This window comes from Symphalangus syndactylus, chromosome 17, assembly GCF_028878055.3.
Source record: "Symphalangus syndactylus isolate Jambi chromosome 17, NHGRI_mSymSyn1-v2.1_pri, whole genome shotgun sequence".
Lineage (NCBI taxonomy): Eukaryota > Metazoa > Chordata > Mammalia > Primates > Hylobatidae > Symphalangus > Symphalangus syndactylus.
In genome coordinates, this window is record NC_072439.2 from 12,029,703 (window position 1) to 12,090,650 (window position 60,948).

A 60,948-nucleotide genomic window follows, 5' to 3' on the forward strand; every position below is an offset into this window, starting at 1 on the left:
TTAATATTAAGGATTTGTGCGTCGATATTCATGAGGGATATTGGCCTTTGATTTTCAGTAATGCGTTTTGGTTACGCTGGCCTCATAAAACACATTGGGAAGTGTTCCCTCCTCCTCTACTTTCTGAAAGAGTTTGGGTAGGATTGGTGCTGTTTGTTCCTTAAAAGCTTCAGGATCAATTCTGTTGTTGTTGTTGTTTTCCAGAGAAGGGGTCTCTCTATGTTGCCCAGGCTGGCCTTGAACTCTTGGGCTCAAGCCATCCTCCTGCCTTGGCCTCCCAAAGCACTGGGATTTCAGGCGTGAGCCACTGTGCTTGGCCTGGGAACAATTCTGAAGGTAGAGTTGTCAGCCTTTGCTGATGGCTGGGATGTGGGAGGCAAGAGAAACAGTGGGGAAGGGCACCCTAGGGTGTAAGCCTGAATCATGGTGGTTTCCTTGGATGTGGAAAGCTGGAGCGACACCTGGTGGAAGGAGCATTGGTTTGGGGTGTGGATTAATTTTGGGGTGCCTCTCTGGTGCTGGGGCAGAGATGAGGTCAGGGAAATGGAAGTCAGAAGCATTTTCAACAATAAAAGCGGGACCCACGAGCGTCTCTGTCTCTGACTTCGTGCCCATTACCCCTAGCTTCCTGTTCCCATACTGCTTCTGGTCTGTGTTCACTGGCCAGCGTGCAGAACTCTGTCTTCTGTCAGGCCCTGGAACCCTAGCGGCCTCAGGCCCGTCATTCCTGGGGGACTCCTGACCCCTGCTGGCTCTGGTCAGCACGGTCGAGGCCAGCATGGCCATGCAGTGGCGAGGGGGTCCACAGAGCTGGGTCCTGAAGGGAGGTAGAGACTGTGAGAAACTGGAGGCAGAAGGGTCCAGAGTTCACAGACAGACCTAGGCCCGCCCGGAAAGCCCCTGTCTAATGGGCAAGGCGGAGGAGCCAGGACTTATCCCTGTGGACAGTGGGGGCTTCGGAGAGGCACAGAGTGGGAGGGACCTGGGGAGATCCCGGGAGCTGGAGCCCTGGCCGTGGAGCTGGGACCCCCAGGAGCGTCCTTTTTATTTTGAGACAGGGTCTCGTTCTGTCACCCAAGCTGCAGTGCAGTGGCACAATCATAGATCACTGCAGCCTCGGCCTCCTAGGCTCAAGTGATTCTCCCACCTCAGCCTCCCTAAGTGCTGGGATTACAAGTGTGAACCACAGTGCCCGGCCCCAGGGATGTGCTAACCTCTCTCACCCTGGGCGGTCCCCAGGCTCAAACCAACAATTCCTGAGCCCTAGGAGCTCTCCTCGTGGGTACAGCTTCTTCTGTTTACAAACCTTCTTCCCTTCATATCCATGTCCTTGTCTGAATCCAGGCAGGAAATCGACACCCAGAAGCAGGCGGTGATGGGCAGCAGAGGCCTCTGTGGCAGAAGGTCTCACACGACACGGCACTGTCCGGGTCCTTGCATGGGTGTTCTGGAGGTGCAGGGAGGCCTCCCCTCAGTCGTTCAAGGCAGGAATGGACCCGCGGTGTGAGGCTGACAGTGACTTACTTTCTCCCAGCTTCTGGGGCCACAGTGCGTTCATTCCCCTCCGCTCCCCTCCCCTCCCCTCCCCTCCCTTCTCCTTTTCTTTCCTTTCCTTTCCTTCTTTTTTTGAGATGGAGTCTCCCCCTCCCCTCCCCTCCCTTCTCCTTTTCTTTCCTTTCCTTTCCTTCTTTTTTTGAGATGGAGTCTCGCTCTGTTACCCAGGCTGGAGTGCTATGGCGTGATCTCAGCTCATTGCAACCTCCGTCTCCTGGGTTCAAGTGATTCTTCTGCCTCAGCCTCCTGAGTAGCTGGGATTACAGGCACCCGCCGCCACGCCTGGCTAATTTTTCTACTTTTAGTAGAGATGGGGTTTCGCTATGTTGGCCAGGCTTCTCTCGAACTCCTTGCCTCAAGTGATCCGCCCGCCTCGGCCTCCCAAAGTGTTGGGATGACACGCGTGAGCCACCGCGCCCGGTCTCATTCCCTTTTCTCTTTGCCTCTTTTAGGCACTGGGACTTCATTTCTATGCTCACAAGATGGGAGTGGCTGGGAGCACTGGTGACTTGGGGCAGAGGAAAGGCACGGTGGGGGAGATGGAGCGGCAGGCAGCCTACCTCCTAGGCTAGGATTCTGGCTGTGTTACCCTGTGCAAGCTGCTTAACCTCTCTGGGCCTCAGCTGCCTCATCTGTGAACGGGAATGACAGAAGGACCCGCCTGAGGGTTTGGCGGAGGATTCCGCGAACCAGAGCTACTTTGGAGAAGGCAGCGGGGTCGGGGAGGTGCCAGAATGACCATCAGCAACATCCAGCTCCCGTCCTCCTTTGGAAGCCTTCGGAACCTGCAGTGAGGCGTGCCCTGAGGATCTCCGGCTGGTCTGGGGGCAAGACAGACCTATCTGTCTCACCTACCGGGGACTCCACCAATGTCTCCCAGAGTGGGGCCTCCAAGGACAAGACCCGAAGCCGTGGGCCGTGGTGACCGTGGGAACGGGCAGCAAAGCTGGTTCCCGGGCCAGTGGCCACGGCCCCCACACCGTGATCCGAGGGCTGCGCTGACCGTGGGCAGGGAGTTGAATGGGTGCGGTCTGGGCCAGGGTCAGGGGGCAGCCTGCAGATGGCATGGCTGGCTGGCTGGTGGGACCTGCTGGGGCTGGGGCTTTATACGGGGCCAGGAGGGTGGAGGCCTGGGGGATCCAGTGTCTCGGCTGCCGTGTCCTCATTTCTCTCTCGGTTCCCTCTCTACGTCTCCGCCTCTGTTTCTGCCTCTCCCTATCTCTCTCCAAATCTCTCTGCGCCTCCCTGTCTGAAACCGGGTTTTTCTTCTCTGACTCTTTGTAAAATATTAAATTTTCAATGTAATATGGAATGTAAAATATTAAATATTAAATTTCTCCTTTTAAAACATTAAAAGCAGGCCAGGTGCAGTGGCACACGCCTGTCATCCCAGCACTTTGGGAAGCCAAGGGGAGAGGATTTCTTGAGCCCAGGAGGTTAAGGCTGCAGTGAGCTGTGATCACACCACAGCACTCTGGGCCGGGCCCCAGAGCGAGAGCCTGTCTCTTAAAAATCAGTATCTAGATACAATTAAAAGTGGCTCTGTAGCTGGCCGCAGTTCCTGGACTCCTCCAGCGGATCCTCTAGTGATGGGCAGCTGGGTTACTTCCAGTCTTTTCTGAGCAGATCAGAGTGGCTCTTTGGGGTGGAAATGGTTGAGAGGAACAGGCGCATTCTGGTCTATTCTCTGGGGACTTCTGTCTGCGTCCCCAGGAAGTTGACCTCTCCCTCTCCCGGGCTGCACAGCATTCTGTTTTTGTCTTTGGGCCTCATTTCAAAGCTTCGTGCCCTGGGCTGGGCATTGGTGGCTCACACCTGTCATCCCAGCACTTCGGGAGGCTGAGGCAGGAGGATCACCTGAGATCAGCCTGGCCAACATGGTGAAACCCCGTTTCTACTAAAAATACATAGACAGGCGTGGTGGCTGGCACCTGTAATCCCAGCTACTTGGGAGGCTGAGGCGAAAGAATCACTTGAACCCGGGAGGCGGAGGTTGCAGTGAGCTGAGATCGTGCCACTACACTCCAGCCTGGGCAGTAGAGTCAGACTCCATCTCAAAAAAAAAAAAAAAAAAAACAAAAAAAAAGCTTTGTGCTCTGAACTCTGTCCCCACATGACTGTGGCCGAGGGCCCAGCCACAGAGTGGACACTCAACACCTTTTTCAACACTTAAGAGAGAAGGAATTGGATTTCAGAGAGGTTGGGACACCTTCCCTAAGCCACGCAGCATGTGGTGGGAGGAGCCTCGGGCCCAGGGCTTTGTGGCTGCAGAGGGCTTTGCAAACTTCATCAGCTCACTAGGAGGTGACGGAGTGGGCAGAGAGCAGTCTACAGTGTGGGGGGCTGTTTTGAGGGGTGCAGGGGTGGGGCAGGCCTTGCTTCCTCTGTGGGAGAAACCGTGGGGCTGGAAAACTGGATTTCCTTCCTCTCCTGCCTCCCTGCCGTTCCTGGAGGTTCTAACGAGGCCAGTTAGCCTCTAAGGCCTTGACGCGTTCTCCCACCGGGGGCGGAGGCCTCTGGGCCACTGGGACCCCGGGTTTCAGCCTTTGCATCTGGCTCAGACAGGGCAGGCAGGTGTGCCGCGTGGACAGCGTGTGGGTTTCCAGGCCGGTCGGCTCTGGTGTCAGGGTTGTGTTTCTCCATCGTGTGACATCCCGATCCCCCACCTGTCAAATGGACGCGGGGAACTGGTCCCCGACAGCGAGGCTTGTGGGTTGAACTTCAGCAGTCCGGGCACACCTGAACTCTGGCTGTCCTTTGCTCGAGGCTGTGACCCCGCAGCTATCCCAGCAAACCCCCACCGTCCCCAGTGAGAGGCTGGAGGCTGGGGCTTGGGATGAAGTCTCGGCCAGTGGTGGCAGGGCTGGGCTATGTGGCCAGGGCCTGGGAGGGATGAAGAGCGGATGCAGGGGTTGGCCACGAGGTCCGATAACTAATTCTCCAGCCACAGGGGCTAATGCCGCTGGGCTCCAGCAAAGCCAGTGTCTGTGAGGCCCAGATACCCCTGCCGAGAAGCCAGCTGGTTCCATTTATTCGGAGGCAGCCAGGGAAGCATGAGCCCATCCAGACCCAAGGCTGAGCTCCATCCTGCTCTGCTGCTGCTTCCTGGCAACCTGGACCACACACTGCCTTGGTTTCCTGAGCTGGGGATGAAGGGGTTAGCGGCCAGGATGACCCTCTCACGCTCAGGTCATAAGGGACCAGGATGACCCTCTCACGCTCAGGTCATAAGGGACACCATATCCTCTCTCAACCCGAGTGATGAATCAGACAGGCCCTGCCCTCCTCTGGGAAGACAGCACCTGGCAGACAGAGATGCAACCAGGAAATGGAGTCCAGGAGGATGGCCCGCCTGTCGGGAAGAGACGTTTAGGGGTGTGCAGGATGGGCTGGCCCCCTGGAGTGTGAGAGGTCCTAGTGCACGTGTGGGAGACCGGTGCCAGGGCCTGCATCTGCCCGGTCAGGACACGTTTTTAACATGTTTTGTAGGCTAGGCGTGGTGGCTCATGCCTGTAATCCTAGCAATTGGGGAGGCGGATCACTTGAGGTCAGCAGTTCAAAACCAGCCTGGCCAACATGGTGAAACCCCGTCTCTACTAAAAATACAAAAATTAGGCCAGGTGTGGTGGCTCACGCCTGTAATCCCAGCACCTGGGGAGGTTGAGGCGGGTGGATTACCTGAGGTCAGGAGTTCGAAACTAGCCTGGCCAACATGGCAAAACCCTGTCTCTACTAAAAAAAAAAAAATTAGCTGGGCACGGGGGCGGGCACTTGTAATCCCAGCTACTTGGGAGGCTGAGGCAGCAGAATCACTTGAACCAGGAAGGCGGAGGTTGCAGTGAGCCGAGATCGCGCCGCTGCACTCCAGCCTGGGCAACAGAGTGAGGACTCTGTCTCAAAGGAAAAAAAATGTGTATTTTTTGTAGAGATGGGGTCTCCCTGTTTTGCCCAGGCTGGTCGTGAACTCCAGGGCTCAAAGAGATTCTCCTACCTCACCCTCCCAAAGTGCTGGGAGGTGAGAGCCGCTGCACCCGGCCTCAGGACATGCTGTGAGCAGGGAAATAACCCAGAGGGGGCTGGCTGCAGGTGACCAGTCCATCTTACACACGGGGCAGCAGTGGGGGCAGGTGTTAGCGGCAGGGGCGGCGGGGTCCGGCCTCCTGATGCACCCGGGTCCTGATACACCCCAGCTCCTGATGCACCCCAGCCTCCTGATGTACCCCAGCTCCTGATACACCCCACCTCCTGATACACCCCAGCCTCCTGATACACCCCAGCTCCTGATGCACCCAGCCTCCTGATACACCCCACCTCCTGATACACCCCAGCCTCCTGATACACCCCACCTCCTGATACACCCCAGCCTCCTGATGTACCCCAGCTCCTGATACACCCCACCTCCTGATATACCCCACCTCCTGATACACCCCAGCCTCCTGATATACCCCAGCTCCTGATACACCCCAGATCCTGATACAACCCAGCTCCTGATACACCCCAGCTCCTGATGCACCCCAGCCTCCTGATACACCCCAGCTCCTGATGCACCCCAGCCTCCTGATACACCCCAGCTCCTGCTGTCTTGGGGGCGGGCCTGGGGATCCACAAGTCCCTCATCAGACTGAGGCTCCAGACTCGCCTGTCCCGGCCTTGGCTGTGCCCGCCTTGGTCACCCCTCAACCCTCACCCCCAGAAGGGACCACGGCTGGTATGTGATGAGCTCCGGGGACTGAGTCCAGTCTCCAGGAATCTAGGTTTCCTCAGAAGGTCAAGGGAAAAGCAAGATTCCGGGGCTCAGACACACTGAGGTTTGCAATTTTATTAAGAAAACAAAAATTCAACCTATACAAAAAGGAAAATGCTTCCGTTCCAGCAGGCAGTACTGCGGTGGGAGCAGCAGCCAAGTCCGCGGGAAACCGAGTTGCTTGGGCCTGCCCTGCACCCGCCGCACCCCCGGCCAGGCTAGGCGTCCTGCTGCTGGATGAAGGGGTTGGGGATGGCCTCCATGCCGTCCTGCGGGCAGATGAGCACCACGGACGTGCCCCGGCACACCACGAGGCCCAGCTGCCGGGTGTCCTCCGTGAGCTTGTACTGGTCGTCAGGGTCTGGGGAGGAGTAGACAGAGAGGACTGAGGGAGCTCCAGGAAGCCTCTGAGACCCCCCACCCACCCAAGACCCTCGCTCTGACCTCCGCACCTGCACCCTGCAGGCGCCATGAGCATGCGGGGACCTCAGATGGGGTGCACTCTGCGGGGCAGGTCCCCGGCTCCCACGGCTCAGACCCACGGCCCCTAGAGACCAGCGGCAGCTCCACAGACAGCAGCCACAGCCCTCCCTCACTCCACAAACCATGGGAACAGGGAGGCCTGGACAACAGCCGGCTACCCTGGGTCTCAGAGCTCACTGGGGCCCAGGCACCAGGGCCGGGAACCAGGTTATCAGACGGCTGGCCAGAATACAGGCACCCTGGGCCTCCTGGTCTCTGCAAGGTCCCTGGAGCCCTACGGGGCCAATATTCACCCTACAACAAAGAGGCCGGGGACTGGGTGCGGTGGCTCACGCCTGTAATCCCAGCACTTTGGGAGGCCAAGGCAGGCGGATCACGAGGTCAGGAGATCGAGACCATCCGGGCTAACACGGTGAAACCCTGTCTCTACTAAAACATACAACAAAATTAGCCGGGCGTGGTGGCAGGTGCTTGGAGTCCCAGCTACTCGGGAGGCTGAGGTAGGAGAATGGTGTGAACCTGGGAGGTGGAGCTTGCAGTGAGCCGAGATTGCGCCACCGCACTCCAGCTTGGGCGACAGAGCCAGACTCTGTCTCAAAAAAAAAAAAAAAAAAAAAAAGAAAAGAGGCTGGGCCAGGTGCAGTGGCTCATGCCTATAATCCCAGCACTTTGGGAGGCCAAGGTGGGCAGATCGCGAGGTCGAGAGATTGAGACCATCCTGGCCAACATGGTGAAACTCGGTCTCTACTAAAAATACAAAAATTAGCTGAGTGTGGTGGCAGGCGCCTGTAGTCCCAGCTACTTGGGAAGCTGAGGCAGGAGAATCGCTTGAATCCGGGAGGCAGAGGTTGTAGTGAGCCGAGATCGCACCACTGCACTCCACCCTGGGCGACAGAGCGAGACTCCATCTCAGAAAAAAAATAAAAAGAGGTTGTTCATGTGGGGTGGGGACCATGTGGGCTGGGACCCCAGGGAAGTGCCGGTAAGCCCAAGACAGGCTCTCAAGAGGCTGAAGGTGGTTAAAACTCCTCACTGCTGTGGTCCTGCGGTGGTGGGAGCATGGGAGAACCATGAGGCCCAGGATTTTAAAATTTTTTTTCAGAGACCAGGTCTTGCTCTGTTGCTCAGGCCGGAGTGCAGTAGCGCAATCACAGCTCACAGCCTCAACCTCCCAGGCTCAAGCAATCCTCCTGTCTTAGCCTCCCGAGTAGCTGGGGCCACAGGCACACGTACCGCCATGCCTGGCTTATTAAATTTTTTTTTTTTTTTTTGTAGAGACAGGATCTCACTATGTTGCCCAGGCTGGTCTCAAATTCCTGGACTCAAGTGATCCTCCTGTCTTGGCCTCCCAAAGTGCTGGGATTACAGGCACGACCCACCATGGCCAGCTCCAAGAATAAATCTTGTCTCAGTATCAATGGGTCTGAGGGGCAAGACCCTCTCTCTCCTAAGTCCTGGCATCCCCCAGTGCCTGGGCCAGGCTGGGGACTTGCCAGCTGGGGACCTGCAGCAGGAGCTTCTGCGGGAGAGTCTGAGGACTTGGCGGCCTCACTGGGGAGGAGAGCGAGCAGGGGCAGGGAAATGAGGGAGGGTCCTCTGGGGTGGGGGCGGGGACCCTGTGTTCATAGCGGGGACTAACAAGGGCAGAAGAGGAGAGGGGCCTGAGAGGAGCTCCACAGCACGCTCACTCCCCCACGGCGAGGCTGCTCTCCACTGGGCACCACCGCTCACACCTGGAACCCCAGCACTGTGGGAGGCTGAAGCAGGAGGATGCCTTGAGCCCAGGAGTTCGAGACCAGCCTGGGCAACACAGTGAGACCTCAGCTTATCTCTTTTTTTTTGAGACGGAGTCTTGCTGTGTTACTCAGGCTGGAGTGCAGTTGCACCGTCTTGGCTCACTGCAACCCCCACCTCCCAGGTTTAAGCGATTCTCCTGCCTCAGCCTCCTGAGCAGCTGGGATTACAGGCGTGTGCCACCACACCCAGCTAATTTTTTGCATTTTTAGTGGAGATGGGGTTTCACCATGTTGGTCAGGTTGGTCTCAAACTCCTGACCTCAAGGGATCCTCCTGCCTCGGCCTCCCCAAGTGCTGGGATTACACGTGTGAGCCACTGCGCCTGGCCTCTCACATCACCAATTTAACAAAAATTAAAATAATAAAACATTTAAAAAGGCTGTCCTCTAACTGTGCCGGGCGCACTTTAAGTGCCCCGTGAGTGTGTAGAGACCAGTGGGTGAGCTGGCAGCTCCTCCATCTCTCCAGGCCCCACAACAATGGAGTTTCCAGCTTTGTGAGGACGTCTAGGACCGGTGAGCGCTCAAGCCCGTCCACTGGCCGCCACGAGACTTCACGTCGCTAACTCAGAGGTTTTGTGAGTTTGAGAGAGGAAGAGCCAGCAGGCAGCCCCACGGCCACCGCCCTCGTCCCGCTGCCCCCTCCCCCCGCCGCCCTGCTGCCCGCCTCGGCCGCTGCCTCACTCACCTCGCATGTACTCAATGGTGCCATCCAGCACAAGGTTAAGGAGTGGGTCGAAGCCCTTCAGGATTCCACTGGCTTGGAGAAATCACCGGGGGAGAGAAATGAGAAGGCATGAGATTCATCCTGGGCACAGGGCCCGCCCCAGCATGGCCAGGTATGGGGCTAACTGCTCCAGGGATGGAGGACTGAGGGTAGGAGAGGGCTCCTGGGAGGGGCCGATGACAGCAGCCTCCAGAATGCTCCCCACCACAGGCAGCAGACCGCATCTGCAGGGGGCCAGATGGCAAACACTTCTGGCCGTGTGGACCGCAGGGTGCCGGTCACAGCTGCTGGCTCGGGCTGCCTGGGTGGAAGCAGCTTCGGTGATGAGTCCATGTGTGGCTGAACTGCGGCCAGTCAGCTCTACTCACAGGCACTGAACTGTGAATTTCATGTAATTTCCACATCGTGAGACAGTCTTCTTTTGATTCCTTTCCAGCTATTTAAAAGTCATAAAAACAATTCTCAGCTCAAAAGCAGTAGCAAAACAGGCAGTGGCACGTGCACGCGGTGGAACCACCAGCCAGGAAGAGGAGTGAGGCTGGCGCAGGCCACTGCATGGATGTGCCTGAGGACGCGCCTGAGGACGTCAGCTCGGTGAGAGACGCCAGACACAGAAGGCCGCGCACTGTGTGATCCCATTTCTATGAAATGTCCAAGACAGGCCAATCCACAGAGACAGGGAGGGGATGCGTGGGTGCCGGGGCCAGGGAGGGGACAAGCAGTGACGGCTGATGGGGACAGGGCTTCATCTAGGGGAGACAGAGTGCTCCGCTATGACAGCGGTGATGACTGCTGCCTGACCCATGCTGAGTCCCTCAGTGAGTTCAGAGAATACAAAAGAACAAATCCCAGCCCCGCTGCTCAGGGCTTCCGGGGAGCGGGCAACAGAGATGCTCTGAGACCCAGGTGCAAAGGCTTCGGGGGCTGAGACGGTCGCTGTGGCTTCTCTCTCCACGCTGCCTGCCCCACCCCTCAAGCCTCGCTGCCTTAGGTCACAACTTGCCACCTTAGGTTAGGGCTGTCTGACCCGGTGGTGACCTCTGCCATCTGATCCTGCTCCGTAGTGTCTGGTGACACTGAGAAGGGTGAAGTGGGAGCTGCGTGTTCCCAGCAGAGGCCAGCCCACCCTCCCTGCCTGGGACTCCCCTCCATTCCCCTGTAGGCTCCTCCAGCCGAGGCCCAGCAGCGGCTCCACCTCTGAGCTCACTGAGGGGTGTCCTGCAGCCACACCCTCCCTGCCCTCCTTACCCCTGTCATCTTTCAGCAACCCAGACAGCAACCCACAGCCCTTATGGTGCTGCCCTCTGCACGCCCCCGCCAATCTCAGGAAGCAGGCACCCCGGGCATTATTCTGCCCGCCTGTCTCCTCCCAAGGCAGGGCTGAGAGCCCGTCCGCGGCTGCTCCACACACACTGACGGCCGCCCTGTGCGGTGGTGCAGGGCGAGGGTCTGCAAACTACGACTCTCAGGCGAACCTGTCCTGCCGCTCCTCTCTGTAAGTCAAAGTTTCACTGGCCCACCACCACACTCGCCCGCTCAGGCGCTGACCAGGGCGGCTCTCCTGCTCTGCTGGCATAGCTCAGTGGTTGTGACAGAGACCATCTGGGCTGCAAAGCTAAAGATATTTGCCGTCTGGCCTTCTACAGAGGTCTGCCCGCCTGCATACGAGCTTCCGTCCACCTCCAAAGGCTTCAGCCTCCACCTCCAGGGCTCCCTCTCTCTGTGCTCAAGTCCCTCCCTGGCAAAACGAAACTCATCACCTATAAGATGGGGTCGGATACAGCTGTTCAGGTCCTTGGCACCAGCCTGACCAGTGAGCTCGCCCTCCTTACGGGGACAGATGTGAGCACTGAGGTAGGTAGGTCTCTAACGTGGAGTCAAGGTGCCCCTCCTCTGGAGTGTGGGCTAGGGCCTGTGACTCTGACGGGACGAGACGTCACTCCTGCGCTTAGGTCATGTGGCGAAGACAAGGAACTTCGCAGCTGTAATTAGAGCCCCTGAATCAGCTGACTTTGAGCCAATCAAGAGGGAAACACCCTGGGTGGGCCTGACTGCATCAGGGGAGCCCTTCAGGGACCAAACCCTTTCTGCTTTTTGTGTGTGTGTGTGGTTTGTTTTTTTTTTTTTGAGATGGAGTCTCACTCTGTCTCCCAGGCTGGAGTGCAGCGGCGTGATCTCAGCTCACTGCAACCTCTGCCTCCAGGGCGATTCTCCTGCCTCAGTCTCCCAAGTAGCTGGGACTACAGGCATGTGCCACCATGCCCAAATAATTTTTGTATTTTTAGTAGAGATGGGGCCTTGCCATGTTGGCCAGGCTGGTCTCAAACTCCTGAACTCAAGTGATCTGCCCGCCTCAGCCTCCCAAAGTGCTGGGATTACAGGCGTGAGCCACAGCACCCAGTTAATTTTTGTACTTTTGGTAGAGATGGGGTTTCACCATGTTGGCCAGGCTGGTCTCGAACTCCTGACCTCAGGTGATCCACCTGCCTCAGCCTCCCAGAGTGCTGGGATTAAGGCGTGAGCCCCCACACCCGGCCCTAAACCCTTTCTGAAAGATGATTCTCCCACTGGCCAGAATAACTGAATCTGGACAAATGTCAGCTCAGCCTGCAGCACTGTAGGGGCAGACCACCACGGTGGGAACAGAGTCCCGAGCTGGCAGTGTCTGGGAGCTGCAAGGGTCCCTAGCCAACACTGGCCAGAATGGGGACCCTGGCCCTGCAAAGGTAAGGCACTGAGCTCTGCCAATAACCAGTGGGCTCAGAAGAAGACCCCAAGATGGTGGACCCCAAAAAACAACCCTCAGTTACAACCTCCTGAGAGCCCTTGAGGCTGCGGCACCCTGGCTCTTGACCCACAGATCCTGTGAGATAATAACATGGTGCTGTTTAAGCTGCTAAATGGGTGGTGATTTGCTACAAAGGGCAGAAAACAAAGGGAAGCAGTATGACCAGCAAGAGCGGCCGCTCACTCATGTCCTTCCATGTCCGGAGTCAGCACGGTGTAGACTGAGAAAACATTTTATTCATATTCCTTCTTCTTTTTGTTTTGAGACGGAGTCTTGCCCTATCGCCAGGCTGGAGTGCAGTGGCACAATCTCACCTCTGGGGTTCAAGCGATTCTCCTGCCTCAACCTCCCGAGTAGCTGGGACTACAGGCGTGCGCCACCACGCCCGGCTAACTTTTTGTATTTTAGCAGAGACAGGGTTTCACCATGTTGGCCAGGATGGTCTTGATCTCCTGACCTCCTGATCTGCCCGCCTCGGCCTCCCAAAGTGTCAGGATTAAAGGCGTGAGCCACTGCTCCTGGCCTCCTTTTTCTCTTTTGAGACTGGGCCTTGCTCTGTGGCCCAGGCTGGAGTGCAGTGGTGCGGTCATAGCTCACTGCAGCCTCGAACCCTAGGGTGAAGCCACCCTCCTGCTTCAGACGCCCAAAGTGCTGGGATTACACACGTGAGCCGCCCCGCCCGCCTGGGGCACTGTGATTTTTAAATAACTCTCATGCCACCCAGTTGTCTACAATCCAGGAACAAAGAGGTTTGGGTTCCCGTCTTACAAAAAAAAGAAACCAAAGATTCAAGAGGCTGTTGAATAAGTGACGTGTTGACTGACTGCTTACTTCCTGCTGAGAGCTGCCTCAATTACATTACATGCCTGTAACCATTCATTCTCACCACCCCCTGTGAAGTGGGTGGAGTTACCAGCCCCATTTGACAAATGAGGAAGCGGAGGCTCGGAGAAGGCAGTTCACTTGCCCAGTCAAAAATGCTAGGCTGGGATGGTGGCTCATGCCTGAAATGCCAGCAATTTAGGGGGCTGAGGCAGGCAGATCGCTTGAGGCCAGGAGTTTGAGACCAGCCTGGCCAACATGGCGTCTCTACTAAAAATACAAATATTAGGCGTGGTGGTACACCTGTAATTCCAGCTACTCGGGAGGCTGAGGCACAAGAATCACTTGAACCTGGGAGGCGGAGGTTGCAGTGAGCTGAGATCGCACCACTGCACTCCAGCCCCGGTGACACAGCGACGCTGGGTCTCAAAAAAAAAAAAAAATAAATAAATAAAAGAGGTGCTTCCGCAGCATCCTCATCATCTCTGTTGCTGGGTTTATTTGAAATTTTTAAAGGGGGGGTAGCGACAGCGGGAGCCTCCTCACCTTCGCGGCCTCCCTGGAACTTTACCCGGATCGTCTTGTCGATGTACTTGGACAAGTCCAAGATGCTCTCCTTTTTCTTCTTCTCCTTATCCTGCGGGGAAAGCAGAGCGCGTGAGGCCTGGAGCGCGGCCCGAGCCCCACGCCCCCCGGCTCCAGATTCCGCCGCGCGCTCACCGCCATCTTGTCGCGCGTGTGTCTCTCCGCAGGCACCGCCCCGCGCCCTTTGACCCCCCCACACGCGCATGCGCGGCGCATGCGTGGCCCGGGGTGTCGGGGCGTTGCTGGGAAACATCTGCCGATGGTTGCGGCGGGCACCGGCCGACATGGCGGCGTCGGTGGCGGCTGCGCTGGCGCGGCTTTTGGCGGCCTTTCTGCTCCTCGCAGCCCAGGTGAGCGCGGCACCGGTCCCGACGGCACCGCAGGCTGCGGCCCGTCGGCCTCTCGGTCCCCGGGCTACGCGCAGGAGCGACCCCGCTCGGCCCGTCTTGGGGGTCCAGCCTCGGGGATCCGCGGTCCCCGCGTTGTCGGCCGGCGGTGCCGGGGCCCGGCCGTGACCTTGCGGGTCTGTCCCCGGCTCCTCTCCCTTCCCCGCCTCGGAGGCCCTCCGCCGCTGCAGCGCCCCTCACTTCCCACCGGGTCTGAAGTTTGTCCTCCGGTTCTGCTTCTCCGTTTCGGGGTCTCCAGCTGCCGCCGGGGACGCCTCTGGCCGCCTCTGTGGCCTTGAGCAGGCGGCTGCCCACCCCTCTCCGAGCCTCAGTTTCCCCTTAGACGAAACGGGCACGGTGCTAAGCTAACCTCACCGTAGGGGGTGCGGTGGGGGAACCCAGAAGGGTCCCGCGCGTCCCCCAGTGACCGGCAGCATCCTGGAGCGGCCAGGAGCCCAGCCCTGCACTGGGGTCGGATCGCCGCTCCATCTTTTACTCCGTGACCTTGGACGAGGGAATTCGTCTGCAGAAGGAGGGCCGACTATGGTGTGGATTCTGGAGGTTCTGCCCGGGGTGACCAGCGCCCAGGGCCAACAGGCCTTCATTATGTTCATTGTGTGTCATTTGATGTAAAGAGTGTCAGGTTCTAGTGGGGACAGTCTACGAGATCGTACTGTCAAAACTGCATCTTTTATTTTCTTAATTCCAAATCTTCCCTCTCTGCTGAGTTTGGTGGCTCAGGCAATGGAACCTGGAGCAGCCCCACAAATGCAGCCCTTAACCTTCACTCCCCCCTCAGAGTTCTCACTCTTAAGGCGCCGCCGCCACCCGGCTCCTCAGTCTCCACTCCTCCAGCCCCACCGCTATCCCTCTGCTGTGGCTGCCTTTGTCCCCCACATCCCCAGTCCATCCTCGACACAGCAGGAGTGACCCTTTCAAAGTATGTCAGACCATGTCGCATCCAGATGAGCGCGCCATCCAGTTGTGACCTGGCTGCTGGGGAAGCCTGCAGCTCATTGCAGGCGCTTCAGTCTCTAGTCTTTTCTCTTACCCTGAGTTGCCCCTGGTCTCTGCAAGGCTGTTGGGCCCCCTCGGAAGCTTTCTGATAACCCCAACGCCACCCCCAGCTGCTCTGTCAGCCCCCTTTGGACTCCCCCCATTCTGCGGCCAGGCACCTAGAGCTCCCCAGACGTTTGGAGGGAGGGGGAAAGCCAGAGGTGGAAGAAAGATCACAGAACTCTGTGGAGGGAGGGACTCAGTTTGCCTGGGAAGGCTTTTCCGAAGCAGATTTTTTTTTTTTTTTTTTTTTTTTGAGACGGAGTCTCGCTCTGTTGCCCAGGCTGGAGTGCAGTGGCATGATCTCGGCTCACTGCAACCTCCGCCTCCCATTCAAGCAATTCTGCCACCTCAGCCTCCCGAATAGCTGGGATGACAGGTGCATGTCACCACTCCTGGCTAAATTTTTTTTTTTTTTTTTTTTTTGAGACGGAGTCTTGCTCTGTCGCCCAGGCTGGAGTGCAGTGGCGCAATCTCGGCTCACTGCAAGCTCCACCTCCCGGGTTCACGCTATTCTCCTGCCTCAGCCTCTCCGATAGCTGGGACTACAGGCACCCACCACGACACCCGGCTAATTTTTTTGTATTTTTAGTAGAGACGGGGTTTCGCCGTGGTCTCGATCTCCTGACCTCGTGATTCGCCCGCCTTGGCCTCCCAAAGTGCTGGGATTACAAGCTTGAGCCACCGCGCCCGGACTTTTTTTTTTTTTTTTTTTTTTTAAGTAGAGACAAGGTTTCATCATGTTGGTCAGGCTGATCTCAAACTTCTGACCTCAGGTGATCCACCTGCTTCGGCCTCCCAAAGTGCTGGGATGACAGGCGTGAGCCACAGTGCCTGGCCCTGAAGCAGGTGTTCTGAATGATGAGTAGGAGTTTGCTGGGTCGGCAGGAGGGGAAGGGTGTTGGAAGCACCAGAAGCAGCATAAGCGGGGGCTAGGAGATGTGAGAGCTGGCAGGTTATTTGGGGTTGGCAAGGGGTGGGCTGTGGCTGGAGTGTAGGGTGGAATAATGCTGGAAGGAAGGGTTTACACCCTGAAAGATGTCACCACCAAGGAGGCCTGGGGAGTGGGCCGTGGAGGGATGCTGGAGCAGGGGCACAGAGGAGGGGGCAGTGGTGCGAGTGGCCCCAGGCAGAGAGTGAAGGCAGAGCATTCAGCCTCCTAGTCTGGTGGAAGCCAGGCCGTGGAAGGCGCTCGGTGCTGGGGAGCGTGGACTTTAACCTGGACGGGCTGAAGAGTGTGAGCTTTATCTGGAGGGTGGGGAGTCAAAGGACGTGTCAGAGGGACGTGAGAGAGCAGGTGCTCCTTCCCCTCCCAGAACCCTGGTTGTAAATACACCCTGAGACACCTGTCCCTGGAGCGGGGCGGTGCTTCGCGGCAGTGGAAATCTGAGTCCGATTGCCCAAGAGTGAGACTTGCTCTCAGGGCAGGCACCTGGTTGGTGACAGTCCTCAACTCGCTCGCTACCATTCTGTGACCCTGAGCAAGGAAGTCAACCTCCCCAATGAGACACCTCCCCTCCCCCACCCCATGGAGCCTGCCCCTCAGCAGATCTGAGCTGGAGCTGGTGGCCCTGGCTGGACCGGCCCGGCTCCTGGAACTCCTCAGTCTAACCAGAAGGGAGGCTCTCCCGGCCGGGAGTCACTGGCCTGTTTCAAAGGCCCTTGACGTGGATGCTTTCACAGTCACTTCGAGGCAGGGTTTCTAAGCCTAGTAGTTTCTAAACTTGTGTGCAGTTGCAAAGCGTTTGTGCTGCAATTGTGAAGGATTTGGAGGTCGAGGCTTGGGCTTTGAGCCTGTCCTTGTAGCCTGAGCTTTTTCTGCTCCTCCAGATTTTGGTGGGCCTGTCTAGAACTCAGGGCCCTCTTAGAGCTGTGGCCGTTGGAAGAATTGTTCCCTGTTCCTTTAACTCAGCAGGTGAGGAAACTCTTCCCAGTGAGATGCCGCGTTCTCTGGCCTTTGATAGAGGCACAGGCTTGTTTTTTTAATGGAAAACCAGTTTTACGAATTGTGGAGAGGAAAATGCATGAATGTGCCTTTGTACTTTTAAATGACCCTTTTAGAGACAAGCAGAGAAGCAGTTCTATCAGTTCCCATTTTACACAAAAGACACTTTTCACCAAAGTCCCTGATCCCATAGAGCAGAGCTCGGCAAGTGTTTTCCGGGAAGGGCTAGACAGTAGTTTTGCTGGGCTCTGTGGCCCACGTGGCCTCTGGTTTGGTTGCTTGGTTTCTCCTGTTGTTCTTCCAGAGCCGGAGACCCTTCCTTAGGAATGGGCTTGGCTGTGTTCCAATAAAACTTTATTTACAAACACAGAAGGTGGGCGGGACTGTGGATTCTTGGCCTCTGCCGTGACCCATAACATCCGTCCTGGAGTAGGAGCGAGGGGTTCTGAACACTGGGGGGCTGTGTTGGAAGGGGCACCCTCCGGGCTTGGCACCGGGGCCAGACTAAGGGGTGCTCTCAGGGGCAGGCAGTCTGGTGGGCAGAACTGGAGAGAAAGGGCTCCTGACTCTGCCTGGGTTCTGGGGGAGGTCACACGGGAGGTGCTTGGAGTTGGGCTGGGGCAGCTGTGGGAAGGAAGCAGCATTAGCCAAGAGCTATAAGACCTCCAGTCGATTGTGGGGACCGGGGCTCCATGAGCTTTCACCATGCTGCCACCCCGAGGTCACCAGGGCCTTGACCCAGATGCTCCCAGACCAGGCCGGAGCCTTTGCTTGATTTCAGTGAGGGCCCGGCTGTTGGAGAGCCCATCTGTGCCTGTGTGCTGGGGTTGGTGTCTGGCACCAGGGACCTTTGGGACCTTTAGCCAAGCCAGAGCTCTCCTTCCCCAGCCCCAGCTTGGCAGAGCTGCGTCTACACTGTGGGTCCTTGTGGTGTGGTGTCGGCCCTTTTGGTGCGCAGCTCAGCGCCCGTGCAGACGTGGCTGCCATCCTGTTCCTGATGAGGCAAGTGGCTGTGGCCTGTTTCTGTGGCAGGCCCCCTGGGAACCAGGGGGTGCAGCTGTCTCTCTGTCTGGGAGGTTTACAGCCTGGCAGGAGCCCTGCAGCCCCGGAAGGCTGAGGGCTGGGCACTCCTGAGAACGGGCGGGCCTAGGGCATGGGGTGGGTCTCCTTGGTCCCTGGCACATGGTTTTTCTTCTGGGACCCCTCCTCCCTGTGCGGGCCGGGCTCCCCTGGGGGCCCACACTGAGGGTCTGCAGTGTGGCACAGCAGCTGGGACCTGGTCCGCATCGCTGTGAGAACCTCTGGTGACTGGTGTCCTGGCGAGATGGAGATGTCTTTGTCCGCTGCGGGGTGGGGGCCCTGGGCAGGGGAGCAGAAGAAAGGTGGGGATGGCAGGTGCGGGAGGCTGGACTGGGCTCTGCTTGGAGGACTGTGGTTCTGCCTAGGCCAGAGCCCTGCAGTGTCCGCTGTGGTCCCTGCGGTGGGAGGCGTGGTGAGCAGTGCCAGCTTCCTGCGTGTGGAATCCGTCTTTCCTCATAGCTCCATCCTGCTCTGTTAAGCATTAAATTGAAGAGGCAAGGGTTGGCCCTTCTGGTCCATGCCCGTCTACTCTGCAACCCTCCTGGGAGGGGTCCAGCGCTTTGGGGCCTGGTCCTGCCCCCTACTTCGTTTTGAGAGCGTGGCAAGGGCCCCGGCCCGTTCTGTCCTGGGTGCGGTGGCCACCACCCCACCTCCTCTTGGCCGGCTTTGGCCCCTCGTCCCTGTTCTGTGTCAGGGCCTCCTGCAGGCGGATCCAGGTCTTCTCCCTGTGGCCTTCTCTGAGCTGCTGCTGCTGCAGGCTGGACAGCAGGAACTTGAAGCCCTGGCTGGCTGTTCCTTCTCCCTCCTGCGAGGTGGGAGCTGCTGTGCTGGACTCTGCTGGTTTGGGGCTTCGTGGGGAACATGACACTGTCTGTCCTGCTGGTGGCAGCGTGACCTGTTGCAAACCTTAGCCTGTCCCACTCAGGACCCGGTGCCCATAGGCCCCTTGGCCCACCTGCTTCCTGCTGTTCTTCCAGTGAGAACTGAGGGGTGCCGACCTGGGGATCCCCCTCGTCTGGGCCCCACCATGTGCCTGGGCCTCCGTGTGCCCTGGAGCACCAGCCAACAGGCAGTGCCCACAGGGCTGTGGGTCAAAGGCCACCCAGACCTGAGGGATGCGGAGGCTTGTCCAGGCCTCCCGCCCAGGCCCAGGGCCAGGTCTGCTGGGGCCCTGCCCTGCTTCCCTGCTCAGGGCTCTGCCTGCGGCTGTCATTCTCCCACCGTGCCCACTGATCCTGGGAGGCCCAGGAGGTGGTGCGATCCCTGTTTTTTGGTGCAGAAACTCGGCAGCCACAGAGGGGTGACCTGACACACTCATGGTCACCAGCCTGGGGCTCCCTGAGGAAGGTGAGCCAGTCTGGGTCTTTGCTATAAACCACGTATGGTCACATCCCTATCTGTCCTGTCGAGAGGGGAAAGCATCCCAGACCACCTGGTGAACACGGGCGCCCTTCCTGGAGGCGTCCTCCCCTCCTCGGACCTGTTTCTCATGGGGTGGTGCAGCCCCGCATGTCCCTTGCTGTGGCTCTGACCGCCGGCCTTGTCCTGCAGGTGGCCTGTGAGTACGGCATGGTGCACGTGGTCTCCCAGGCTGGGGGCCCTGAAGGCAAAGACTACTGCATCCTCTACAACCCACAGTGGGCCCATCTGCCGCACGACCTCAGCAAGGCAGTGAGTACCCGCTGGCCGGGCGCCGCTGCGGAGGAGAATGCGGGGGCCCCAGGGCTCTAGAGACACATCCGGCTGGGGCTGCAGGAAAGATCCAGAGGCAAGAGGCAGGCCCTGACCAGGTCTGGGGGACCCTCAGCTGGCCCCCAGTTCCCCTGGGCCTCCCCAACCCTGGTCATCAATGCAAGCTGTCCATGGGGCCTTGGGGTGCAGATGCAGAGGCGCTGGCTGAGCTCCATGTGGTAGATGAGGGTCTCTACTGCTCCATACCGGGGTCCCTATCCAGTGGGCCCAGAGGGGTCCTTGGAGGAGTGACAGCAGAGGGCACAGTGGGGCCCCAGGGACGAGACCTGTTCCTTTCACCGTCTTCCTGACTGGGGCACTAACACCTGCTGCTGGATGGGTCCCTCCCTCAGAGGCCCCACCTCGTTTCCCACTTAGTCCTCAGGCCCCGCCTCCTTTCCCACTGCATCCCTCAGGCCCCGCCTCCTTTCCCACTGCATCCTTCAGGCCCCGCCTCCTTTCCCACTGCATCCTTCAGGCCCTGCCTCCTTTCCCACTGCATCCTTCAGGCCCCGCCTCCTTTCTCACTGTACCCTTCAGGCCCCGCCTCCTTTCTCACTGCACCCTTCAGGCTCCGCCTCCTTTCCCACTGCACCCTTCATGCCCCGCCTCCTTTCCCACTGCACCCTTCAGGCCCCGCCTCCTTTTCACTGCATCCTTCAGGCCCCACCTCCTTTCCCACTGCATCCTTCAGGCCCCGCCTCCTTTCTCACTGCACCCTTCAGGCCCCACCTCCTTTCCCACTGCACTCTTCAGGCCCCGCCTCCTTTCTCACTGCACCCTTCAGGCCCCGCCTCCTTTCTCACTGCATTCTTCACTCTCTGCCTCCTTTCCCGCTGCATCCCTCAGGCCCCGCCTCCTTTCTCACTTTGTCCCTCAGGCCCCGCCTCCTTTCGCACTGCATCCCTCTGGCCCCGCCTCCTTTCCCACCACATCCCTCATTCCCTGCCTCCTTTCCCACTGAGCCCCTCAGGCCCCGCCTCCTTTCCCACTGTGTCGTGCCCCCTCCTGGAGCCCTCGAGATGTGCCGGTGAAGAAGCACTAGCATCTTCCTGTCAGCTTTATGCATAGTGTGTGTGTGCGAGCACCTGTGTAATCAGTATGTGCTTGGACGTGCTCATGTGTCTGCATGTTTATGTGAGTTTACATCAGTGTATATGTGCATGTGCCTGAGTGTTTTTGTGTGTGTGTGAACACACGTAATAGGTGTGTGTCAACACATGTAATAGGCATGTGAACACATGTAATAGGTATGTGTGAAGACGTGCCTGAGTGCATATTTCTGAGTTTGTGTGTGCGTGTGAGAACGTGTAATAGATATGTGCATGGACGTGTGCCTTAGTGCGTGTTTGTGTGTCAGCACACTGTGAGCATGTGTGTAATAGGTGTGTGGGGGCATGTGCATGGGTCCGAATGTGTATGTCTGTTTTTATGTGCACATGTGCGTGTGAGCGTGCATGCAGTAGGTTTGTGTATGGATGTGTGAGTGCACGTGTGTGTCTGTGTGTGCAGGTGTGTGTAAGCACACCTGCAATAGTTATGTTTGTGGATGTGTACATTGTCTGCACATGTGTGCGTGTGTACATGTGTAATAGGTGTGTGTGTATGTGTGTGTACATGTGGATAATAGGTTTATGTGTGGATGTGTGTGTGCCTTTGTGTTTGGGTTCGTGTGTGTGCATGAGTGTGTGTGAGTGCATGTGTAATAGGTATGTGCGTATGCTTCAGTGTGTGTGAGTTCGTGTGGTGTGTGTGCCTGCATGTGTGTATAATAGGTGTGTGTGCCTGAGCATGAGTGCACAGGTATGTGCTTGTGTATGCACGTGTGTGCCGTGTGCTCTGGCCTGGCTGTGTGTGCATGTTTTTGTGCATGTGTGTAATAGGCGTGTGTCTGCTTGAGCGTGAGTGTGCATGTGTGTGCTTGTGTGTGCATATGTGTGCCGTGTGCTCCAGCCTGGCTGTGTATGTGTGCACATGTGCGTGCGTGTGTGTGCGCTCCAGCTTGGCTGTGGGTGCGTGTGTGTGCGCGCTGGCCTGGCTGTGGGTGTGTGTGCGTGTGCTTTAGCCTGGCTGTGGGTGTGTGCGTGTGCTCTGGCCTGGCTGTGGGTGGGTGTGCGTGTGCTCTGGCCTGGCTGTGGGTGTGTGCATGCGTGTGCGTGTGTGTGCATGTGTATGTGTGTGTGTATGTGTGTGTGTGTATGTGTGCGTGTGCGCGTGTGTGTGTGTGTGCATGTGTGTCTTGGCTTCAGGGGGTGTGAGGCCCCTGAGAGGGCCTTGTTCTCTGCACACTGGAAACCCTCCCCCTTCTCACAGGTGCCTGGCCGTGATGGGGCTGTGGTGGGGACCCACTCGGTCTTGCTGAGTGTTCTGTGACGGCTCGCGGGGTGGCTCAGGTGTCAGGGGACAGCCATGTCTGTGAGGACTCTGGCCCCGCTCAGATGAGGCAGCCCAGCCCTCGCCCAGGGCCCGGCTGTGGGAGCCGCAGTAGGGATGGCTCTGCCCAGGTGGGCCGAGGCCACGCGGGGCTTTAGGCGAGGGCCGGGATCTAACTCAGCGCAGGCTTCAGGTGGGAGAAGGGGCAGCTGGGTCCTCCTGGTGACTCACATCACGTGAGACAACACCGTGCCCTGGCCTTTCCAGTCTTTCCTGCAGCTGCGCAACTGGACGGCCTCCCTGCTCTGCTCTGCGTCCGACCTGCCCGCCCGTGGCTTCAGCAACCAGATCCCGCTGGTGGCGCGGGGGAACTGCACCTTCTATGAGAAAGTGAGGCTGGCCCAGGGCAGTGGAGCACGCGGGCTGCTCATCGTCAGCAGGGAGAGGCTGGTACGGCCCTGCGCGTCCCCCGCCGGGCTAGCTCTCGGGGGCAGGAGGGGGTGCAGGAGGCAGAGATGGCAGCAGCTAGGGCTGGTCTTCCGACTTCTCGCTAAAGGCAGGCCCCTCTGTGGGGAGGATCTGGGCCGAGTGTGGGCATGGGGAGGATCTGGGCCGAGTGTGACCGTGGGGAGGATCTGGGCCGAGTGTGACCGTGGGGAGGATCTGGGCCGAGTGTGACCGTGGGGAGGATCTGGGCCGAGTGTGACCGTGGGGAGGATCTGGGCCGAGTGTGACCGTGGGGAGGATCTGGGCCGAGTGTGACCGTGGGGAGGATCTGGGCCGAGTGTGACCGTGGGGAGGATCTGGGCCGAGTGTGGGCGTGGGGAGGATCTGGGCCGAGTGTGACCGTGGGGAGGATCTGGGCCGAGTGTGGGCGTGGGGAGGGCGGAGATGAGTCGGTTTTTCCTGTGTTGCTGGCTGGGGCTGTGGAATTTTGGCCGTGGTCTTGTTGAGTGCCTGTCCTAGAGCAGCCCCCAGGGGTGACGGAGACCACACCCTCTGTGGGGATAGGATTGAGGTGGCTTCTGAGGAGCAGGTGGCCTGGCCCTGAAGCTGGTCCTTTCTGGGTACCCTGGTGCCCTTGCCCTCTAGCCGGTGGGGCCGTGCTCGCCTGTGTGGTCCTAGCCAGGTGGCCTGAAGCCCGGCCCCTTTTCCATCTTCTGCGAAATGGGGCTGTGGTTGAGAGCTGGGGGCCTGGCAGGGCTGGTCACAGCACAGGGACATGCTGACTGCTGGGCTGGGCAGGGTGCACGGCCGCCCCTGCAGTGTAGTTTTGGGGTAAGAAGAAATGGAGTTCAGGAATTCCCTCACAGCCCTGCCCGTGGCTCTGGGCTGCCCCCGCTAGCGTTGCACCCTAAGCCTGGCAATCCATGGAGGCCAGGTGCAGGGGTTCAGGGCCGAGGGCAGAGCAGGCTAGGCAGAGCCGAGGGTGCCATCCCCGTCCGCACGTGCTGCTGTCGTAGTTGAGAGAGGCCCTCAGTGGGTGCGGGGCTCAAGGTGGCTTAGTGGGCAGGCGTGGGCTGTGACAAGTGTCACTCAGGACGTGTATGTGTGGTTTGGGAGTCCCACGGCCGAGGGAGGGATTGGTGGTGCTTTTAGGCCTGGGGCCCTGTTGTCAGGTGAAGAAGGCTCGATGCCCTTCGGCCTCCCTGTTCTTGGGTCCTCCTGGGAGGCCGGAGGCTGTCAGCTGCAGAGGGGGAGCCGGCAGGCGCCCCCAGCCTGACCCGAGCCTCGAGTGAGGGTCCCAGGGGAGGAGGCGAATGGGCACAGAGCTGGGGGCCCACCCACTGCTGCGGGTGATGCCTGCCGCTCCCTCCTCTGGGCCCCCAGGTCCCCCCGGGGGGTAATAAGACGCAATATGATGAGATTGGCATTCCCGTGGCCCTGCTCAGCTACAAAGACATGCTGGACATCTTCAGGGTAGGTCTGTGCCGGCTCAGACCCGCGCTCCCGAGGAGACGGGGCAGGGGGCTCCGGGCTGGCTGCCGGGGGGTTTGTGCCTCCGTTGGTGGGATCAGGGTGGTGGGTGAGGCGTGGCCCCTGCAGGCCAGGGTCTCCAGCTCCAGCCCCACAGCCCACAGCTGCATGTGGACCCATGGCTGGTGGGTGGCTCTGACGCCTGCCTCCGGTGTGTTCCTTGAGGCAGCGTTTCGGCCGCATGGTGAGGGTGGCGCTGTATGCGCCTAAGGAGCCGGTGCTGGACTACAACATGGTCATCATCTTCATCATGGCTGTGGGCACCGTCGCCGTCGGCGGCTACTGGGCCGGGAGTCGGGACGTGAAGAAGTGAGTTTCGCGTCGTGCGTGTGCTGTGACGGGGGCGGGCGGCTCTGACACGGGCCAGGACGGCCAGTCATCCCGTCCAGAACAGCAGTGAGCACTTTGGCCTTGGCAGGGCCAGCTCGCCCTGTGGAGCCCTTCCTTTCTTCCTCAGGAGGGCCTGGGATAGAATCAGGCTCTTTACCTGCCAGGGTGGGCTCTGGGCACCCAGTGGGTGTGTGGGGCTGGGCAGGTGTGGATGTGGCAGGTACGGGCATGTGTGTAGGTGGCAGGTGCGGGGCTGGGCAGGTGCCTGGGGCTAGCTACCCTCTCCTGCTGAGCCGCCCGGGTCTGGGGAGGCCCCATGTCCAGGGCTCTTTATGCAGATCCAAGCTGCGGTTATTGCCTGCACGCCAGCCTCTGGCCTGGCCTAGTGGCTGCCCCAGCTCAACCCAGGGACGTGGGCCCAGCCACCCTCTGCTGTGTGGTGTCCTCTGCCCTGGGGACGTTCGGGGCGGTTCCTTGCGCTTCAGAACCCCCCCGGGTCCCCTCTTGCTCCCGGGTTTTCTGCCTTGTTCCCTCGGGTGGCTGTGAGCTCCTGGGTCCGTGTCGGCCAGCCGGCCCCAGCGCCCCATGACCCCGTGGTGTCTCCCAAGAAGGTACATGAAGCACAAGCGCGACGACGGGCCCGAGAAGCAGGAGGACGAGGCAGTGGACGTGACGCCGGTGATGACCTGCGTGTTCGTGGTGATGTGCTGCTCCATGCTGGTGCTGCTGTACTACTTCTACGACCTCCTCGGTGCGCAGCCCCGGTCGGGTGGGCCGCGGCCTGGAGATGCAGCCCGCCCTGTGCGGAGGGAGGGTGGCGTGCGGGCCTGGCCCCCGGCCTCACGGCCCTGCCCCTGCAGTGTATGTGGTCATCGGGATCTTCTGTCTGGCCTCCGCCACCGGTCTCTACAGCTGCCTGGCGCCCTGCGTGCGGCGGCTGCCCTTCGGCAAGTGCAGGTGAGTCTGCCTGGCTGGCCCCGACGTGCCTGACTCTGTGCAGTGATGGCCACGGCCCCTTTGCCGCCCCATAGCCCCCCATGGTGCAATATCGCTCAGAGTCTACAGCAGGCGCTCCCTCAGTGCTGGCCTGGGGCTCCTAGGTCCAGGAGCAGGGTGGAGTCTGGGCGAGCTATCAATGGAGCCCGCCAGCAGCCGGGCACCAGGGGTGGCGGGGGGAGGGTGCCCTTGTCCCCAGGAACCCTGCCCCAGGTCGCAGGCTGGCGGGGGCACGGGAAAGCACCAGGGTTCTCTGGGGAACCCAGAAGGTTCCCTACAGCCCAGAGCTTGGCCTGGCTCTTAGGGGTAAAGGGAGCTGCGGGGGGGAGTCTCCGACAAAGTCACACCTGGGTCTAGGAAGCGGGGCTCGTCCAGGGGGAGACCTTTTTGTGTTGTCATCCCTGGGTGAGGAGGTGGGAGGTCTGGAGCAGGCAGGGCCTTGGGCGAGGGGCTCTGGGGGTGCAGCCCATGGCCCCCAGCGTCTGCCCGGGTTGGGCTCTGCCCTGCCCTTGGGGTGCCTACAGTTGTCATCATGCGGGATGTGTAGTTTAATGAGGAGAACAGAGTGGGGGCTGCCACTCTGGAGAGGGTGCCTGGGCAGGGCCCAAGGGTGGTGGGCAGTGGGATGAGGCCGGGAGCTGGTGGGCTTGGCTCTGACTGCCCCGTGCCCCCCAGGATCCCCAACAACAGCCTGCCCTACTTCCACAAGCGCCCGCAGGCCCGGATGCTGCTCCTGGCGCTCTTCTGCGTGGCCGTCAGCGTGGTGTGGGGCGTCTTCCGCAATGAGGACCAGTAAGTGCTGCTTCCCCGGAGCCCCGGCAGGCAGTGGCGTCCTCAGACGCACCAGGGCTCCTGGGGCCCTGACTCCCTGCCCTCCCTGGAGGCCGCCCCAGCCTGGAGCTGCTTCAGCACCGCGTTATGAAAAGCCCTGGCCCCGGGCTGCCCTGACAGTGCCGCAGGGTCGTTCCACCTGGGTTTGTCCGGGTGCCATGGGAACCCTGACTGGAATCCGGGAGGAGAGGCCGGAGCCCCTGTGGCCGGGAGCCACGTCATCCAGCCTGGATGGGACTCCTTTGTGGGGCGTCGCTGCCCAGGGCCACAGTCTGTCCCCCGCTGTCCCTGTCCTGGCACCCACGTGCACACTGCAGGTTCGAGGCCCAGGGTGTGGGCACCAGGGCATCCGATCCTCTTGGTCATGACTGCTGCGGCCTCTGAGCAGCGATGGAGGTGGGGCAGGCACTGCTCCTCCCATGCTCACCTCCCACACAGCCTGGACTTGCGGCTGCCTCCCGCCGGCCGGGCCTCCCCCATGAGGCCGAGTGCCTGGCGCAGTGTTGGGAGGACAGAGCTGGCCCGTCCCCGCCCGGCCCCCACCGCTGTCGCTGATACCATCTGGCGCTTCCTCCTGGCCTTCCCGAGGCAGCCAAGTATGCTTGGCTTTGGTGTGTACTGGAGCCACGGCACGTTTAACTGGCAGAAGGAAGACGTGAAAATATTTTGAATCCTTTGTACACAAAGAGAAAATGAATCCGTTCAGTTATTTCCAAGCCAGGAAACTCGCTCCGTCACATGAAGTTAGAGCAGGCCTCAGTCAGCTGGCCGCAGGTGCTCATGCCTGGGATCCCAGCATTTGGGAGGCCAAGGCAGAATGATCACTTTGCCTGGGAGTTCAAGACCAGCCCGGGCAACAAGTGAGACCCCCTCTCTATTTAAGAAATAACATAAAATCAGAAAAAATAACTGGCCGCAGTTCTCTGGGTGCTTGTGGTGCGTGGCGCCTAGAATTGGCTGTGCCAGTGTCTCCCGTGGAGGTCTCTGTTCTTAGCAGCCGCCCTGCCCGGGAGATGTTTTTATCCCATTTTCAATTGAAACCTTTGATGTTTGAGATGCTGAGGAACGCTGGGGAACTCGTCCAGCAAGTGACAGGCAGAGCCTGCATGGGGGGCAGGGGCCAGTGGGGAGGGGACACTGGGCCTTCGTGGGGCCAGGAGAGAGCTGAGGTTGCGGCTGACTGCAGGGGCCGTGGCCTTGTGCAGGAGGCGGTTCTGTGCTTTGCCCCAGGGCACCAACCGCATGGCAGCCCCACCCACTGTGGTCCCGGAGGTTCTGTGAGGAAACCTGGTGTGGCACAAGTTTTAATTTAATAAACAGTTTGGGCACGGGGGCTCATGCCTGTAATCCCAGCACTTTGGGAGGCGGAGGCGGGCAGATCACTTGAGGTTAGGAGTTTGAGACCAGCCTGGCCAACATGACAAAACCCCGTCTCTACTAAAAATACAAAAAAATTTGCCTGGCATTGTGGTGTGTGCCTGTAATCCCAGCTACTTGGGAGGCTGAAGCAGGAGAATTGCTTGAACCTGGGAGGCGGAGGTTGCAGCAAGTCAAGATCGTGCCACCAAACTCCAGCCTGGGTGACAGAGTGAGACTCCATCTCAAAAACAAAACAAAACAAAAACAGTTTGGAGGGGTCAGTGCCCAAGCCCTCCCGTGCATGCACCCTCTGCCTGGCCCCTGCCTACAGCCTGTGACCCCTGCATACAGTGTGACGCCCACCATCCAGGGACAGCGACTGAGGGGACGCAGCCGGCCAGGCCCGTGTCCACCATCCTGGCTGCAGAGTGGTGGGCTCCTCTACCTGCTTCCGCAGGGTGGGCCCTGGGGTGGGGCCAGTGCCGCCAGCCTTGCTCCAGTTGTAACAGCAGGGGTCCTCCCACAGGTCTGGGGTCCTCAGGGTCATCCCCTGGGCAGGTGGAAGGGCAGCGGGGCCGCGTGCTGGCTGAGAGCGAGGGCCCTGTGTGGCTCGTGGGAGGCGGTGTCCCAGGTGGTCAGCCAGCCTCCGCCCCGGCGGGGATGCTGCTTTGTCTTGCAGGTGGGCCTGGGTCCTCCAGGATGCCCTGGGCATCGCCTTCTGCCTGTACATGCTGAAGACCATCCGTCTGCCCACCTTCAAGGTGAGCGCAGGGAGGGCACGGCTGCGGGGCAGCGTGGGTAGCCGGGGGGACCTTCATCCCAGCCTGGCCCGTGCGGGGCTGTGGTCCTGCTCACTGCCCTGGGGATGGCCGCCTAGGCTCGTTGTGAAGGGTGGGGCTTGAAGATTGGGTCCCAAAGCCCCCGCCGAGGCGGCCTGGGTGGGTGGCTGTGGGGCGGTTCCCGGCAGGGGCAACTCATGTCTGCATGAGGTGGTGGGGAGAGCGGTTGAATGGGGCTGGGGGAACTGGCCTCAGGCAATACTGGGAGCGCAGGGATGTCGTCAAGTCCCAGGCGGCTGCACTCCCGTGAGGGCCCCACAGGACCCCAAGCGAGCGGCATTTGAATGCCCGGGATGGCCCTCTGTATCCCCAGAGCCGGCCCTGTGTGGCACAGGCCTCTGCCCTCCCGTCCCTGCCTTCCTGTTACGTGGAGACTCTAAAAGCCTGACTTTTGTCCTTAAATCCCGACCTGATGTTGCTTCCGAAGCTCCTCCTGCGTGGTGCGTCGCTGGCACTGGGCGCGCTCTGCTCAGCTTCCTTTAAAGGCTTCCTCCCGGGAGGAGGCGCTGGGCCTCATGAGATGGGAGTGGGAGTAGGGAGTGGGGGAGGCACGGGCCGGTGGGGGGGCCGCCCTCAGCCATGGGCTTCGCAGGCCTGCACGCTGCTGCTGCTGGTGCTCTTCCTCTACGACATCTTCTTCGTGTTCATCACGCCCTTCCTGACCAAGGTAGGCGACCGCCTGCCCCCCTCCACCCCATCACCCCGCTCCCCCCCCCACCCCCTCCACCCATCACCCCGTTCCCCCACCCCCTCCACCCCATCACCCCGCCCCCCTCGTCCCCCTCCACCCCATCACGCCGCTCCCCCCCCACCCCCTCCACCCATCACCCCGTTCCCCCTTGTCCCCTCCACCCATCACCCCGCCCCCTTGTCCCCCTCCACCCCATCACCCCGCCCCCTTGTCCCCCTCCACCCCATCACCCCGCTCCCCCACCCCCTCCACCCATCACCCCGCTCCCCCCCACCCCCTCCACCCATCACCCCGCCCCCTTGTCCCCTCCACCCCATCACCCCGCTCCCCCACCCCCTCCACCCCATCACCCCGCTCCCCCACCCCCTCCACCCCATCACCCCGCTCCCCCACCCCCTCCACCCATCACCCCGTTCCCCCTTGTCCCCTCCACCCATCACCCCGCCCCCTTGTCCCCCTCCACCCCATCACCCCGCCCCCTTGTCCCCCTCCACCCCATCACCCCGCTCCCCCACCCCCTCCACCCATCACCCCGTTCCCCCCCACCCCCTCCACCCATCACCCCGCCCCCTTGTCCCCCTCCACCCCATCACCCCGCTCCCCCTCGTCCCCTCCACCCATCACCCCGCTCCCCCTCGTCCCCTCCACCCCATCACCCCACTCCCCCCCCACCCCCTCCACCCATCACCCCGCTCCCCCTCGTCCCCTCCACCCCATCACCCCGCTCCCCCCCCACCCCCTCCACCCATCACCCCGCTCCCCCTCGTCCCCCTCCACCCCATCACCCCGCTCCCCCACCCACTTGCAACCCCCGCCCCATCACCCCCCATCACCCCGCTCCCTCGTCCCCCCCACCCCATCACCCCGCTCCCCCACCCCCTTGCAACCCCCGCCCCATCACCCCCCATCACCCCGCCCCCTCGTCCCCCCCGCCCCATCACCCCGCTCCCCCACCCCATCACCCCCCATCACCCTGCTCCCCTCATCCCCCTCCACCCCACACCATGCTCGCCTGCCCCCCACCCCATCACCCCGATCCCTCACTCAACCCCCTTCTGTGCAGAGTGGGAGCAGCATCATGGTGGAGGTGGCCACTGGGCCCTCGGACTCGGCCACCCGTGAGAAGGTGCGTCTTCTGACCGCAGGGTCTCAGGTTGCCGTGGGTCAAGGTGTTGCACGGAGCGGAGAGGGCTCGAGGCATCCCACGGCCAGGTGAGGGTCCTGGAGGACATCGTCCTCTTCCTATCTTTGCAGCTGCCCATGGTCCTGAAGGTGCCCAGGCTGAACTCCTCACCTCTGGCTCTGTGTGACCGGCCCTTCTCCCTCTTGGGTTTTGGAGACATTTTGGTGCCAGGTACTGAGGCGGGTGGGGCGCACGGGTCCGCGCTGTGGGGCAGGGGTCCCAGGCGGCTGAGGTTTGCCTTTGGGAGTGAGTGGCCCGCACACCGTTGGCTGGAGATACAGCCCTGAGGGTCAGAGTCGGGCAGGTTGGGGCCGTCGAGGCCTGGGTGCCTGGGCAGCGAGGGCATTGCCTGGGTGGGGTAGGGACCCCCTTGGTTCCTAGGGAGCGGGGAAGGCCCCCGATTGCAGACAGCCTCACCCCATCCTGCTCGGGGTTGTGCAGGGATCCCTGCTGGGGCCTGGGTCCCGGGTCTTAGTGAGCTCATGTTGCTGCAGAAGGCAGAGACTGTACCCTCGCAGCCTCAGTGTCCCCAGGGTCCTGCCAGGTGTGTCTGCCTGGACTTTGCTCTCACTGTGGTCTCAGTTTACCCACTGAGAGTCATGGCAGCCCTGTCCTGAGCGAGCGTGTGGCATGTCTGTGAAATGACAGCAGCCACCAGGCAGCGAGAGGCCCACGGCGCCCACAGGTGCTCAGGTGCCCGCCCTCCCAGGAAGCCCTTGTTCCGAGGCTCTGCGGGCCCGAGTGAGCCTCCACCCCGTGCCTCCCCCAGGGCTGCTGGTGGCCTACTGCCACAGGTTTGACATCCAGGTACAGTCCTCCAGGGTATACTTCGTGGCCTGCACCATCGGTAAGTGCCTCGGTTGAGCCCGTGCTGGCCGCTCCGGCTCCAGCCCTGCCCCGACTCAGCCTCTGTCCTGACCCTGACCCCTAACCCCAACCCCAACCCCAACCCTAACCCTAACTCCAGCTCTAACACCGTAACTATAACACCCTAATCCTAACACTGTAACACCCTACCCCTAACCCCCGGCCACTCCGGGAGCTGGGTTGGGGGGCTGGGCCTGTGCCTGCATCCCCGTCTTTCTCATTCTCCCTGGGCCTGTGCCTGCATCCCCATCTTTCTCATTCTCCCTGGGCCTGTGCCTCCATCCCCCTCTTTCTCATTCTCCCTGGGCCTGTGCCTCCATCCCCCTCTTTCTCATTCTCCCTGGGCCTGTGCCTCCATCCCCGTCTTTCTCATTCTCCCTGGGCCTGTGCCTCCATCCCCGTCTTTCTCATTTTCCCTGGGCCTGTGCCTGCATCCCCGTCTTTCTCATTCTCCCTGGGCCTGTGCCTGCATCCCCGTCTTTCTCATTCTCCTTGGGCCTGTGCCTCCATCCCCCTCTTTCTCATTCTCCCTGGGCCTGTGCCTGCATCCCCGTCTTTCTCATTCTCCTTGGGCCTGTGCCTCCATCCCCCTCTTTCTCATTCTCCCTGGGCCTGTGCCTGCATCCCCGTCTTTCTCATTCTCCCTGGGCCTGTGCCTGCATCCCCCTCTTTCTCATTCTCCCTGGGCCTGTGCCTGCATCCCCGTCTTTCTCATTCTCCCTAGCTTCCATTGTTCTGTTCTTTTCTTTTCCTTTTTTTTCCTGTTTTCCTCTTTTTATCTTTTTCTTCTTTACCTTGTCTTCTAATGTTTCTTTTGTTATGAATGTATTTACACAAAGTGCCGTTATCTGTTGACCCACATTGTTTAAAAAAAAGTCCCCCACCGCAGCCAGCCCTAAGGAAAGAAGCTGCAGTGCTTTCTGGTTCCTGGGCACACGGGCGGGCCAGGCCGCCTCTGCCAAGCCACGCCCCCGACCCCGCCCTCCACGTGGCTCCCTAAACGGCCACTCCCAGGGCCAGGAGAGTTCAGGCCGGCCTGCGGTGCCTTTGGTTTGTGTTGGTCCCCTCACACCTGCTTCTTGCAGCTGCAGGTGCCCCTGGCTTTCCCCTCGCCCCATTTTACTGTCTTCGTGATTATCCTTTAAAGTCACGGCTGAGGCCGGGTGCGGGGGCTCATGCCTGTGATCCCAGCATTCTGGGAGGCTGAAGTGGGAGGATTGCTTGAGCCCAGGAGTTCAAGACCAGCCTGGGCAACATAGTAAGACCCTGTCTCTGCAGAAGAATGCAAAAATTAGCCGGGCATGGTGACATGCGCCTGTAGCCCCAGCTACTCTGGAGGCTGAGGTGGGAGGATCGCTTGAGCCTGGGAGTTCAAGGCTGCAGTGAGCCATGATCGTGCCACTGCACTCCAGCCTGGGCAACAGAGTGAGACCCTGTCTCGAAAAAATAATAATAAAATGAAAGAAAAAACAAAAACACAGCTGCAGAGATTTGTCTCTCCTGAAGCATAATTTGTGAAGTTGTCCCTGTAATTCCTGAGACTGAAGCCGCTGAGGTTTTTTAGGTGCCAGCCCTCTCCGTTTGTCTCTGCTTCTGTCGATGATGGCTGATGGACACGTGGATGGTCTAAAATGGACCAATAGGGATGCTCCCTGTGGTGTGGTGTCAGAAATGCAGAGATGAGTGTCAGAAAAAGTGCCAGGAGCAGTGTGCTTGCTGGACACAGCGGCTCTTTTTTTTAAGAGTTTTCTAGTAAAACATTAATTTTCTCAGAGCTTTATTTTGAAATAATTTCAAATGACAGTCGCAGGATCAGTACAGAGAACTCCTGTGTGCCCCGTTCTCACAGGGACTGGTCATTTCCTCACATTCGCTTGATTCCATTCTCTCTCTGCACAAACACACTCGTGCGCTGTCCTGTGTACTGCAGTTGGCCCTCCCTAGCCATGGGTTCCGCGGCTGTGGATTTCACCAGCTGTGGGTTGAAAATATCTGGGGAAAAGAAACTGTATCTGTACTGAATGTATGCAGATTTTTTGGGCCAGTATTCCCGAAGCAATGCCATGCGACAGCCATTGCCCGCGGTGACATCGCATTTGTATTTGTAGGAACCTATGGTGATTTATGGTTTGGCAGGACGCGGGTGGGTTCTAGGCAGACACTGCGCCAGTTTACATCAGGGACGTGAGCAAGGGGGGTCCTGGCAGCCCTCCCCTGCGGGTGCCAAGGGTGGCCATGCATGTGTTTGTGTACTTACACGCACAGCACACGTATGTAAATCAGGCTGTGTTCTCAGGGGACTGGGGGCACGGCCCCAGTGGGTGGACACCATTCCCTTTGACCCCAAACATTTCACTGGGTGTCTCCTGAGAACATATTTTATACGCCCACAGCTCAGTGTTCAGGGGTTTTCTGATCAGGCACGTGTGTCACCTTTGGCTGATTTTCTCATTAGAGGTTCATAGAAACTGTGTCCCAGACAGGCCTCGCAGCCCCCCTCCACTATCACATCTGCCTCCTGCTGTCCTGCAGCTGCCTGGAGCCTGCCCCTCCCTGTCCCTCTCCTTGCCCTGGCCCTTCCATGTCCTCGGTGACCCTGACGCCCCTCTCACTGGCTCTGGTGGGGTCAGGGTGGGAGTGCGGCCCAGGAGGTGCCGGAAGGATCCATGTACTTTGGGGAGCCTGTGGCCCTGCCGGCTGAACCCCCACCCTACCTCTCCCGTCCTCGCACACCCCTGCCCTGCACCACCCCCAGTCCGCTCACGTTCTTCCCAGGGAAATGGGTGGTGGCCCTGGCCTGCCTGGCTGAGGTGATGCCTCCTCTGTCCCCACAGCCTATGGCGTTGGCCTCCTTGTGACATTCGTGGCGCTGGCCCTGATGCAGCGTGGCCAGCCCGCTCTCCTCTACCTGGTGCCCTGCACGCTGGTGACGAGCTGCGCCGTGGCGCTCTGGCGCCGGGAGCTGGGCGTGTTCTGGACGGGCAGCGGCTTTGCGGTGAATACCAGTTTGCTCTGACTGTGAGAAATACTCGCCTAGTGAGCCCTAACTAGACTTAAAGTTGAGTGAGACCTCCAGCCACAGCCAGCCCCGCGGCTGCAACGGGGCCCAGGGTCCTGGCACCTTCTGCTTTGGGTGTTGTGCGCGTGTGGTGCCGGCAGAAGGACCTGTGAGCAGCTCCTATGCTGGGTGGGACCCGGGGGTGCCGGCTGGGACCTGGGGGTGCTGGGTGGGACCTGGGGGTGCCGTGTCCTTTCTAAAGTTGCTTCCCCCAAAACAGTCACCAGCGCCCCACCTGCGTGGGCATCGGGCATCCATCTCCTCTCTTGCCAAGAGCGAGGCGCCAGACTGGGGGTGGGGCTGCAGGGCCCTGGGCGAGGGGAGCAGGCCGGGCCTGGCTGTGGAAGCCCTGTCTCCTGTCCCCCTCCACAAGGCAGGGGGCGGTTGGCAAGGGTTAAACGCGCGATGCAGGGAGGGCTTACGCCATGTCGGTTCTACTTTCGTGATTTTTGTAAACAGGAGCGGGTGGGACCCTCCTTCCAATGTGCCGCTTGGGGTGACTTCCTAGGTTCCCGGGACTCAGGCACATTGCGCCCGAGAGCTGCCCCCGCCCCTCCGGGCAGCGCCTCTCGGAGGCTGTGACTGCCCAGGGAGCAGCCCTGCGCCACAGGACGATCCTCAGGCTGTTGGGCATCGGTACAACTCCTCCCATAGCTGGCCTCCCTCTGGAGGAGATGCTGCGCTTCTCAGTGGTGCCGGCCACGCATGGGGTCCTGCGTCATGTTTTTGTGGAGGTTAAACCACACCCGTCCCTGCCGCACTGGTGTGATGCATTGGGTCGAGCTGTGGTTCCAGTGCCGAGCTGGACTCATGGGTCCCACAGATGGGACCATGGCCTGAGACCAGGCCCAAGGGAGAAGTCTCCTGGGGCTAGCACCCCCACCCCAAAGGTCTCCCCATTCTGATGGGCATTTCAGAAGGTTCAGGAGAAGCCGGGGACCAGGCCCAGGGGCAAGAGATGGTGGTCCGGGCTTTTCTTTGAAGAGGCTTTACACAGCTCCCAGCCTCTGCTGGCCTCAGATGGCCCTCCCGTGGCGCCTGTGCCGATGGACGGGGTCCTGGGTGCCCGTGGGTCATGGAGCCAGCCCCCTCCTTGGGACACCTCTGCTTGTCCCAAGCCTGGGTCCAGAGCCTCTGGGGATGGCACCTCATTTTGACCCTGCCCCTGTGGCCTGCGGGTGCTGGGCGTCCTGGCCCCTGCCAGGGCCCTCCTCTGGGTCCCTGTCTCCACCTCACCTCTGCCTCCCTTCTCCTGTAGAAAGTCCTACCTCCATCTCCGTGGGCCCCAGCGCCAGCCGACGGCCCGCAGCTTCCCAAAGACTCTGCCACGCCGCCCTCCCGGCAGCCGCCCAGCGAAGAACCAGCCACGTCCCCCTGGCCTGCTGAGCAGTCCCCAAAATCATGTACGTCCGAGGAGATGGGGGCTGGAGCCCACATGCGGGAGCCTGGGAGCCCGGCTGAACCCGAGGGCCAGGACCAGGCCCAGCCGTCCCCGGTAACCCAGCCTGGCGCCTCGGCCTAGGGGAGGGGTGAGACGCTCGCTGCCGTGCCCGCCACACCAAGATGTTGGGGCTGCCTGGTGCCCACTGGAGACAGACAGAGAGACGCCTGTCCCCTGGGACTGAGGCCTGTGCTGTCCCCACCCGCCCCAACATGGTGCTCATCCTTGCCGAGACCCCTGCGGTCCGTGCCCGCGCCCAGCCCTGCTGCCCCGGCTGCACGCCTGCTGCTCCAAGCTCGCCCGGCTGCCACAAGCTCTCTGCGGGTCCGTGCTCCCCACCAGGGTGCATCCTCGCAGGCCCTGCCTGGCCTCTCTGCAGACCCTCAAGCGTCGTCTGCATGAGTGAGCAGGCGTGGGTGGACTCTGGCCGCGGCCACACTTGGTGCTCACCAGCTGCTTCGTCCTTCAGGTGACCTCCTTCCCCACAGTGTCCTGTTCTCCGGGCGGAAGAGCAGCTTTCTGTCTCCCAGAAGGCATCGCTTCTCCCTCTTGAGCAGATCAGAGCCCCTGGGAGGTTTGGAAGCTGCCTCCAAGCCTAGGACACGAACTGGCGGCCGGGGCGGCCTCTGGACCCTGACGCTGGCTGAGACAGGCCTGTGGGGCAGGGTTTCGGGGCGTGAACGAGGCTGGCAGTGAGTGGACAAGCTGCTTCCCTGGCTAAGGCCCTGCCCTGCTCTTAGCCAGAGGTGCCTGGCCGTCCCTGCACACTCCTCCCCGTTTTAATAAATGGTCGCAACTTCTAGAAGTCCTGCTGGTGCCACCTGGTGGGGTGGACGTCTCTCAGACTGCCCTTCTGACAAGCAGGGGTGGGTGCCAGGCAGGCTGAGTCAGGCCCTCAGGGGTCCCTGGAGCCCTGGGAGGGAGGGACTGGGTCGTGGGAGGTCCCGGTAGCTCCCGGCACCCGACCTCACTTCCCGTGTGGGCCCTGTGTTGCTTTTCCGCTGAGAGGGGCTTGGGCCTCAGTTCTCCCTGTGGCAGCGGCATTGATGCGTGGGTTCTTAACCCTCTGGACCCAGCAGCTAGGAGCTTCTGGAACCCACGAGGACATCTGCCACTGGCGTGGTCTACTCACGGATGGGGTCCTCCTGACTCCAGGGCAGAGACGTCCGTGTGGGAACTGACCGAGGCGTGGCCCCAGGCCCCGGCATCCTCCCCTCGCTGCACATGGTCACTTCCGAAGCAGCGCTCCCTGTGGCCGCAGAGACAGAGCCCGCACCCTGGCTGTCTGTGGTGCCAGGGCCCCGGCTCCTGCCCGCCACCCGCCCTGTCCACGCAGCCTCTAGACGCAAGTCCAGAATCTGTTTCTGTCAAGTCAGTCGTCCCCAGCTGCACACAGGGACTGCTGAGCGCTGCGCTCTCATGGGTCTGTTCCAGACAGAGGGTGGCAGGGGTGAGCCCTGATCCCTTCCAAAAAATACCAGCTTCCCAGGGAGTAATGGCGCCTTCACTGAAGCCATTTTGTACATGGGGATGGGGTGGGGACGTCTCTTTTTTGGTGTTGGACATTTGACCAGTGGGGAGGGGTTCAGAGGTGGCGGTCCTGTCCTTGGCTCCGTCTGTCCGTGTGGCCTTGCGGCCCTTCAGTCTGATCATTAAACACAGCTTTTGATACACGTGGCCCGGCCTCTGCCTCCGCAGTGCATGGCTTGGAGCATCTGCTCCGTGCAGGTCCCGGTGAACAGAACTGAGAGCTGGCAGGCCGCCTGGCTGTCCTGCAGAGGACGGATGGGAATTGCCACCGCAGGGCCGGCCAGTGCTGTGAGGTGCCCAGCGTCACTCCCGTGGGCTCTGTAGGCCACGTGGTCCCTGTCACGCTTCTCAGCTCTGCCACTGTTGCTGGAAAGCATCACAGACCGTGTGTAAAATGGACCAAAATACCTTTTACAAAATTTAAATAGAGATGGGGTCTTGCAGTATTGCTGAGGCTGATCTCGAACTGCTGAGCTCAGACGATCCTCCCGCCTTGGCCTCCCAAAGTGTTGCAATTACAGGCATGAGCCACCACGCCCATCCCCCAAATAATTTTCATGCCAGACCCTGAAATTGGAACTGTATGGCATTCTCACGTCTCAAAAGAGTTTATTATTATTTTTTTCTCTTTAAAAATGCAAAGACCTGTCTTAGCCGCTTCGGGACAAGGTTTGGTTTCCAGCTGCTGCTGGCTGGCCCCAGGCCTGTGGGCACGTGGGTGATGGATGCGGGTTTGTGTACGGGCCGAGAAGCCAGTGAGTCCTGAGCATCTGCCAGGCATCAGGGACTGTGTGTGTGTTGTTCTAGTCTCACAGAGTTCTCCACTACATTAGAGAAAGTGAGACCCAGGCCGGGCATGGTGGCTCACGCCTGTAACCCCAGTGCTTTGGGAGGCTGAGGTGGGAGGATTGCTTGAGCCTGGGAGTTTAAGACCAGCCTGGGCAACGTAGCAAGACCCCATTTCTACAAAAATTACCTGGGTATGGTGGCACACACCTGTAGTCCCAGCTGTTCAGGAGGCTGGGGTGGGAGAATTACTTAAGCCCAGGAGGTCAAGGCTGCAGTGAACTGTGATCGCACCACTGCACTCCAGCCTGGGTAACAGAGCGAGACCCTGTCTAAAAAAAAAAAAAAAAAAAAACACCAGCAAGCCTCTGAGGCCACATGGCTGTAAGGGATCAGAGACGTGGATTTCTCCAGGCCCTGAGCCAAACCACGACTGCCTGGCGGCGTGACGCCCTTGGCCTCAATGGGAAATGGGGTAAAGACGCAGCGGGAGATGGAGGCCCAGGCCTTACCACTCACAGCAAACCTGAATTCAAATCCACTGGGGAAGGGGCGGCTTCATCACGGAAAGCGAATTCCAGAATACTTGAAGTCACACATATGTTTCAGTTTTTTAACTTGAGCAGTTCATCGATACGCTCCAGAAGGAGCGCCCCCAATGGCCTTTCCACGGGGGAAATCACTGCTCAGAGGCCACTCGGCGACGGCTCTGAACACCTCCCCTGTGTGCCTCTAGTGGTGATTTGTCCTGTCCAGGAAAAGAAAAACTCGCTATGTCATTAGCTCTGGTGGACTTGAGACCCAGGGCTGAAGGTTACAGTCAGGACTCAGCGCGTGGAGCCCTGGGCGCACACCACGTCCACCTGTGACCTCCTGCGGTCGTGGGCAAGTCCCTCCGCCTCCAACTCCCTGTCCTCTGGAAAGAGGGTTAGTAATGTACGTACTGCAAGGCACGGCAGCCAGGATGTCCCCAAATCAGCCGTCTGGTTGGACGCTTAGAAGCAGTTGTGACTTTTGTGTTAGTGACACACTTGGTTCGGGAAGACAAAGGGGCTCCTGCTAGGCTCAGCAGGTGCCCAAGCTCGGGGGTGTGTGCACACCTTGACTGCCCAGGTCATACATTGCCCAGGGATGTCAGGGAGGGGTAGAGCTGGGGAAACGGAAACAGGCTGCTTGTTGGCACTGGGGAGGATATTTTGTTTCTTTTCGTGGGGAGCACCCCTCTGTCTTGCAGTTTAAGTTACAAAGTGGAACAATATGGTAACAATAGTGATTTTCTTTCACTAAGCTGACCAGAGCTTACACATTTTTTATCCACTCACCTATCCATCCATTTATCCAACCAGCCATCCACCCACCCACCCACTCATTTATCTAACCATCCATCCATCCATCCATGCATCCATCCATCCATCCATCCATCCATCCATCCATCCATCCACCCACCCACCCACCCATCCACCCACCCACCCATTCATCCATCCATCCATCCATCCATCCATCCATCCATCCATCCATCCATCCATCCATCCACCCACCCACCCATCTATCCATCCATCCATCCATCCATCCATCCATCCATCCATCCACCCATCCATCCATCCATCCACCCACCCATGTATCCAGCCATCTGTCCACACATTTATCCATCTGTTCATCCACACACCCACCCATTCATCCACCTATCTGTTCAGTTATCCATCTATCCACATACCCTCCATCCACCCATTTATCCAACCATCTATCCACATACCCATCCACCCATTTATCCACCCATCCACCCATTCACCTATCTATCCACTCATCCATTTATCACTCATCCATTTATCTACCCATCCATCCACTCATTCATCTGTCCACCCATCCATTTATCCAATATCCATCCACACACCCATCCATCCATCTACCCACCCACCCACCCATCCACACACCTATCAATTTATCCAACCATCCATCCACCTATCCACATACTTATCCACCCAGTTATCCAACCATCCATCCACTTATCCATCCAGCCATCCATTCATCCATCCATCCACCCATCCACACACCCATCCATCTACCTACTTATCCACCCATCCATCTCCATCCATTGATCGACCATCCATTTCTCCATCCATTTACCCATCCACACATCCATCCATCCATCCATCCATCCATCGATCCACCATCCATCTGTCCATCCATTTACCCATCCACACATCCATCCATCCATCCATCCATCCAGCCACACACCCACCCATTCACACACCCATTCATCCATCTACCCGTCCATCCACCCACCCACCCACCCATCCATCCATCCATCCATCCATCCATCCATCCATCCATTTGCCCATCCATTCACCCACCCACTCACCCATCTATCCACCCATCTACCCATTCATTCATCCACCCACCCACCCATTTATCCATCCATTCACCTATCCACTCACCCACCAATCCATCCATTCATCTACCTGCCCATCTAGCCATTCATCCATCTACCCACCCCTCCACTCATCCATCCATTTGCCCATCCATCCACCCATTATGTACCCCCCACCCGTCCATCCATCTGCCCACCCACCCATCCATCCATATACCCACCCACCCATCCATCCATTTGCCCTTCCATTCAACCATTCATTCACCCACCTTCCACCCACTCACTCATCCATTTACCCATCAATCCACCCATCTACTCACCCACCCATCCCTCTATCCATCCACTCATCCATTCATCCATTCACTCACCCACTCACCCACCCATCCACACACACACCCATCTATCCATCCACCCATTTACCATCCGTCTGTCCATCCATCCATCCATCCCTCCCTCCACCCAACCACCCATCCACCCATCCAAACACACTCATCCACCCACCACTCTTCACTGCTGTGTGCTAGGTCTTCTACTAAGGACCCCCTCTGGCCCAGGCAGAGAGCTGCTATAGCTGCACGAGGAACCAGGGCTCAGTGTTTGGGGCCAGGTGGGAAGTCATCAGAAGGTGAGAGGGTGGAGTTCTAGAAAGAGTCCACGAATGGCCCTGAGGAAGAGAGGGGGTTCCCGTGGGGTCACAGGCTCTTCTCCACACGGCTCAGAGCAGGTTAGAAATGCCTCTTGGGAACCAACTGCAGCCTGCAGCCTGATAGGAGGGTGGGCAGGAGAATGCAGCAATGGGAGGCCCTGGGTGTGGAGCCCCAGCTTGCATCCCAGGAGCTGGATGACTGGCTGTCAGGGCTGTAGCCACCTCTTCTGCCTAAAAGGAGGTGACAGCTAGTTTTGTGAGGCCATCATGAGAACCTAGTGGAGTCCCTGCCGAGTGCCGGGCACACAGCACATGCTCAATAGACTGGACCATTCTGCAGGCGACTGGGGAAACGTGGACCCAGGAGCTGGATCCTCCAGGATTGCTCTCCCTCCAGCACCAGGCTTGGCTCCCCAGGGCTTGCAGCACTTCTCAAAAGCGAATCACCAACAAAGACGTTGCTGTCAATGGTAATAAAATGGGGCTGGTCTCTAAAGACAGTTCCAAAAAAAATGTCCCCAAAGTATCTTGACATAAGAGATGAGACAGTGGTTCTAACGAAGTGCACCGTCTCCTTCGACGGCATGGAGGAATGTGAACAACCTCGTGACCTAAGCAGGAGGGGCGGCCAGCATGGCAGCGGGTGGTGCGTCAAAACCGAGGCCACCTGGTCTGACCATGAGGGAGAAAAGCACCAGACAAACCCACTTGAGGGGTGTCCTGCAAAACACCTGACCCGCCTTCCCCAGGAGTGGGCGGGGTGTCAGAAACAGGAATGTCTGGGAAACTGCAACGGCCCAGAGAGATCCGAGGAGGCGCGACCCCTAAATGCCGTGTGGGATCCCAGGTGGGGCCCTGAGCAGGAAAGGGCATGGGGGAAACTGAGGAAACTGGAATCAAGTGTGGACTTCACAGTGGTGCATCAATATTGGTTCATTGATTGTGACAAATGTATCACAGTGGCCTGGATGCCAGTAACAGGGGACCCGGGATATGGCACACAGGGGAGTTCTGAACTATCTTTGCACATTTTGTGGGAATCTAAAACTCTTCTAAAACGTTTAGGCTGGGCATGGTGGCTCACTCCTGTAATCCCAGCATTTTGGAAGGCCGAGGTGGGAGGATGGCTGGAGCCCAGGAGTTTAGCTGAGACCAGGCTGGGCAACATGGCAAGATCCCGCCTCTATTTTTTAAAAAAATTAAAAATGTATATTAAAAAATACTGTAGTTCCTTCCCGGGCAACATGGTGAGACCCCCATCTTTACTAAAAATACAAAAATTAGCCCGGCGTGGTGGCGGGCGGCTGCAGTCTCAGCTACTCCAGACTCTGAGGTGGAAGGATCACCTGAGCCCGGGAGGTCAAGGCTGCAGTGAGCTAAGATCGCGTCATTGCACTCCAGCCTGGGCGACAGAAAGTGAGACCCTGTCTCAAAACAAAACACACACACACACACACACACACACACACACACACAATGGTTACACCAGTGCCCTAGAAAACGCCCTCAGCACCTCGCCCCCAGGGCTGTCCTGGGCACACCCCTCCCTGCGCCCTGTCCTGGGTCACCTGCCCAGGTGGGCACACCTGCCCACAGCGCCCACTCTGCCGGGAACCCCCACCCCGTGGCTCCCAGCCGCAGGGCCCACCTCCATCCCTGGCTACCCCCAACCCCTCCCGTCTCCATCGTCTTCCACTGTGGGCCGGCTCCCGCCAGGGGTGGGAATCCAGGGTGGAGGTCGCAGAGCCCTGGGACCCCTGCCCTCCGGAGCCTCCAAGCCTGGGCGGCACCTCCGGACCGGAGCAGGCGGCACTGGGGAAGGGGCTTGGCAGGGGGCGGGGGGAGGGCGGCTCCCCCACCCGGCCCCGCCCCGCCCCTCCCCTCCCTTTCTCCAGCCCCGGGCCCAGCTCCCGCTTCTGCTCCACTTCGGGGTGGGCGGGATCCGGGCAGCAGCGGTGCAGGCTCGTTGTCCGTCCCGAGCGCGGTGAGTCGGGGTCGCCTGCGCGGTGAGTCGGGGTCGCCTGCGGGCTCAGCCTCCCCTCGGAACAGCCCCCACTTCCTCCAACCCCGTTCGCCAAGCCCGGGGGCTGTTTGGTTGCCTCTGGGGCTGTGTAGACGTGGCGGGATTGTGTAGATGCAGCCAGGCTGTGTAGACACCACCGGGGTTGTGTAGAGGCAGCCGGGGCTGTGTGGACGCCACTGGGGTGTGTAGACATGGCCAGGTTGTGTAGACGCAGCCGGGGTTGTGTGGACGCAGGTGTGGTGTGTAGATGCGGCCGGGGTTGTGTGGACACAGGTGTGGTGTGTAGATGCGGCCGGGGTTGTTTGGAGTCAGGTGTGGTGTGTAGATGCGGCCGGGGTGTGTGGACGCAGGTGCGGTGTGTAGATGCAGCTAGGGTTGTGTGGACGCAGCCAGAATTGTGTGAATATAACTAGCATGTGTAGATGTGGCTGAGGTTCGTAGACGAGGCCAGGCTGGGTAGATGCGGCCAGGGTGTGTGGACGTAGCCGGGATTGTGTGGATGCAGCTGAGGTGTGTAGATACAGCCGGGGTGTGTAGATGCAGCCTGGTTCCTGGAGGGGCCTGGGACCACCGAAGCCCTCCCCATCCCTGTTCCCACCCGGAGTCCTCCCTTCTTTTCTACCCGTGAACTTCACCTAAAGCAAGAACCAAGCATCAGCCTGGAGCCCTCCAGGGTAAGAAGCGGCAGGAAAAGGGCTGACAGCTACTGGGGTGGGGTGCGGGGCTAGGGTGGGAGGTGAGTCTGGGGTGGGGTGCGGGGCTGGGGTGGGAGGTGAGTCTGGGGTGGGGTGCGGGGCTGGGGTGGGAGGTGAGTCTGGGGTGGGGTGCGGGGCTGGGGTGGGAGGTGAGTCTGGGGTGGGGTGCGGGGCTGGGGTGGGAGGTGAGTCTGTGGTGGGGTGCGGGGCTGGGGTGGGAGGTGAGTCTGGGGTGGGGTGCGGGGCTGGGGTGGGAGGTGAGTCTGGGGTGGGGTGCGGGGCTGGGGTGGGAGGTGGGGCTGGGGTGGGAGGTGGGGCTGGGGTGGGAGGGGCTGGGGTGGGAGGTGGGGCTGGGGTGGGAGGGGCTGGGGCGGGAGGTGAGTCTGGGGTGGGGTGCGGGGCTGGGGTGGGAGGGGAGTCTGGGGTAGGGTGCGGGGCTGGGGCGGGAGGTGAGTCTGGGGTAGGGTGCGGGGCTGGGGCGGGAGGTGAGTCTGGGGTGGGGTGCGGGGCTGGGGTGGGAGGTGAGTCTGGGGTAGGGTGCGGGGCTGGGGCGGGAGGTGAGTCTGGGGTGGGGTGGGGGGCTGGGGTGGGAGGTGGGGCTGGGGTGGGAGGGGCTGGGGTGGGAGGTGGGGCTGGGGTGGGAGGGGCTGGGGTGGGAGGTGGGGCTGGGGTGGGAGGTGGGGCTGGGGTGGGAGGGGCTGGGGTGGGAGGTGGGGCTGGGGTGGGAGGGGCTGGGGCGGGAGGTGAGTCTGGGGTGGGGTGCGGGGCTGGGGTGGGAGGTGAGTCTAGGGTGGGGTGCGGGGCTGGGGTGAGAGGTGGGGCTGGGGTAGGGTGCAAGGTTGGGATGGGGTGGGGGGCTGGGGGAGGCGGGGGTGGGGTGATGGGGTGGGGTGCAGGGCTGGGGTTGGAGGTGGGGCTGGGGTGGGAGGCGGGGCTGGGGTGGGGTGCAGGGCTGGGGTGGGAGGCGGGGCTGGGGTGGGGTGCAGGGCTGGGGTGGGGTGAGGGGTGAGTCTGGGGTGGGAGGCGGGGCTGGGGTGGGTGCTGGGCATCTGATGGAGCCTCTCCTCCCACCCTGGTTCTCACCTTCGGAGCCGCTTCTGAGTAAACACTCACTGGGATGTAACAATTGGAGGTGGGTGAAGGGCCTGAGATGGGGTTGGTTGTTGGTATTTGCCTGAGGGAGGGTCCTCCTGGATTCAATTAGCCCCGGCAGGAAACCCAGGCTGGGGACCGTGGCGTTATCCCCGCATGACCAGGAATGACCCACATTCTGGGAATTAGGGAGGGTCCCCGGGACAGGTGTCCGTGCTCAAGGGTCCTCTGTGGCCCAGCGACCTTCCGTTTCCTTCCCTCATTTTATAGGGGGTCAAGCCAGGCCTCGGACCCAGGCATGGGCTCCAGAGCTTCCCAGAGGTTTTGGGGACTTGCCAAAGGGTTCAGGTACTGCCCCGCAGGACTGCATGGCCCGAGACACCTTGTGGGCTGCGTGGGGGCCGCCACCTTGCAGGTCAGGGATGCCCTCAGGACAGCTGTGGTCCTGGCTTCCTGACGCCTTCCTAGGGCCTGGCTGGGTGGGGCTGTGTGAGATTCTGCGTGAGTTGTCTGTGTGGCTGTGTGTGATTGTGTGTGATGTGTGGTTGTGTGTGGCAATATATATAATTGTGTCTGTGGCTGCGTATGGCCATGTGGTTTGTGTGTGTTTGTGTATTATATGTGTGTGGTCATGAGTGATCGTTTATGTTGTGTAATTGTGTGATTGTGTGTGGTCATGTGTCATGTGGTCATGCGTGATTGTGTATGGTTGTGTAATTGTGTGGTTGGGTGGGATCATATATGGTTGTGTGTTGGTGGCTGTATAACTGAGTGTGTATTGTTGTGTGGTCGTGTGGTTGCATGTAGTTATGTCATGATGTTTGATTGCATAGGATTGTGTGTGGTTGTGTGAGATTGTGTGACTGTGCGGCCATGTGTGTCACTGTGCCTGTGTGATTGTGGCGGAGGTGTAATTGTGTGTATGGGTGTGTGACTGCATGTGTGAGACCGTGTATGGTTGTGTGTTGTATGGGAGGTTTCGGCAGCTGTGTGGTTATAGTGTACGGTTGTGTGTGTGATTGCATGATGAGATTTGCATGATTTTGTGGATGGCTTTGTGTGGCTGTGTATGGTTGTATAATTGTGTTTGTGTGTGATTGCATATGATTGTGGCAATATGTGTAATCGTGTCTGTGTATGTATATGGTGGAGTTGTGATTGTATCAGTGTATGACTACATGTGTGAAGTTGGGTTTGGCTCTGTGGTCATTGTATGTGAGATTTGTGCAGTTGTAACGTGTGGTTGTATGTGTACTTGCATGATGAGATTGTGTATGATTTATGGATGGTGGTGTGAGGTTGTGTGTGGTTGTATGAGGTGTGTTTTGTGAGGGTGTGTGTGGTGTGTGGTGTGAGGTTGTAATGTGTGGTTGTGTGTTGTGTGGTTGTGTTGTGTGAGGTTGTGGTTGTGTGTGCAAATCCCCTCTTCCTAGTCTTCTCATCTAGGGCATGGGGATGAGGGTCCCAGCGCTCAGGCTGGCCTGACCATGGGGTAATTGGACCCCGCAGAGCCTCACGCAGCCTGCTTGTCCTGCCACACGGAATGGGAGTCCGTGTGTGCCCCGCTGCCCACAGCACGTGAACGTGAGCCAGGGACCGTGTGGCCCACTGCGCGTTGGGTCCCGTCCCTAAAGAGCATTCATGGACTGTCTAAAGTTGCCTTCGCAGAATGTTTAGGGTGTAAAATACGGAGCTTGGAGAGTCCCTAGGCAAAAGGCGTTGGTGGCCGGTTGCCCAGGCTGGGGACTCTGTCCGCAGGGTGTGAGCTTGCAGGGACACTGGAGCATCGGAGTGCAAACCCTGTTGTCACTGTGGTTGGTTAAGGGCTTTGCGGCGACGTGGAGGCATCGTAGATGGATCACAGGGGAGGGCGGAATGAAGGCAAAGGCGTCGTTTCTCTGATAGTGGACACATGGGTGGAGATTTGACATGGGAGCGGTTGGCGGGGGTGGGAGGACAGGCGAGAGTGTGGGAGGGAGTGAGGGCGTGTGATTCCCCGTGCACCTGTGCGTGCAACTGTGGGTGATAGAGCTGGTGCTTGGGGAGGCAGGACTGGACCCTGGGTGCCGACACTGGGGCAGGGTTTAGAGCTCCCGGCTCTGCACCCCTCGGTCCCCAAGGCTCACCTGGCTTAGCTGGGGAGCAGGGTTCTCGGGGAGCACAACAGAGAAGCTGCCCAGCAATGTAGGGGAGTCACTGGAATTCCAAGAACTCTGTGTGTGTGTGTGTGTGTGTGTGTGTGTGTGTGTGTGTGAGAGAGAGAGAGAGTGAGAGAGGGAGGGAGGGAGGGCGAGGCAGAGAGAGCGTTAATCTCCTCTGTAAATGGGCATTACTGATACTAGCTGGACCTGTCTCCTGTATACCCTGGGATTATTGGGAAGACCGGATCAACTCTCATAAGCCTGTGAGCCCTACACCCTACACCAACAGGACGCTGTTGGCATAAGCACATCTCAGCCTCCCGGTAGTCCTGTAGACCCAGCACCTGTAGTCCCAGCTACTCAGGAGGCTGAGATGGGAGGATCGCTTGAGCCCAGGAGTTGGAGGCTGCAGTGAGCTGTGATCACACCACTGCACTCCAGCCTGGGTGACGGAGTGAGACCCTGTCTCAAATAAATAAATGAATGAATGAATGAAAGACAGAGAAATAGAAGAAATTTAGAGCCCAAGAATGAAGATGAGGCGAACCTTGGGGTTTTATTGAAGTTGATGGTGGACGCAGCCCTGCAGGCTGTTCTAAGCCTTTGATGTTTCTATGTGTGGCTCTGAAATGGATGCAGGGGGTAACATATTCTGGGTGATCCACTCATAACTGCATAAGGCTTCCTTTGTTGTTGTTTTGCAGAGATGGGGTCTCGCTATGTTGCCCAGGCTGGTCTTGAATTCCTGGGCTCAAGGAATCCTCCCACCTTGGCCTCCCAAAGTGCTGAGATTACAGGCGGGAGCCACAGCACCCAGCCCTTTGTTGTTTTGTTTACACGTTACCTTTATTAAAAAAAATTGGGGGGGGATAATTTTAGTTGTGAAGATGGTGCAGAGAGTCCCCACACACCCACCCTCCACCCAGTGTCCCCTTGCGTTGACACCTTTGACCACAGAACAAAGAGCAAAACTGGGCCGGGCGCGCGGTGGCTCACGCCTGTAATCCCAGCACTTTGGGAGGCCGAGGCGGGCGGGTCACGAGGTCAGGAGATCGAGATCATCCTGGCTAACACGGTGAAACCCCGTCTCTACTAAAAATACAAAAAAAATTAGCCGGGCGTGGTGGCGGGCGCCTGTAATCTCGGGAGGCTGAGGCAGGAGAATGGCGTGAACCCGGGAGTTAAAGCTTGCAGTGAACCGAGATCGCGCCACTGCACTCCAGCCTGGGCGACGGAGCGAGACTCCGTCTCAAAAAAAATAAGAGCAAAACTAAGGCACAACCGTGGGTGCCACACTCAGTCTTCCACCAATATTTCTGTTCTACGTTGCAATCCAGGATCCCACATTGCATTTAGGAGCTGTATTAATTTTAAATGGTACAACTCGTAAGTGATTGGAAGGTTATTTTTTAATCTCTGCGTTTTCCTCTGGTTCCCTTGGTATCACTCATGTTTATCGGCGTTTTCCCTCCCACTCGATTACTGACTCCTTTCTCCTCTGTCCACATTATAAAGCTAAAAGAACACAAGATATCATTGCGCAAATAGTTTTCTCACAAACACCTCTTCCCATGAAAACCTAACAAAAAGACCATAGACAAAATGAAAAAAAAAAAAAAAAGGAGACCAAGCTTATTAAGTTTCCTGTAGGCTTGCTGAGTGATTTATTTCATGATGTTGGGGCGATGGAGGAGGGGAGGATTTCCTGGCTAGATTCAGGCCCGAGGACAGGGGACAGGAAGAAATAAGAGAGGCCGTGGCATAGACAACAGCTGTCTGTTCTATAAACGGGCTTTGGCTGCTGTGGGACCAAAGGTGGGGAATCGAATGGGATGGAGGTGTCTGAAAACTGTGATCATCTTGGATTAAGTGAAGGAAAAAACAAACAAAACAAAAAAATTACACAGACAGGTGGGCAAGACAGCTAAAGAGCCCAGACCGAGGCTGGGGGCGTGATGGTGCAGGCTTGTAGTCTCAGCTGTTTGGGAGGCTGAGGCAGGAGGATCACTTGAGCACAGGAAGTTGAGACCAGCTGGGCAACACAGCAAGACCCCATCTGTACAAAAACTAAAAAATTAGCCAGGCATGGTGATGTGCACCCATAGCCCCAACTACTTAGGAAGCTGAGGTGGGAGAATGGCTTCAACCCAGGAGTTGGAGGCTGCAGTGAGCCGTGATAACACCACTGCACTCCAGCCTGGGTGACAGAGTGAGAGACTGTCTCAAAATAAATAAATAATTATAGAAAAAGATGGAGAAAGAGAAGAAATTTAGAAGCCCAAGAATGAAGCCGAGGTGAACCTTTGGGTTTTATTGAAGCTGCTTGGAAAAAAAGGGAACCCCCTGAATTTCTCCTTGGAGAGGTTGAACCATGGTTTTGAGCAACTAGAAAACATTGGCCATTAAAAGCAGAGAGTGAGATCCTGTCTCTACCAAAAATTAAAAAAATTAGCCGGGTGTGGTGGTGCGCACCTGTAGTCCTAGCTACTCAGGAGGCCGAGGTGGGAGGATTGCTTGAGTCCAGGAGGTTGAGGCTTCAGTGAGCTGTGATAGCATCAGTGCACTCCAGCCTCGGTAACAGAGTGAAACCCTATCTCAAAAAAAAAAAAAAAGTAAATAAGGAACCCCAGACAGAAGAGCCCTGGGACCTGCCGTCCTGTGTATTAGTTTTTGGTTACTGTATAACAAATATCTCCCAAATTTAGCCAATTAAAACAACAGACATTTATTCTGTCACAGTTTCTGTGGGCCAAGGATTTGGGAGTGACTTATCTGGGTGGTTCTGGCCCAGGGTCTCTCATGAGGTTGCGGTTAACACATGGGCCAGGGGCCGAGTGCGGTGGCTCACGCCTGTAATCCCAGCACTTTGGGAGGCCGAGGTGGGCAGATCACAAGGTCAGGTGATCGAGACCATCCTGGCTAACACGGTGAAACCCTGTCTCTACTAAAAACACAAAAAATTAGCTGGGCGTGGTGGCAGGCATCTGTAGTCCCAGCTACTCAGGAGGCTGAGGCAGGAGAATAGTGTGAACCCAAGAGGCGGAGCTTGCAGTGAGCCAAGATCACGCCACTGCACTCCAGCCTGAGTGACAAAGCGAGACTCCATTTAAAAAAAAAAAAAAGAAAGACATGGGCCAGGGCTGCCTCATCAGAAAGCTCTTCTGGGGCTGGAGGAGCCACTCCCAAGCTGCTGCCCTCATGTGGCTGTTGGTGGGAGGCCTCAGTTCCTCACCACGTGGTAATCACCATAGTGCTGCTTGAGCATCCTGACAACATGGCTGCTTGTTTCCCCCAGGGCTGGTGATTCAAGGGAGAGAAAGAACAAAGCCATAGTACTTCTATGATCTAACCTCAGAAGTCTAGCTCCATTGCTTCTGGTACATTCTATTCATTACAAGTGAGTCAGTAAGTCCAACACACACTCAAAGAGAGGGAAATTAGGCTCTGTAGGTGAGGAGAGCAAATAATTTTTGGAGATATTTAAAAACCACCACATCTGTAACCCTGGGCAAGTTACCTAACTCTTCTGTGCCTCCAGTTTGTCTTTGGTCAGAATAGAACCAGTCTCACAGGAGAATTGTGGCAATAAATGAGATGATGACTATAAATATTGTTTAATACAACGCCTGTCGGCCGGGCGCGGTGGCTCAAGCCTGTAATCCCAGCACTTTGGGAGGCCAAAGCAGGCAGATAATGAGGTCAGGAGATCGAGACCATCCTGGCTAACACGGTGAAACGCTGTCTCTACTAAAAAATACAAAAAATTAGCCGGGCGTGGTGGAGGGTGCCTGTAGTCCCAGCTACTCCGGAGGCTGAGGCAGGAGAATGGAGTGAACCCAGGAGGTGGAGGTTGCAGTGAGCGAGATCGCGCCACTGCACTCCAGCCTGGGGTATAGAGCAAGACTCCATCTCAAAAAAAGAAAAAAGAAAAAAAATACACGCCTGTCACACAGAAAATGCTTATCTACTTTTTTTTCTAAGACAGAGTCTTGCTCCATTGCCCAGGCTGGAGTGTAGTGGTAGAATCTCGGCTCCCTGCAACCTCTGCCTCCCTGGTTCAAGTGACTCTCCTACCTCAGCCTCCCAAGTAGCTGAGATTACAGGCACGTGCCACCATGACTGGCTATTTTTTTTTTTTTTTTTTTGAGAGGGAGTCTTGCTCCATCGCCCAGGCTGGAATTCAGTGGTGCAATCTTGGCTCACTGCAAGCTCCGCCTCCCGGTTCACGCCGTTCTCCTGCCTCAGCCTCCCGAGTAGCTGGGACTACAGGCACCCGCCACCATGCCCGGCTAATTTTTTTGTATTTTTGGCAGAGATGGGGTTTCACTGTGTTAGCCAGGATGGCCTCTATCTCCTGATCTTGTACTCCGCCCTTCTCGGCCTCCCAAAGTGCTGGGATTACAGGCATGAGCCGCTGCGCCTGGCTCATGACTGGCTAATTTTTGTATTTTTAGTAGAGACAGGGTTTCACCATGTTGGCCAGGCTGGTCTCGAACTCCGGACCTCAAGTGATCCACCTGCCTCAGCCTCCCAAAATGTTGGGATTATAGGCATGAGCCACCATGCCTGGCCTTATCCACTTATTTTTATTAAAGGCACATTTTTCAGTGTTAGAGCTCTTAAGGAATGATGTGCCAGCTATAACTATCACATTGTAACTCTCTGGATTTGTGGGGCCAGAGGGGCAGAGGGAAATAACTTGTTCTTTCAGGAAGCATTAGGCTACGGAACGGAGAGACCACACATGGTGGCTGTGTTTTTCCTGGCTCTCCTTTTCCAGTGGTTAAGACGAGTGGGAATTAAGCAGCTCCAGGCTCTGCATGTGGCAGAAACCATCCTACCATCTACTCCCGTGGGTTCAGTTTGCAAAATTTGAGAGACAAAAAAAAAAAAAAGAAAGCAGAGAATGTGAAGGACACAGTAGGGTGACTGCCAGGAGGATATAGCTGAGGATGTCAGGCAGGAGACACAGCCTGTGCAAAGGCCCTGAGGCTGGACCATGCTGTGCGTGTTTTGGGATCAGCAAGGAGGCCAGTGCAGCTGGGGCTGAGGGAGGGAGGGGTTGGAGATGAGGACAGTTAGACCCAGTTGCTGTGCGGAGGTTTGGGCAGAGGCGAGACGCCACCTGACGCGGGTCTTAGCTGTCTCCCTGAGGCTCCCCGTTGGGAACAGACCCAGGGAGGGGAAGAAGGAAGTGGCATTTTGTGAGCCTGGGCGATGCTCCGCTTAGACCAGGCTAGACATGGCATAGGGGCCCAATTCTAGATCTACCCTGCAGACAGTCTGACAACGTTTTTGGATGGACTGGGTTTGGGATGTGCCAGGGCATCAAGGATAAACCCAGTTTTGTTTTTTGGTTTTTTTTTTTTTTTTTTTTGAGACAGAGTCTCACTCTGTCGCCCAGGCTGGAGCACAGTGGTACAATTTCAGCTCACTGCAACCTCCGCCTCCTGGGCTCAAGCAATTCTCCTGCCTCAGCCTCCTGAGTAGCTGGGATTACAGGCGTACGCCACCATGCCCAGCTAATTCTTTTTTTTTTTTTTTTTTTTTGAGACAGAGTTTTGCTCTCGTTGTCCAGGCTGTAGTGCAATGGTGTGATCTCGGCTCACTGTAACCTCCATCTCCCGGGTTCAAGTGATTCTCCTGCCTCAGCCTCCAGAGTAACTGGGATTACAGGTGCCTGCCACCACACCCAGCTAATTTTGTATTTTTAGTACAGATGGGGTTTCATCATGTTGGCCATGCTGGTCTCAAACTCCTGACTTCAGGTGATCCACCCACCTCCCAAAGTGCTGGGATTACAGGCATGAGCCACTGCGCCCGGCCAAACCCAGGTTTTTTTAAAAAAATTTTTGTATCTGAGTGACTATAAAAGTGGAGCTGCTGTCTGAGCTGAGAAGACTGTGGGAGGAGCAGGCACTTTTGTGAAGATGAGAAGAGTGAGGAGGGATATGAGAGCTCAGTTTGGTCAGTGTCAAATTTAAGAAGCCTGTTAATGATTGTATTAGCTTTTGTTTGTTTGTTTAAGACAGGGTCTTGCTCTGTCACTCTCACCCAGGCTGCAGTGTAGTGGCTTGATCACAGCTCACTGCAGCCTCAACCTCCTGGGCTCAAGTGATCCTCCTGCCTCAGCCTCCCAAGTATCTGGGACTACAGATGTGTGCTCCCACCTTGGCTAATTTGTAATTTTTTTTTTTTTTGTAGAGATGGGTTCTCATTATGTTGCCCACACTGATCTCAAGCTCCTGGGCTCAAGCGATCCTCCTGCCACAGCCTCCAAAAGTGCTGGGATTACAGACCTGAGCCACTGCACCTGGCCTAGTTTTCTGCAAATTACCACAAATGTAGCAACTTGAAACACCTCCTGTTTACTGTCTCATGGTTTTGTGGTTTTTGTGGGTTGGGTGGCTGGGCATGGTTTGGCTGGATCCTCTGCTCAGGGTCTGACAAGGCTGCGGTCAGAGTGTTGGCTGGGCTGTGATCTCATCAGAAACTCACCTGGGGATGGCCAAACGCAGTGGCTCATGCCTGTAATCCCAGCACTTTGGGATGCCAAGGCTGGCAGATCACTTGAAGTCAGGAGTTCAAGACCAGCCTGGGCAATATAGCGAAACCCCATCTCTACTGAAAATACAAAAATTAGCCAGGCATGGTGGCGGGCACCAGTGTAATCGCAGCTACTTGGGAGGCTGAGGCAGGAGAATCGCATGAACCAGGAGGCAGAGATTGCAGTGAGCTGATATTGTGCCACTGCACTCTAGCCTGGGTGACAGAGACTTCATTTAAAAAAAATATATACACATCCTGGCTAACACGGTGAAACCCTGTCTCTACTAAAAATACAAAAAATTAGCCAGGCACAGTGGCGGGAGCCTGTAGTCCCAGTTACTCAGGAGGCTGAGGCAGGAGAATGGTGTGAACCCGGGAGGCGAAGTTTGCAGTGAGCCAAGATTATGCTACTGCACTCCAGCCTGGGTGATAGAGTGAGACTCCGTCTCAAGAAAAAAAAAAAAAAAGTGGGTCGGTTGGCCAGATGTCCCAGGTTCCAGGTTTTACCACGCCTGTCTAATTATTTTTATTTTTTGTGGAGATGGGGGTCTCGCTATGTTGCTCAGGCTGGGCTAAACTCCTGGCCTCAAGTGATGTTCTCTGCTTGGCCTCCAAAGGTGCTGGGATTACAGGTATGAGCCACCGTGCCCAGCCAGAAACTTGGGTTTTAAATGGACTTTGCTTATAATGAGATGGGTAATTCACGCAGGATGAATCCAGCCTTCAGCTTTTGCTTTCTTTTGCTTTCTCTCTCTCTCTGTCTCTCTCTCTCTCTCTCTCTCTCTCTCTCTCTCTCTCTCTATATATATATATATATATATATATATATATATATACATATTGCCCAGACTGGACAACATAGCAAGACCTCGTCTCTACAAAAACTTAAAAAAAATTAACCCAGCATGGTGGCATGCACTTGTAGTCCCATCTACTCGGGAGGCTGAGGCAGGAGGATCACTTAAGCCCAAGAGTTCAAGGCTGCAGTGAGCCGAGATCATACCACTGTACTTCAGCCTGGGTGACAGAGCCAGACCCTATCTCAAAAAGAAAAAAATGCGTGACAATATTATGTATCTTGATGACTGAGGTTTTTGGAGCTCACTTTAATTTTTCTCCCAAGGCCAATACCTCCCTCCTGTCACCCTACACCCTGGCCCCGGATGTCCTCTGCGAAGGCGCTGAGCCTACAGCTCACTCCTGCTTGAAAACAGACACTGGCAGGTCTCAGAGTGGCATTAAGGACACGCTGGCCCTGAACCAAGACTCTCCCCGGCTGACCTCATCTGGAGGATCCAGAGGCTGGAAACAGACATTGCTCCTGCCTCGTTCACAGTCGGTCACTCGTTCACTGTCACTCATGGCTGTGCTCACAAAGTCCTTGCCTAGTCCCTCCTTGGGGGCCCCCACACGGCTCCAGATGGTTCTTTTTTTTTTTTTTTTTTTTTTTTTTTTGAGACGGAGTCTCGCTCTGTCGCCCAGGCTGGAGTGCAGTGGCGCGATCTCGGCTCACTGCAAACTCCGTCTCCCGGGTTCACGCCATTCTCCTGCCTCAGCCTCTCCGAGTAGCTGGGACTACAGGCGCCCGCCACCACGCCCGGCTAATTTTTTGTATTTTTAGTGGAGACGGGGTTTCACCATGGTCTCGATCTCCTGACCTCGGGATCCGCCCGCCTCGGCCTCCCAAAGTGCTGGGATTACAGGCGTGAGCCACCGCGCCCGGCCCTTCCAGATGGTTCTTAACAGATGAAGACGGAAGTGGGTAGCTTGGCCAGATGTCCCAGGTTCCAGGTTAAAACTGGAATAGCTGCCGGGCGCAGTGGCTCACGCCTGTAATCCCAGCACTTTGGGAGGCTGAGGCAGGCAGATTGCCTGAGTTCAGGTGTTTGTGACTACCCTGGGCAACACGGCAAAACCCCGTCTCTACTAAAATACAAAAGAAAAAAAAATTTAGCTGGATGTGGTGGCGGGCATCTATAATCTCACCTACCTGGGAGGCTGAGGCAGGAGAATCGCTTGAACCCAGGAAGTGGAGGTTGCAGTGAGCCAACATCGTGCCACTGCACTCCAGCCTGGTGACAGAGCAAGACTCCGTCTCAACAACAACAAAACCAAGAAAAAAAACCAAACTAGAATAGCCTTGAGCAAACCAGGGCCAGGACAACTGGTCACCCCAAAGCAAACTGAATCACTGGGTGACAGGGACTCTCACCCCATCACCACCGCGTTGGGATGAGTCGGACTTCCTGCCTCCCACCTGGGCCAGAGGATGCCGGCAGAGTGACGTCTGTTGGGCTGGAAGCTGGGTGAGGCTCAGGCTCAATTTGGAGATACCAGTGCTGATGGTTCTTAATTTTGGTGCGATCTTGGCACACTGCAACCTCCACCTCCCGGGTTCAAGCTGGGATTATAGGCGCCCGCCGCCATGCCCGGCTAATTTTTATATTTTTAGTAGAGATGGGGGCCAGGCTGGTCTCAAACTCTTGACATCAAGTGATCTACCTGCCTTGACCTCCCAAAGTCTGGGATTATAGGCGTGAGCCACTGTGCCTGGCCCCTTCTTTTTTCTTCCCTGTATCTTGGTGCATAGTTCGGATCTGAGATCCCACGTCCATTCTTCTCGAAGCTTTTTCCTGTAACGCAGGCGGGCAAGTCTCCTGCTACTGATCTCTTTGGTTTTATAGCTACACATTTTTCTTTTTGGTTTGCCTGGGGGCATTCTCACATATCTCTCAAACCCGGCTGGTAACTTACCCTCCTACGTTGCTTTAAAAAATAAATAAATGGTGCCTCCTCTTGTCAAGGGCTTCCTCCCACCTCAGGGTCACCTGTGAACCTCTGTCCCCACTCTTGTTTCTCGAAATGGGCTATCTTCCCTCCTTCTACCTGTGTATTTCATTCTCTCCCACCCCCAGTCTTTGGAAAAAAAGATAATAAAACTCTAGAAGATATTTTGTACTCTGAGATTAACAGTGTGAAGGACCTTCCAGAACCTTCTCTCTCTGCCTTTCTCTGAATTAAAACGCCTGCTTGTCTGAGACCGACTGTCTCCATTGCATCTGAGTGATAAGAGAAAGATTCACCGAAACAGGCCGGTTTTATTTTTGGTCTGCCCAGCACTAAATGATTTTGTTTTGGCTTTTTTTTTTTTTTTAACCCTAAACGGACTTTGCAGCTTAGTAAGAATTTATTTCAATTTAGAAATATGGGTGTTCTAAACATTTTTTAATTAAAAAAATTTATTTTTTCCTGAGACAAAGTCTTGCTCTATCACCCATGCTGGAGTGCAGTGGCACAATCATGATTCACTTCAGCCTTGACCTCCTGGGTACAAGTGATCTTCCTGCCTCAGCCTCCAAAGTAGCTGGAACCACAGGCGTGCACCACCAAGCCTGGCTAATTATTTTTATTTTTTGTGGAGATAGGGTCTTGCTATGTTCCTCAGGCTGGTCTAAACTCCTGGCCTCAAGTGATCCTCCCTCCTTGGCCTCCCAAGGTGCTGGGATTACAGGTGTGAGCCACCGCGCCCAGCCAGAAACTTGGGTTTTAAATGAACTTTGCATTATAACGAGATGGGTAATTCACCCAGGATGAATCCAGCCTTCAGCTTTTGCTTTCTTTTTTTTATTTTTATATATTTATTGGTTTTTGAGACACAGTCTCACTCTGTCACCCAGGCTGGAGTGCAGTGGAGCAATCTGGGCTCACTTCAACCTCCGCCCCCCAGGTTCAAGCGATTCTCATGCCTCAGCCTCCCAAGTAGCTGGGATTACAGGCGCACCACCACACTTGGCTAATTTTTTGTATTTTTAGTAGAGATGGGGTTTTGTGATGTTGGCCAGGCTGGACTCAAACGCCCGGCCTCAAGGGATCCTCCCACTTTGGCCTCCCAAAGTGCTGGGATTACAGGCGTGCGCCCAGCTAATTTTCATATTTTTAGTAGAGACGGGGTTTCGCCGTGTTGGCCAGGGTGGTCTCAAACTCCTGACCTCAAGCAATCCACTCACCTCAGCCTCTTAAGGTGCTGGGATTACAGGCATGAGCCACGGTGCCTGGCCAACTTTTGCTTTCTTTGCCATACACGTGGCCTTGGGAGGTTGCAGCTTGGAGGTTTTCAGCCAACTTTTTGCGAAGCTAATACACACCATGCTGATTTATTGTTTAGTAAACTTGTCAGCTTTTCACTGAAGCAACAAATGCTTTTATCTGTACCAACTATTTACAAAGTACTTTACAGGGAGATCTGAGCAAGGCAGTGAGGTAAAGAAGGCTCGTGTCTATCCTTGAGGAGTTGAGAGGAGTCTAGAAGGTTCTGTACATTGGGCAAATCTGGGCAATGCCTTATAACATTTTCCCGAGCTACAGAGCTCTGACCCGTCCGCGACTTCACTGCTTCTCAAGTTATCAGCACCAAAGATTCCTTTTTCTTGTATTCACGGTGACAAGGAGAGGCTCAAAGTCCTGCCTGTCCATTAATTTCATGCTGATTTCTCTCAACAATCTTTTTTTTTTTTTTTTTTTTTTTTTCAATAGAGGTAGGGCACGGTAGCTCACACCTATAATCCCCACACTTTGGGAGGCCGAGGCACCTGAGGTCAAGAGTTCGAGACCAGCCTGACCAATATGGTGAAACCCTGTCTTGGCCGGGCGCGGTGGCTCAAGCCTGTAATCCCAGCACTTTGGGAGGCCGAGGCGGGCGGATCACGAGGTCAGGAGATCGAGACCATCCTGGCTAACACGGTGAAACCCCGTCTCTACTAAAAATACAAAAAATTAGCCGGACGTGTTGGTGGGCGCCTGTAGTCCCAGCTACTCGGGAGGCTGAGGCAGGAGAATGGCGTGAACCCGGGAGGCGGAGCTTGCAGTGAGCTGAGATCGCGCCATTGCACTCCAGCCTGGGGGACAGAGCAAGACTCCGTCTCAAAAAAAAAAAAGAAACCCTGTCTCTACTAAAAATACAAAAATTAGCTGGGTGTGGTGGTGGGCGCCTGTAGTCCCAGCTACTTGGGAGGCTGAGGCGAGAGGATCGCTTGAACCCGGGAGGCAGAGCTTGCAGTGAGCCGAGATTGTGCCACTGCACTCCAGCCTGGAGACAGAGCGAGACTCCTTCTCAAAAAAAAAAAAAGAAGAAAACAAAAACACCCCTCAAAAACCCAGAGACCGTGTTTGAGGCCCCTGTGTTGCTCTGGCTGTCTCTGGGGAGCCCCTAACCAGGCTTGGAAGAAGTTCTTGGAGGAAGGTTTCTCCTCTGACCACCGGCTGGCTCTGGCCCCTTGGCCATGAGCCTCTATGGCCTTGGTGAGATGGGCGCTGAGTGCATACGGTGGATAAGCCTGATGTCGTGTTGATTGTCTTGTGTTCTTCTCTAGACAGAGCAAAGGAGGCGAAGAGCATTTCCTTTAGGGACCATCCTTGTAGAAGTTCCTGCTTTCTGCTTCCGTTTGTTCACAAACTATATATCCTGGCACCAGCTGGCGCAGAACTTGGCTCCATGACTAAACAGGTCCTGTGGAGGAGCTGGCGCTGGGCGGGGCTGTGCCTGACTCTGGTGTCTGCTGAGGTCCTTCCCTGGTGAAGACTCCTGCTCCCCACTCTGTCCCCTTCTGGTCTCTTCCTCCACGACATCGACCTCATCCTTTCCTTCTGTTGGCCACCAAGATGGCGGCCAATGGCCCCACGTCTACACATGGCAGTTTAGGAGCCCCACTGGGAAGAAGGCGTCTCTGTCTCTGCTTCTGTTAGTTGAACCATAAGAAACTGATCTTGTTCTATAGACTTTGGTCTTAAAAAGTGACAGTCTTATAAAGTTGAATCTCAAGGATCCAAAAGAACTTGGTGGCTTGCTTGGGTGATATGCAACCTCTTGGGTCCATCACTGATGGGGATGGAGGGGTGGGCACTGTGATTGCCAGGTCAGGGTCCAGTGTGGACCAATCACTGATGGGGATGGAGGGGTGGGCACTGTGATTGCCAGGTCAGGGTCTAGTGTGGACCAATCACTGATGGGGATGGAGGGGTGGGCACTGTGATTGGCAGGCCAGGGTCTAGTGTGGACCAATCACTGGGTGGAGATGGAGGGGTGGAAGCTGTGATTGGCAGGCTTGTGTTCAGTGTGGACCAATCACTGATGGGGAGAGAGAGAGAGTAAACACTGTGATTGGCAGACCTGGTAGCTAGCACCATGATCGGCCATCCCACCAGGACAGCAGGGATGAAGTGGACCTTCATTGAAGAAAGGGATGCTGGGCAGATAAAAATGACATTGTCACCACACATACCCTAGAAAAATTACAACTGAAGGGACAAAGCTGATCAATGACGTGGGGAAACTGAGGCCTGGAGAATTTCATTGCCTTGCTGGGACTCCTGGAAGTCTCAGGGTGAAGTGAGGATCTGGATATTATGAGTTGGGCAGCTCCCATTTGCAAGGTACTCCTCCTGTAAAGATGCCAGATGCCCAGTAAACCATTCGGCTCTCTCTGAAGCCGGCATCGAGTAGCATTGCCCCAGGGAGCCTGTGTTGGCTTCCTGGTGCTGCTGGAACAAGACAGGCCTCCCTGGGCCAAAGCCAAGGTGTGGGCAGGGCTGGTCCCTCCTGGGGGCTCCAGGCGAGAATCTGTTCCCGCCTTTCCCAGCATCTAGAGGCACCCACATCCCTTGTTCGGGGCCCCTTCCTCTCCCTTCACAGCCACAGCACAGCACAGCCTCTTCCAGTCTCTCTCTGACCCTCACCCTCCCACCTCCTCTCATGAGGACACTGTGGGCATATGAGGCCCCCCAGATCATCAGGATTATCTCCCGTCTCCATGTCCTTCACTCAGTCCCACCTACAGAGTCTCTTTGGCCATGGAAGGCACCAAAGTTACAGATTCTGGGGATTAGGACTTGGATATCAGAGTCATTATTCTGTGGCCACAGGACCCACCTGAGATGTCATTTCTTTTTCTTCTTTTTGAGACAGAGTCTTGTTCTGTTGCTCAGGCTGAAGTGCAGTGGCATGACCTTGGCTCACTGCAACCTCCGCCTGCCAGGTTCAAGCGATTCTCCTGCCTCAGCCTCTTGAGTAGCTGAGACTACAGGCATGCGCCCCCAAGCCCGGCTAATTTTTGTATTTTTACTAGAGCTGGGGTTTCACCATGTTGGCCAGGCTGGTCTCAAACTGACCTCAAATGATCTGCTCTCCTTGGCCTCCCAAAGTGCTGGGATTACAGGCGTGAGTCGCTGCGCCCGGCCCCAAGATGCATTTCTAGGAATGTACCCAGAGACACTGTCAGATTCTCTGGACCGAGGAGTCAAGGCTCTTTCTGAGCTTTGTTTGGCTCAAAGGAAGATTTTGCCGCCTGATTTCTGCCTGCTCTCCACCGGGCCTGCCAGCTGCCAGGATGCAATTTCTCTGGCCTCCAAGGAGGGCCAGGCAGGGTCGCGCCGGGGCAGAGGCACACCAGCACGTGTCTGGCCCAGTGTGCCCAGAACCCGA

The 60,948-nt window shown here is 57.5% G+C and overlaps 2 protein-coding genes across 5 annotated transcripts; one reads left to right on the top strand and one right to left on the bottom strand.

Moving 5' to 3' along the window:
• Nucleotides 1–6,358: 6,358 nt before the first annotated feature.
• LSM7 (LSM7 homolog, U6 small nuclear RNA and mRNA degradation associated) lies at nucleotides 6,359–13,795 on the bottom strand. The gene is made up of 4 exons (XM_055250249.2): nucleotides 13,634–13,795; nucleotides 13,460–13,550; nucleotides 9,265–9,336; nucleotides 6,359–6,659 (listed from the first exon to the last, which is right to left on the bottom strand). The coding sequence occupies exons 1-4, from the start codon at nucleotides 13,712–13,714 to the stop codon at nucleotides 6,517–6,519; spliced, it is 387 nt and encodes a 128-aa protein (XP_055106224.1). The 5' UTR covers nucleotides 13,715–13,795; the 3' UTR covers nucleotides 6,359–6,516.
• SPPL2B (signal peptide peptidase like 2B) lies at nucleotides 13,695–37,314 on the top strand. 4 transcript variants are annotated; one of them, XM_055250236.2, is made up of 16 exons: nucleotides 13,695–13,848; nucleotides 19,517–19,636; nucleotides 22,337–22,519; nucleotides 23,900–23,989; nucleotides 24,216–24,355; nucleotides 24,985–25,127; nucleotides 25,237–25,333; nucleotides 26,048–26,164; nucleotides 28,242–28,323; nucleotides 28,994–29,068; nucleotides 30,156–30,218; nucleotides 30,347–30,446; nucleotides 31,045–31,122; nucleotides 33,977–34,137; nucleotides 35,459–35,695; nucleotides 36,111–37,314. In XM_055250236.2, the coding sequence occupies exons 1-16, from the start codon at nucleotides 13,702–13,704 to the stop codon at nucleotides 36,192–36,194; spliced, it is 1,917 nt and encodes a 638-aa protein (XP_055106211.2). In that variant the 5' UTR covers nucleotides 13,695–13,701; the 3' UTR covers nucleotides 36,195–37,314. The 4 variants fall into 4 exon arrangements, with proteins under 4 accessions (XP_055106211.2, XP_055106213.2, XP_055106214.2 ...); XM_055250237.2 differs by having other exon boundaries at nucleotides 13,699–13,848; nucleotides 24,988–25,127; XM_055250238.2 differs by having other exon boundaries at nucleotides 35,459–37,314.
• The last annotated feature ends 23,634 nt before the right edge of the window (nucleotides 37,315–60,948 follow it).

Coding starts and splice junctions, on each gene's coding strand:
- SPPL2B (XM_055250236.2), top strand. CDS start 13,702: ATGCGCGGCGCATGCGTGGCCCGGGGTGTCGGGGCGTTGCTGGGAAAC. Junction 13,849..19,516: donor TTCTGCTCCTCGCAGCCCAG/GTGAGCGCGGCA, acceptor CTTGTCCTGCAG/GTGGCCTGTGAGTACGGCAT. Junction 26,165..28,241: donor GTCTTCCGCAATGAGGACCA/GTAAGTGCTGCT, acceptor TTTGTCTTGCAG/GTGGGCCTGGGTCCTCCAGG.
- LSM7 (XM_055250249.2), bottom strand. CDS start 13,714: ATGCGCCGCGCATGCGCGTGTGGGGGGGTCAAAGGGCGCGGGGCGGTG. Junction 13,551..13,633: donor ACACGCGCGACAAGATGGCG/GTGAGCGCGCGG, acceptor CTTTCCCCGCAG/GATAAGGAGAAGAAGAAAAA. Junction 9,337..13,459: donor GTTCCAGGGAGGCCGCGAAG/GTGAGGAGGCTC, acceptor GATTTCTCCAAG/CCAGTGGAATCCTGAAGGGC.